Raw genomic sequence first — 71286 nt, 5'->3', positions numbered from 1 at the left:
GTCACTCTAACACCTTCCTGAATGAGTCCAGAGGTCACTCTAACACCTTCCTGAATGAGTCCAGAGGTCACTCTAACACCTTCCTGAATGAGTCCAGAGGTCACTCTAACACCTTCCTGAATGAGTTCAGAGGTCACTCTAACACCTTCCTGAATGAGTCCAGAGGTCACACTAACACCTTCCTGAATGAGTCCAGAGGTCACTCTAACACCTTCCTGAATGAGTCCAGAGGTCACACTAACACCTTCCTGAATGAGTCCAGAGGTCACTCTAACACCTTCCTGAATGAGTCCAGAGGTCACTCTAACACCTTCCTGAATGAGTCCAGAGGTCACTCTAACACCTTCCTGAATGAGTTCAGAGGTCACTCTAACACCTTCCTGAATGAGTCCAGAGGTCACTCTAACACCTTCCTGAATGAGTCCAGAGGTCACACTAACACCTTCCTGAATGAGTCCAGAGGTCACTCTAACACCTTCCTGAATGAGTCCAGAGGTCACTCTAACACCTTCCTGAATTAGTCCAGAGGTCACTCTAACACCTTCCTGAATGAGTCCAGAGGTCACTCTAACACCTTCCTGAATGAGTTCAGAGGTCACTCTAACACCTTCCTGAATGAGTCCAGAGGTCACTCTAACACCTTCCTGAATGAGTCCAGAGGTCACACTAACACCTTCCTGAATGAGTCCAGAGGTCACTCTAACACCTTCCTGAATGAGTCCAGAGGTCACTAACACCTTCCTGAATGAGTCCAGAGGTCACTCTAACACCTTCCTGAATGAGTCCAGAGGTCACTCTAACACCTTCCTGAATGAGTCCAGAGGTCACTCTAACACCTTCCTGAATGAGTTCAGAGGTCACTCTAACACCTTCCTGAATGAGTCCAGAGGTCACTCTAACACCTTCCTGAATGAGTTATAGATGTTAAACACTGGACTATAATATTATTCTGGCCTTTGCATTGATTGCTCTAAATCTGTGTAACACTTTTTGTCTTCCCCTCTCTGACGGGAAACAACACCCTGTCCCCGAAGTCATGTTTATATCCTCCTCTGGAAAGAGTTTTTCATTATTGTTATTGAGTTATTGTCTTTCCCTTTACTCACTGACCACTCCCCTCTTTGATATACTATCGACCATGTTCCTCATATGTCGTAACTATACACTACTTATTATATACATGTGTGATGAAGGACCCTTTGGACATCTGGTATCTGAATGCCTCAAGTTAACAAAGTATTCTGATACTGTGATCAGGTGTATTGAACACAGGTGTATTGAACACAGTCCTTCTAAGATCAGGTGTGTTGAAACAGGTGTATTGAACACAGTCCTTCTAAGATCAGGTGTGTTGAAACAGGTGTATTGAACACAGTCCTTCTAAGATCAGGTGTGTTGAAACAGGTGTATTGAACACAGTCCTTCTAAGATCAGGTGTGTTGAAACAGGTGTATTCACAGTCCTTCTAAGATCAGGTGTGTTGAAACAGGTGTATTGAACACAGTCCTTCTAAGATCAGGTGTGTTGAAACAGGTGTATTCACAGTCCTTCTAAGATCAGGTGTGTTGAAACAGGTGTATTGAACACAGTCCTTCTAAGATCAGGTGTGTTGAAACAGGTGTATTCACAGTCCTTCTAAGATCAGGTGTGTTGAAACAGGTGTATTGAACACAGTCCTTCTAAGATCAGGTGTGTTGAAACAGGTGTATTGAACACAGTCCTTCTAAGATCAGGTGTGTTGAAACAGGTGTATTCACAGTCCTTCTAAGATCAGGTGTGTTGAAACAGGTGTATTCACAGTCCTTCTAAGATCAGGTGTGTTGAAACAGGTGTATTGAACACAGTCCCTCTAAGATCAGGTGTGTTGAAACAGGTGTATTGAACACAGTCCTTCTAAGATCAGGTGTGTTGAAACAGGTGTATTGAACACAGTCCTTCTAAGATCAGGTGTGTTGAAGTTCTCACCTGACCTGTTGTGTCATGAGAAATATAAATAATAAAAAACATAATCAAATGAATATATTTCGTTGAACATGACAAAATATAAAGACATTGTACTATACTGTATTACCAATGTGATGTTGACATACATGAGTACAGTGTAATATTTTAGCTTATTTATAATGCACCAGCCAGCCTTTACAGTAAAACCAGCATATAGCATTGTATATATCAACTGATTTATGCTCTCTTGGGTGGTTCCATCTGGTTCCAAATGGTTCCAACTGGTTTCAAATGGTTCCAACTGGTTTCAAATGGTTCCAGCTGGTTTCAAATGGTTCCAACTGGTTTCAAATGGTTCCAACTGGTTTCAAATGGTTCCAACTGGTTCCAAATGGTTCCAAATGGTTCCAACTGGTTTCAAATGGTTCCAACTGGTTCCAAATGGTTCCAAATGGTTCCATCTGGTTTCAAATGGTTCCAAATGGTTCCAAATGGTTCCAACTGGTTTCAAATGGTTCCAAATGGTTCCAACTGGTTTCAAATGGTTCCAACTGGTTCCAAATGGTTCCAAATGGTTCCATCTGGTTTCAAATGGTTCCAAATGGTTCCAAATGGTTCCAACTGGTTTCAAATGGTTCCAAATGGTTCCAACTGGTTCCAAATGGTTCCAAATGGTTCCAACTGGTTTCAAATGGTTCCAACTGGTTCTAAATGGTTCCAAATGGTTCCATCTGGTTTCAAATGGTTCCAAATGGTTCCAAATGGTTCCACCTGTTTTCAAATGGTTTAGAAATTCATTAAATGTTACTGTGTAGCTTCATTTTGTAACAATGTATGCTCCTTTTTATGTTATTTTAGTTATATCATTATAATGTTGACTGTTGTTACTCTATCCTTGTTGTTGTTATATTATTCATATGTAAACATTGTTATGCTATATTATGAAACTCTGTGCCAATCAAAATCGCTAGTCGGCTTTTACCTGTCTCACTGGATAAGAAAACACACACACACACACAGAGAGAGAGAGAGAGAGAGAGAGAGAGAGAGAGAGAGAGAGAGAGAGAGAGAGAGAGAGAGAGAGAGAGTAGAGAATTGAAGGAGTTTGTCTGGTGGGAGTCCGTGATGTCATCGGGCTCCGTCTTGCTTGAGAAACAGCAGAGACCTAAAGAGGAAAGGCCATCCTGTGTCACACCCTGTCACACCTGGACCACCGATTGAGATGTGGCTTTTGTTAAGGAAATCAGGTGTTAAATGACACTTTAAATCTTTACTTCATTTTTTAAAAATACATTTATCTTATTACTCTAATTCTTATGGCTTAAAGCCCTTCAGAGCACTAAAATACTTAATGAAAACATAAATACCCCTCCTTCATTCACCTCTATACTATTCCTGTTCCTGCTTTTAAAGTCCTCCCTATAAATGTGTGATTTTTAGTCTTACCTCTTACTTTGTTTTTAATACACGATCATTACATTTATTTTGGAACCTTTGCTGTTTTGTATTTTTTGTGTTAAAGATGTTGTCATAATATGAATGCAGTGAATAAAATATTGATTGAAAACAAAATGTGTATTTTGGTTGGTTGATGGGATGGCCATGGGGCCATGGGGAGTTTAGGTCTACATATTTTATTGTAGAAGAGAGAGAGAGAGACAGAGAGAGACAGAGAGACAGATAGAGAGAGACAGAGAGAGAGGGTGAGAGAGAGACAGAGAGAGAGAGAGAGAGAGAGAGAGGAAGAGGCTGAAATGAGATCAAACAGACCCACAAAGAAATTGAAAACAAATCAAACATTGATCAACTCTGTTGGGCAACAGAGTCAATCTGTTGGGCAAAATATCGCAGTGCGCCATCACAGCAGCAAGATTTGTGGCCCGTTGCCTTGAGAGAAGGGAAACCAGTGGAGAACAAACAAGACAACCTATATTTATCTGTTAATTTATTTTCCCTTTCATACTTCAACTATTTGCACATCGTTACAACACTGTACATGACATTTGAAATGTCTATATTCTATTAAAACTTTTGTGAGTGTAATTCTTTGGCAATGCAAACACGTTTCCCATGCCAATACAGCCCTTTGCATTGAATTTAAATTTAATTGAAAGAGAAAGAGAAAGAGAGAGCGAGACAGTGTGCATCACAGCAGCACGATATGTGACCTGCTGCCACAAAAAAAGGGCAACCAGTAAAGAGCAAACACCATTGTAAATACAACCCATATTTATGTTTATTTATTTTCCATTTTGTACTTTAACCATTTGCAGAGAGAGAGAGAGAGAGAGAGAGAGAGAGAGAGAGAGAGAGAGAGAGAGAGAGAGAGAGAGAGAGAGAGAGAGAGAGAGCGAGAGAGGGGGGGAGAGAGAGAGACAGAGAGAGAGAGACAGAGAGAGAGAGACAGAGAGAGAGAGAGAGAGAGAGAGAGAGAGACCGAGAGAGAGACAGAGAGACAGAGAGAGAGAGGGAGAGAGAGAGACAGAGAGACAGAGAGAGAGAGACAGAGAGAGAGAGACAGAGAGACCGAGAGAGAGAGAGAGAGAGAGACAGAGAGAGAGAGACAGAGAGAGAGAGAGAGAGAGAGAGAGAGAGACAGAGAGAGAGAGAGAGAGATTAGATCCCACTAGCACAAAATCATTTCAGGTAAAGGAATACGTTTGGGAATAAATCAATGAATAAATAAACTATGGATTTGGAGTGAAAGTGTTTTTCTCCAGCCCGCTAGGTGGCGGCCAAGTGTTTTTTATGTTGTCTAGAGAACCTCTGGAGAACTGACGTGGCTCTTTCCTCTTTGGTTCTGCAGTAGGAGCAAGCAAGCAACAACTCAACAAAATGGTAAGGGATTTGTATCTAATGCACGGTTTTCTAAGAATAACGTGAATATGAAATGCTGCTTATAGCTACGTAATGCCATTTGTCCTAATGAAAAGCTGACAGTTAATTGATTAAAATGGTTGAAGCGAGACATTTCCGTTGTTGCAATGGATATAGCTTTTTGTTAGCCAACATTGGCTTGTCATTCGACGTTATGTTTGTAGCTGTCAGTTCATCGAATAACAGTAAATATGTTTTGATGGGAATACAGTAACTATGTTAAATAACTGAGCAGTAAACATCCAGCCACAGACGTTTCCAGGGGAGACTATATCTTATTCAACTGTGATGATAGTCAGTCAATAAGCTGGTTGATGTGTACCGTAGCTAGTCATTTTCAACCCAAAACATTTGTTTTATTTATACATGTGGAATATTGTCCAGATGTCCTAAAGCAGAAACACACAGTGAGGTGAATCTCTCTCCATGTGTCTCTGTTGTTCTTCCACCAGGAGCTGGAGGCCATGACCAGATACACCAGTCCGGTGAACCCAGCAGTCTTCCCCCACCTCACTGTGGTCCTACTGGCTATCGGGATGTTCTTCACTGCGTGGTTCTTTGTGTATCCTTCCACGGCCGTCTATCGTCACAGTGACCGGTTTATTTTGACCGTTTGTAAGTTAATGTGAACCCCCACAATTTTTAAAATGTTTGGGCTTTCTCACTGCCGCCATGAGTCGCGTCAGTGTGTTTCTGGAATCAGTGTTCTTCAAACCTTGTCCTGGGGGGGGCACACTGAGTATGAAGCTTCTGTTCCAGCCCAGTACTAATGTGTTTCTAGGATTGAAGAACATTGATAAAAACCAGCTTAAAGGTTTAGTGTACAGCGCATTGACCCGTTCCCTTTTTACATATTTTCTTATGTGGGGGGGGGGACTACTGAATCTGTTTTTGCTTTGTCATAATGGAGTATTGTGTGTAGGTGGGGGGGCCTATTGAATCCACTTTTAGAATTAAGGCTGTAACATAAGCGTGGGGGAAAAGGGTCTGAATGCTTTCCAAATGCGCTGTACATGGATTGACTGAGATGTGACATTCTAAACACAAAAACCTGAAATATCTCATTAAATACATTTAGTCTTGAGTTAATTCAGAATTGGCTTCTTTTTTTTGGGGGGTGGGGGGGGGGGGGGGAACCACCTGATCTGAGCGTTACCTGTTTTGTTTATCACCTTAACGTTTCTCTCAGCTACGAGGTAACGTCCACTAAATACACCAGAGACGTGTTCAAAGAGCTGCTCATCTCCCTGGTGGCGTCGCTCTTCATGGGCTTCGGAGTGCTGTTTCTGTTACTGTGGGTCGGCATCTATGTCTGACGGGTAAGGAAGTGATCATGGCGACTCTTCTATAAAATGTGGCTGCAGGAGCCTAGCGGTTAGAACGTTGGGACAGGAACCTAAAAAAGTTTTAATCCCCGAAACCGGAAAAATCTGCTGTTCATCCCTTGAGTAAGGCCGTCAACAACAACAACAACAACTGCTCCCCGGGCGCCAATTTTTTTTTTTTTTAAAGGCAGCTCCCTAACCTCTCTGATTCAGAAGGGTTGGGTTAAAGGTTTCGGTTGAATGCATTTGTTGTGCAACTGACTAGGTATCCTTGTTTGTGATTGCTGCAAAAAAAAAAATGAATGGCTCTTTCGAGGACATGTAACGTTTTCTGATTCTGACAATGACCCATAAGAGTTGGCAAGATGTCTGAGTCTGGAGACGTGTGCAACACTCAATCAACAATACAAATCAGAACCATTTTTAAAAAACAGAGACTCGCGTGATATGACGTTATCATAAACAGTGGCACAAACAGAGCGTGTGACGCAAGTATCACACCGGTAGGCTACTGAGATTGCGGCTCTCTCTAGCGACGTGCCAGCTGCGTGACAAATCTCAAATAGTTGTGCCTCTAATCTTTGTTCCTGTCATACATCACCCTTATGGTCATGTCCCTAGATCTACCTTTTTAAAGTTAACTCATTCACCATAGTGTTTTGTCTTTTCTTCTCTCTGTGTGTGTGTGTGTGTCGTCAGATTGTTAGATTAATACAGAAGAACATTCCAGTGGAACAGGAGAAGGACATGAAATGGGCTCCACTACAAGATGGTTATGGATTGGATTGCACTGTGGGGGGGCTGTGGATTGGGGTGACCTTTCAATAAAAATGTTTTTTAAAAAGCCATTTGTACAAAACTGCATATAGTATTTTTTATCTGGTGAAATTTTGACAATTCTTCTGGATTGACTTGCTGTTTTTTTTTTAAAAATAGGATTGTAGCATTAGTGATACTGTCCCCCTAGTATGAGAGAGGTATAAGTAGTAAGATTATTATAATAATAATAATAATAATAATAGTATAAGAGGCATCTTCAAAGTTGAGTGTGTTTACAATTCACGCTGCTAACCTATTGGCTTTCATCCAGTGTCCCGTCCAATCAGGGAGGAGAGGCAGGACAGGAAGCGGTTTAGAATCGAGTCAAGTCAACTACAACAGAACAGACCACTGACTATAATAATCTTTCGGAGGCGACGAGGAAACATGGCGTTTGTATGAAAACTCTCCTCCACTCGCAAGTTCATCAGGCAAATGACTTTTTACAAGTGTCCAATAACTAATAAAGCTAGACGTTTCAGATCTAATGATATGTAGCATACCGTTTTACCGTAGGTACGTGATTTTTACTTTCCAGAAGAAGAGCTTTTGAATCCACTGTGAAGGACACGGCTATACTATTGAGGGGGGGGGACTTTTACATTCACCTACTGACTTGACACTGCTCGATCACTTATCTATTTCTGGGTCACGGAGGCGAGCCGGACAGAGGACCTTTACATTCACCTACTGACTTGACACTCCTCGATCACTTATCTATTTCCGGGTCACGGAGGAGAGCCGGACAGACGATGGGTCTTATGCCCAAATGACAATCTCTCATTGTATTGAAGCCTGTGTGTCAGAGACTGCAGTTTATTTGTGACTGTTGTGATAGCGTAACTAGTAATATTCGTAAAGTGGCGACTGGTCAGGCCTAGATCCTAACTGCAAGGCCACTGGCTATACCTTCAACAGACCACAAGACGACGCGAGGCTGTTATCGCTGCCAAAGGTGCTTCAACAAAGTATTGAGTAAAAGGGTCATATGGACACAAGAGTGGAATGTTAGCACAGGTCTGGATTTCAGGAGAACTATTCTGTATGATGTCATAGTAAGTGGGGTTACTTCCTTTATGGTTTGACCATTTACAATTCAGACGAGTTAAGAAAACAAAACATTTATTTTTATAAAATAAAAAAAGATATAAAAAGTGTTTGATTGAAAATTTGAACTTTGAAAAACAAATATCCATCAACTTTGTAAACAGCACATCTTATCTACAGGACAAACTGAACCAGAGGCTTCATTCAATGTGTAGTGCAGAAGATCAGCATTATAGCGTAGACTTCCTTCACGGTAAACGTGGCCCTCACCAGGAAATGACCTTGATGCTACAACACAGACTGGATGGAGTCGAGCCCCAGGACTTCCCCTCTCTCACCTGAGAGGGGACCAGTAACAACTCTTATACACTGTTGTTCACAGAACCTGTTGTTCACAGAACCAGGCGTGCATCCCAAAATGCATTCTATTCGCCATTTAGTGCACTATATTAGGGAATAGGGTGCAATTTGGGATGCTAATTTATTCCATCTTAGTAAAAACACTAAATTAATAGCTGTCATTATAAATGTACTGTTTAAAAAAATATCTGCCTCAGATTGTCCTTTAGTGTCTTGTCTTCTTGTTACAACATTAGTCCATATTCATGTAGTGTGGTACATTGACTTGATCCATCCTGCTGTACAAACCCATTGCCGTTTCTCACTTCTCCGTCAGCTCCATCCTAACCCCGAGTCATTTTCAGTTGGGCAAACCGCTTTGAAGCGAGAAAACAATAATGGCCATTTCTTATTGGACAAGGCCAGGGAAGTCCCTCCCCGTTTCAGTTTCATGCCTAACGAACATGGCTCACCCAGGCAAGTGAGTCACCACAGAGCCTGGCAGGCCTCGCCTGGTAATAAGTCATTTTGGGGGGGGGGGTGTAATTGTTCCTTCCATTTCCTCCTTCTCACTGACGAGCTCTGGCAAAGGCATCCCTCAGCCAGACAGAATCCTGATAGAGCCGCGGGTCGCCCAGACACTCTGCTGTCCGTTTGTACACGTAGAAATACAAAACTGCAGCTGAGGACAACAAGTTACACGACTCACAAACTAAAAATAAACCAACATGTTGTTTAGTATTAGTCTCGTGAAAACCGCTACGTTAACTAAGTAGTCTCGTGAAAAACCGCTACGTTAACTAAGTAGTCTCGTGAAAAACCGCTACGTTAACTAAGTAGTCTCGTGAAAAACCGCTACGTTAACTAAGTAGTCTCGTGAAAAACGCTACGTTAACTAAGTAGTCTCGTGAAAACCGCTACGTTAACTAAGTAGTCTCGTGAAAAACCGCTACGTTAACTAAGTAGTCTCGTGAAAAACCGCTACGTTAACTAAGTAGTCTCGTGAAAAACGCTACGTTAACTAAGTAGTCTCGTGAAAAACCGCTACGTTAACTAAGTAGTCTCGTGAAAAACCGCTACGTTAACTAAGTAGTCTCGTGAAAAACCGCTACGTTAACTAAGTAGTCTCGTGAAAAACCGCTACGGTAACTAAGTAGTCTCGTGAAAAACCGCTACGTTAACTAAGTAGTCTCGTGAAAAACCGCTACGTTAACTAAGTAGTCTCGTGAAAAACCGCTACGTTAACTAAGTAGTCTCGTGAAAAACCGCTGCGTTAACTAAGTAGTCTCGTGAAAAGAAGCGACCGCTTATTACGCCTCAACAGGCCGATACACAAGGCTGAATAAACCTAAGTCATGCTGGCAAGAGACCAGTGTGTGGGTCTTTCTTTTCATCTGAGAACTTACCAACCCTCTGGAAGACGAAGAGGACCCGCAGGCCGTTCGTCCAGATGAAACGATTCGATTCCAGCCATCTCAGGTTCTAAAAAAGCAAACAAAATAATAGCAGACGTGATCAAATGTTTATAAAAAAAAAAAACTCAACAGGTGGGAATAATGTCCCTTTTTCTGCTGACAGTTACTGTATAATCATTTTCTGTGTGTGTTTCTGCACGTACCACTACCCAGCAGTGAAAGGAGATGCTGAGAGTGAGGTAGATGGCAGACAGCACCAGCAAGCCTTTAAACCTCTCCAGTAGCAGAGCGACCAGGCCGACCTGGAACACGTACGTGTTGAACATCATCAGCAGAATGATGATCACGTTGAACAGGACGGCTATATCCTGGATACTGGAACACGCAGGTTATAAAAACACAGTTACAATCCCAGTAAGAACATCTAACAAAAAGTCAAATAACTAGATATTAAATATGTTTTTTTATTTTTATATAATAATGTTTTAATAACTACAAAAACAATGTACCTACATGAACAGCACTAGCTGGATGACGGGCGCTGCCCTGAGCAGCTCGCTGAAGGAGTTGACGAACAGGTCATAGGTCAGCAGACCCAGCTGGACCAGAAGGACCAGCGAGTAGTTGTTGGTCTGGAGCATGCTCGGGGGTAAGTCTGGCTACATAGCCCAGGAACACCTGCACACAGCTGGGATTAACTTCACACGTCCACAGCCTCTAGCTTCTCCGTCTCCGGCTGCGTTTACAGACAGACCAAGTATGATTTATTTATTTTTTTCCAGTAATTGGTCTTTTAACCAATCAGATCAGCTCTGAAAACAGATCAAAATAAAAATTGTTAAACAAATAAAGCCGAATTGGGCTGCCTGTGTTGCTCCGTAGTGACAGCTATCCGAGGGGACACTACGACTAAAGCTACAGCTAGCCAGCTGCACATTCCAGCTCAAGCTTCAGCCGTACTACAACGGTGGATATTGCTAGTCCGCCTGCTGCTAACGCTAGCAGACGTATAACTGCGCTTGCGTGGTTGAACGCCGCACTCTTCATTGGGACAAAATGTTGAAACGTCAAGCCAGGGGAGAATCAGTGCTGCTAAGTCGAACACAGAACTCTTCATTTGAGATAACGCTGAGACATCAATCCGCGGGAGAATCAGTGCCGCATTTTTATTTGTGCCAAAACGAAAGTAAAGTTATCTTACGAATTCAGCAGGCTACGGTGTGAAATAGGCTTTTAGAAATGCCTTATTTTATTACGTATTGTTCATCTCGTCGGTGGTGATGTGCTTCAATGCACAAGCAAGCACCTTTTCAGGGATGCAAACGGGTGAGGGACCAAAAAAGTTTTTTTTTTTGCGCTGAAACATGCAGAAAAAAATCCCTGCTAGGAGGAAATGCAGGTTTTAACTAATTAAAAAACACAGAATATGATCTACACGATCTTTCAGTCTCGGTGTGTAAAATACAAAGTGGTTCATGTTGAACCGAACTCATAGCTAAACAAATGTAAAGAAAGCAATCCAATGTTATTGGTTGCCTAGACTTCACTGCAAAGAGGGAAAGTGTGTGATGTTCCTTTCATCTCCATAGTTGCCTCCAGCTTAAGCCAGGCCCAGCTACACTTCGTCCCTGAATCCACTTGTTTAACAAGCAACGCTTCATTTTCACTTAATTCTCTCATTCTGAAAATTAACCACATATTGTATATTTTCCACATGAATTAAGATAGTGGCTAATTTCCTTAAGTTTGTGGCTTGAGTCAAATACATTCCGTGACACATGGAATCAAATACTTACTACAGAACAAACTTCACGTCAGGATAGGCAACCGAAATTAATAAGCGTGTGTTATATTAAAACAGAGGGAGTGAAATGTTGGCAAGTAATACATATTTCAGAACAACTATGGCCGAGTTATTATCCTTTCACTTTAAAAAAAATACTAGTTGAATAAGACATAGGAGACTAATTACAAAATCAGTAGCGGATTTAGGTACGGGCGACATGGGCAGCCGCTCAGAGCGGCACGTAGCCGTGGGCGGCACGGCGCTGATATGGAGGGTTCGCCCAGGGCGGCATACAAGCTAGAACCGCCACATACACCTTGAAACAAACCGATCACTGCAGACAAAAATGCTTTGTTCTTAACTGACCTGCCTAGTTAAATAAAAGGTTTAAAAAATACCTTTTCGTTTTCGTTCAGGGGACGCGCTGCTGTAACTGGCAAGCTGTCTTTCCAGAGCGCACGCTGATGCTGTAACTAGTAAATTGGTTGCCTCTGCTTTGCATTCTGTTGTTATGCAAACGATTGGCTGAGTCTTGGATACAGACAGTATTGCGCCAAACGTGCATCACTTGTTCACTTATAGCCAGTAGTGATCCAACCCCATCCCCCCCCCCCCATCCCAAACCTTTCTCATTGGATCTACACGAATCACGTAGGTCACCTATTTTGGGATTCAAAACCACGAATTTTGCCGAAAGGTGACTAGTTTGCACCCCTCCTCCCCACACCAATCGATAAAACAATTGTATTAAGTCACCTGCAAGTTGTGCTGTGCGTGAAGTTTAAAATGCATTCTGTTATTACTAAATAGGTAACGTGATAGATATTAACATGAATATATCTTTAGCACACAAAAAAACTATTTGATTAATAAAATATTTAATATCGATTGTCTACCTAGAAATAAAGGAGATGAGCCTCAACTCGTGGCTCAGACACTTCATTCAGGATAAATGGAGTAAGCCCGCCCGGGAGCAGTTTAGCACTGAAGGACTTGTTGCCGACATTAAAATGTACCTGGCTATAAAAGGTGAGCCACTTTTGTGGAACCGGTTATTCTGAGTTGAACTCAAGAGTTGACCAAAGTTACCTCGCTAACTCCTCAAACCACATACTTACTATAGGGCTCTGGATTTCAGTCCGTCGACCCTCCGGTTGCTAGCCCTTCAGGCTACCCGTCTCCCCACCTTGAGCCTGGTAACCAGCTTTACTTTGGTTTCCACAACCCACTGATGTTTAGATGCCTTTAAATCTTCATTTAGTATTATAAAACATTCATTCAACTCCTAATTACAGTCAAATTTCATGTTCTGTTAAAACAAAAAATTAAAACTCAGAGGTCCTTCCATCTTCTTCGTTCCTGTGCAATTTCACCAGTGTTCAGGGACGTAGGCTGTGTGCTTGTCATCCAGGCAGAGAGCCCTTCAGTCCTAAATCTGCTGGTAGCCAAACTGAACAGATGGGACTGGAGTCACTTTGAGACGAGAATACAAGACAGGTTTTCAGCTTCATCATGATCTTCCCAATCTAGCCATCTAGTCCTCCCTGAAATGAGATGTGAAGAGTTGTTTAAAATGGTTGGTTTAGGTTTGGACAAGGATTCTGCCATATGGATTTAAAATGGTAAAAACGTCTTGACAATAGTATTTCAGAGCTAAAGATAACCTAACCATTCTCCCTGCTGTCCTCCCGTTCTTCTGGTCAAGAGCCAAAGCGCTGTGTAACTAGTTAACGCAAAGATAGCGTGAACTAAACCTGTTACACAGGTAAACAGCCAAGGAGAGGTCACGGTAAAGATTACAGATTAAATAAAATGATGTGCCAAATGGCATCCTATTGACTAATGCAATTATTTCGTAGTCACGCGGGTGTCTGTGTAGTAGACACCACTCACCGTCTGTTGTCGTTTCTTGGCTGCCATCCTTTCTAAACTGACGTTACGCCAAGCTAATTTTAGCTGACTAGCATCAAACGTTGTTGTTGTTCACATGATCTAGGAATCAGACTCAAGCCTAGCGAGAGTCAAAACACTTGGGCAGTTAACCTCACAGTTCTTACAGACGGACTATTAGATAGCTAACTAGTTAAATCTTAAATGATAAGTAGTGTAACGTTAACGTTCGTAAAATACAATACTGAGTTACAAAACGAACATTAGCTAGGGACCCGAACAAATAGCAAGCATGCTAACGTTCGCTAGCTAATTAGCATGCGCCTATGAGGGGAAAAAACTAACAGCATTATTCAACACTGTCATCGGCGCTGAAGTTTGCTTTTTACTATAAAATAAAAACGTATAATGAATGTTACCTTTTTTTACGGGTTGGACGAAGTATTGAGCCGTCACCGTCGTCTAGTTCATTAGCTAGCTTAAGCCAAAGGCAGTGTTTGCTTTGCGGGCTTTTCTTCGAATACCATGGCAACGCCATCTCCGTCCTGAAACCCGGAAATAAATCCCCTCTCGTTCGTTCAGCCATCCCCATGGTAACAAGATGAATATGAAAAAGAATAGGAGATTTTTGGAATTAAAACGTCTACAAAAAATAAGGTCTTGAGGTTAACAGGTTTAGGAGATCGTATACGTTTTGTTTTGTTCTATGAGATAATAGCAGTCAGTTAACGTTACCTTAATGAATTATGAAGCCTTTGTGTTTTTTAAAGTGTTTTTTTTATTACATATATTCTTTAAAATGCACAAACACTAATGTTAGCCGATTAAGATTATCATAGAACAAAACGTATAAAATACCCTAAACCTGTGTTTACCACAGACTTTATTTTCGGCATTTATTTCTCCCCATAACCTTTAGAGGGGGAACGGGGTCGTTTTCTCGTGTGGGTAAAATACCGCCCTCTCCATCCTGGTCATGGAGAGAAGGAATACCGATTTTTGTAAAAATGTACGTCATACTCCCGTTCACTCTAACGAGAGTTTGTGTTTGACACAGCGTCGTATTCTACAAGACTGTGCTTGATTTCCACAGAAACACCTGTTGGCTATAATTCGCCAATAAAGAGACCGAGCACAACATTACATAGTCATTTTGCCCTCGTATAATTTAGAGGGCCGTGTGTGGAGGTTCTGAGTACTGCTGTTTTTCTGTTCTACTTGACCATTATTGCACCCACCTGGTGTCTCAGCTCTACCAGTCCGTGATTGGAAGAATTTAAATATTTTTATTTATTTTCATACACTAACTGGTCACCAGATTACAAAAACTATAGCAATAAAACTGAAGCAATGGAATAGCAACAACTATAACGTTAGCAATGGGAATATAGCCTGAGAGATACAAAGTCATTTTTTGACTTTTTTGGACTGATCCAATTAACCATTGTATTTATGTTCAGAATGTTATATCAAGATTGCACAAATGTGCCTAATTGGTTTAATAATAACTTTTTTAAGTTCAGAACTGTGCACTCTCCTCACACAATAGCATTCACTGTAATAGCTACTGTAAATTGGAGAGGGCGGTTAGATTAACAAGAATTGAATCTTTCTGCCAATATCAGATATGTCTATGTCCTGGGAAAGGCAAATAGTCAGGGTAGCCATTTGATTAGCTCTTTTAGAAGCCTCTTGGACCTAGACTTGGCGCTCCGGTGCCGCTCAGTAGCGGAGAGAACAGTCTATGACTAGGGTGACTGGAGTCTTTGACCATTTTTAGTGCCTTCCTTTGACACCGGCCTGGTATAGAGGTCCTGGACGGCAGGAAGCTTGGCCCCCGGTTGATGTACTGGGCCGTACGCACTACCCTCTGTAGTGCCTTGCGGTCGGAGGATGAGCAGTTGCCGTACCAGGCGGTGATGCAAACAGTCAGGATGCTCTCGATGGTGGAACCTTCGCTCTCCTAATATAAATCAGCTGGGCTTGACAATCTGGACCCTCTATTCCTGAAACTATCCGCCGCCATTGTCGCAACCCCTATTACCAGCCTGTTCAACCTCTCTTTCATATCGTCTGAGATCCCCAAGGATTGGAAAGCTGCCGCAGTCATCCCCCTCTTCAAAGGGGGCGACACCCTGGACCCAAACTGTTACAGACCAATATCCATCCTGCCCTGCCTATCTAAGGTCTTCGAAAGCCAAGTCAACAAACAGATCACTGACCATCTTGAATCCCACCGTACCTTCTCCGCTGTGCAATCTGGTTTCCGAGCCGGTCACGGGTGTACCTCAGCCACGCTCAAGGTACTAAACGATATCATAACCGCCATCGATAAAAGACAGTACTGTGCAGCCGTCTTCATAGACCTTGCCAAGGCTTTCGACTCTGTCAATCACCGTATTCTTATCGGCAGACTCAGTAGCCTCGGTTTTTCGGATGACTGCCTTGCCTGGTTCACCAATTACTTTGCAGACAGAGTTCAGTGTGTCAAATCGGAGGGCATGCTGTCCGGTCCTCTGGCAGTCTCTATGGGGGTGCCACAGGGTTCAATTCTCGGGCCGACTCTTTTCTCTGTATATATCAATGATGTTTCTCATGCTGCGGGCGATTCCCTGATCCACCTCTACGCAGACGACACCATTCTATATACTTCCGGCCCGTCCTTGGACTCTGTGCTATCTAACCTCCAAACGAGCTTCAATGCCATACAGCACTCCTTCCGTGGCCTCCAACTGCTCTTAAACGCTAGTAAAACCAAATGCATGCTTTTCAACCGTTCGCTGCCTGCACCCGCACGCCTGACCAGCATCACCACCCTGGATGGTTCCGACCTTGAATATGTGGACATCTATAAGTACCTAGGTGTCTGGCTAGACTCTAAACTCTCCTTCCAGACCCATATCAAACATCTCCAATCGAAAATCAAATCAAGAGTCGGCTTTCTATTCCGCAACAAAGCCTCCTTCACTCACGCCGCCAAACTTACCCTAGTAAAACTGACTATCCTACCGATCCTCGACTTCGGCGATGTCATCTACAAAATTGCTTCCAACACTCTACTCAGCAAACTGGATGCAGTTTATCACAGTGCCATCCGTTTTGTCACTAAAGCACCTTATACCACCCACCACTGCGACTTGTATGCTCTAGTCGGCTGGCCCTCGCTACATATTCGTCGCCAGACCCACTGGCTCCAGGTCATCTACAAGTCCATGCTAGGTAAAGCTCCGCCTTATCTCAGTTCACTGGTTACGATGGCAACACCCATCCGTAGCACGCGCTCCAGCAGGTGTATCTCACTGATCATCCCTAAAGCCAACACCTCATTTGGCCGCCTTTCGTTCCAGTTCTCTGCTGCCTGTGATTGGAACGAATTGCAAAAATCGCTGAAGTTGGAGACTTTTATCTCCCTCACCAACTTCAAACATCTGCTATCTGAGCAGCTAACCGATCGCTGCAGCTGTACATAGTCTATTGGTAAATAGCCCACCCATTTTCACCTACCTCATCCCCATACTGTTTTTATTTATTTATTTTTCTGCTCTTTTGCACACCAATATCTCTACCTGTACATAACCTTCTGATCATTTATCACTCCAGTGTTAATCTGCATAATTGTAATTATTTGCCTACCTTCTCATGCCTTTTGCACACAATGTATATATAGACTCCCCTTTTTTCTACTGTGTTATTGACTTGTTAATTGTTTACTCCATGTGTAACTCTGTGTTGTCTGTTCACACTGCTATGCCTTATCTTGGCCAGGTCGCAGTTGCAAATGAGAACTTGTTCTCAACTAGCCTACCTGGTTAAATAAAGGTGAAATAAAAATAAAAAAAATAAAGTTCAATCCTCTCCACCCCTCTCCATTTCTTCTCTCCTCTCTTTTTTGTCTCCTCACCACTCCTCTCCTCCCTTCCTTTCCACTCCCATAAATTTTCTCACTCCTTTCTCTGCTCCTGAAAAGCAGATGGGACGTTAGACCTACCCCCTATGCACTTGTGGAGACGTTTGGATAGGCGTAAGTATTATGATAATGGCTGATATAACCCTAACCCTTGTTTGATTGGTTAGTGTGTAGTCCTAGATGTATTTTGTATGTTAGGATGTGTTATGTATATTTAGAACTTTGAACATTGTTATCGTCAGGGACATTAGTTACTAAGGAGACATGAGGGGTGGAGCCATAATGAAGCTTGGGGGAGGGGCTGAGTGCAGGGAAAAACAATCATTTGTGACAGTACTGTCGTGTCTTTGGCTATGCCCGGATTAAGTGATATGACATGCTATTCTATAAAATAATTTATCTGTAATTAATATTACCTGATTAAGCTAATCATGTAAATAATTAACTAGAAAGTTGGGGCACGACAAAATAATATTTATAGAGCTTTTATCTTCTGAATAAACTCTTAAAGACCTAGTAACATTTGACATCAATAGCAGTCAATATTTAATCATTGCGTTATTCAGTCTCATCTGAAAGTTGTAAATTCTTGGTTGTAAATCTTCACAAACCCTGGCTAACAAGTTGAATCAGCAATATGAAATTTGGTTTAATTATTTATTCACTAAATATCTAAATAATCAGACAGAATTACATCTGCACAGAATGAATCATACCTTGATTACAAATTGTAATAAAGGAAAACATCCCTTGCGGGCGGAACAGATATGACAGCTGGTTACACAAAGAGAGGGGGTTGGGTTTGAGTGAAAGAGCGGGAAGACTGAGGAGCAAAACGTTTTTGTGTCTCTATCGGGCCGTAGGCAGCTATGCTATCATAAATACAGTGTCTTATGCATTCTAAATAACCGCCCATTTGAAAAAGGAAAATGCAATAAATATTTAATCTGAGCTTCGGTAGATTGGTCATAGATAGAAGGCTGGGTGGTCCAGCATGTATCTCCGGTCCTCTGAAGAATGTCTAGTGGTGAACTGGACCATGGTAGAATGGATACTCTGTCCGTCCTCTCCCAGCCCACGTCAACAGTTGCTGCGCTTACGCAACGGCTAGAAGGTATCACTTCTTTAGTGAATAAGAGTTCAAAGTTCATAACAAGTTGCCATACTTTAAGCTCGTGCTATATTCTGGCTGGTATAGTCGAAATTCATCCTTTCGGCGTGTTGACCGTCAACTTCACGTTGAGATTCGATACTAATTTCGTTAGGTTCCTGTCATTCACCCAGAGCTCACGCTGAGGTTGGCTTAGTTCTTTAGGTGATCTTGTCCTTTTTAACACGGGGACCGCAAGTCCTCACGTCCTTGGAACAGGAAGTTGAATTTTCGTCAACGGGTTTATATAGTGGTGAAAGAAGGGCGTGTTTCATAGTTTACAACCAAAGTCTGTTCACTTGGGCGGGGCCTCTGAGTGAGCAGTTTCTCTATGACAAACCGTTCTCTCATTTAAGAAGCAAAAAATTACATTTCATAGTTTCATATTTAAACATTTAAATTGCTCAACAATTCCATGTGAATCTGATAACTAGAATGTGTCGACTTTCCAAGATACAGTTTATGTCATCCTGTCATTCGTAGTAATGTCTCAGACAACAACTGATCTGAGATCATATTCATTGAGTACCAACGCATATTTTCAACTGGTTGGATTACCGAAATATGGTTCCGTTTCCCACCTTTCGATGTCACCAGACTCTCTATGTTACAAAGTCTTTACAAGAGTCAACTCTATAGAGTAGAGAGAGAGAAAAGGGGAAAGGTATTTATGGGGGTCATAAACCTCCCCAACAGGCCAACATCATGACAGTACTGATAAGAGGGGAAACCGTTGAAAGATCATATCACTTAGTTCCCTGTATAGCAAGAAAGATGCAATGTTTAGAGATAAGGAGGAGACTCCACCCAAAGTGGGGTATGAATACCACCACAGGGGAAGCCATGTCTGACTCTGAATTACAGCTGTGTCGATCCTTTGGGACGAATAAACTTGGTTTAAGCTTCTCTCATGTCCGTGAGTTATTTACTCTGAAAATTAGAATTTAACAGTATGTTAACGCCCACAGATGTTCCTTGTTTTAATCTTACCTTGTTTTAGCTCACCTTGTTCTACCTCACCTTGTTTTGGCTACTAGTCCAGGGGGCTATAGGCTACTAGTCCAGGGGGTATAGGCTACTAGTCCAGGAGGTATAGACTACTAGTCCAGGGGGTATAGACTACTGGTCCAGGGGGTATGGGCTACTAGTCCAGGGGGTATAGACTACTAGTCCAGGGGTATAGGCTACTAGTCCAGGGGGTATAGACTACTAGTCCAGGGGGAATAGGCTACTAGTCCAGGGGCTATAGGCTACTAGTGGGTGCATATAGGCTACTAGTCCAGGGGGTATAAGCTACTAGTCCAGGGGGTATAGGCTACTGGTCCAGGGGCTATAGGCTACGAGTCCAGTGGGTATAGGCTACTAGTCCGGGGGCTATAGGCTACGAGTCCAGGGGGTATAGGCTACTAGTCCAGGGGGTATAGGTTACTAGTCCAGGGGGTATAAGCTACTAGTCCAGGGGGTATAGGCTACTAGTCCAGGGGGAATAGGCTACTAGTCCAGGGGCTATAGGCTACTAGTGGGTGCATATAGGCTACTAGTCCAGGGGGTATAAGCTACTAGTCCAGGGGGTATAGGCTACTGGTCCAGGGGGAATAGGCTACTGGTCCAGGGGCTATAGGCTACTAGTGGGTGCATATAGGCTACTAGTCCAGGGGGTATAAGCTACTAGTCCAGGGGGAATAGGCTACTGGTCCAGGGGGTATAGGCTACTAGTCCGGGGACTATAGGCTACTGGTCCAGGGGGTATAGGCTACTAGTCCAGGGGCTATAGGCTACGAGTCCAGGGGGTATAGGCTACTAGTCCGGGGGCTATAGGCTACGAGTCCAGGGGGTATAGGCTACTAATCCAGGGGGTATAGGCTACTAGTCCAGGGGGTATAGGTTACTAGTCCAGGGGTATAGACTACTAGTCCAGGGGTATAGACTACTAGTCCAGGGGGTATAGGCTACTAGTCCAGGGGGTATAGGCTACTAGTCCAGGGGCTATAGGCTACGAGTCCAGGGGGTATAGGCTACTAGTCCAGGGGGTATAGGCTACTAGTCCAGGGGGTATAGACTACTAGTCCAGGGGGTATAGGCTACTAGTCCAGGGGGTATAGACTACTAGTCCAGGGGGTATAGGCTACTAGTCCAGCAGGTATAGGTTACTAGTCCAGGGGGTATTTATAACTAGTCCAGGGGGTATAAGCTACTTGTCCAGGGGGTATAGACTACTAGTCCAGGGGGTATAGGCTACTAGTCCAGCAGGTATAGGTTACTAGTCCAGGGGGTATAGGTAACTAGTCCAGGGGGTATAAGCTACTTGTCCAGAGGGTATAGGTAACTAGTCCAGGGGGTATAGGCTACTAATCCAGGGGGTATAAGCTACTTGTCCAGGGGGTATAGGTAACTAGTCCAGGGGGTATAGGCTACTAGTCCAGGGGGTATAAGCTACAAATCCAGGGGGTATAGGCTGCTCTGCCTTCTTAACATCAGGTCATTGATTCAAGCAGTAGAATCAGATTTTAAAAAACAGATGAAAATACACCGTATGGAACAGCGGGGACTTTGAAGAGACACACACACACACACACACACACACACACATGGATCTTTTAAATATGTGATAGTGGATTAGTGGTCTGAGGGAACACACTAAATGTGTTGGGTAAAGTGAGATGAAATGTAATGTCTTGTAATATTTTAAATGGTATATAACTTCCTTATTAATGTTGCTGAACCCCAGGAAGAGTAGCTGCTGCCTTGGTAGGAACTAATGGTGATCCACAATAAACCCCAGGAAGAGTAGCTGCTGCCTTGGCAGGACCTAATGGGGATCCTTAATAAAACCCAGGAAGAGTAGCTGCTGCGTTGACAGGAACTAATGGTGATCCACAATAAACCCCAGGAAGAGTAGCTGCTGCCTTGGCAGGAACTAATGGGGATCCCATAATAAACCCCAGGAAGAGTAGCTGCTGCCTTGGCAGGAACTAACGGGGATCCTTCATAAATACAAATACCTTTATTGTGCATCGTTGTAAACATTAACTAACTTACCATTTGTGTTTCCCTCTTCTTATCACTCGCATGTTTATCTTGGTTCTCCTACCGACCACCGGGAAGGGGGTTCCATCATAAGGAACATATTTGAGTTTCATATTCCATTCACCCAGCTCAATGTAACATCGATTGGTTTAAGCTACTACATGATACTCTAATTTCCCCTATACCCATCATGAGGTTGCTACTACAACCCAGACTATGAATTCTACGTAGGTGCACACAGGTCGAGAGAAAGATTTGAGGGGACAGACAGTGACAACATGGACACATTCAATACCGCTTTGCACACTCTTGCCTGCATCTAGCTGACCTAAGGTGTAATCATTAGTCCAACATTTGCCAACTAAAGTTTCTATTGGACAAATAAAGGTATGTTTATTCCACGTTTCGTTCTGTTTGCTTCAATTTAAGAAATGTTTTTCAACAAAATCGGTCGGAGTTAATCACACGCAAACAGTTGACTTTCATAGACACATTTATTTTTTTTTTTTAATTAGGCAAGTCAGTTAAGAACAAATTCTTATTTTCAATGACGGCCTAGGAACAGTGGGGCAGAACTGTCTGTTCAGGGGCAGAACGGCAGATTGTCAGCTTGGGGACTTGAACTTGCAACCTAGTCCAACGCTTTAACCACTAGGCTACCCTGCTGCCCCATATAAACAGAACGTTGTATTCCTTCTCGCATCAACGCGCTCCCCCCCTCTCACCTTTTCCCTCCACTTCGCTCAATGTACAACACATCAGCTGACAAAAACCTTTCCAAGCTAAACCTTCATATCATGACCGCAGCTAGCTCACCATATTAGATAAAGTAACGTCATAGTCAACATAGTAATGATGCCTTACAGTGTAGTAATCAGTTTAGCAGTTTCACGGGTGGGTCCCGGTGGCAATACATTTTGTAAAACCAAAAGTTTACCACGACTTGGAAGAGTTACCATGTTGGAGAGTCACAGACAGTTGGCTAACATAGCATCCCTCTGTTATAGCCAGTTAGCTAACATAGCATCCCTCTGTTATAGCCAGCTAGCTAACATAGCATCCCTCTGTTATAGCCAGCTAGCTAACATAGCATCCCTCTGTTATAGCCAGCTAGCTAACATAGCATCCCTCTGTTATAGCCAGCTAGCTAACATAGCATCCCTCTGTTATAGCCAGCTAGCTAACATAGCATCCCTCTGTTGTAGCCAGCTAGCTAACATAGCATCCCTCTGTTATAGCCAGCTAGCTAACATAGCATCCCTCTGTTATAGCCAGCTAGCTAACATAGCATCCCTCTGTTGTAGCCAGCTAGCTAACATAGCATCCCTCTGTTATAGCCAGCTAGCTAACATAGCACCCCTCTGTTATAGCCAGCTAGTTAACATAGCATCCCTCTGTTATAGCCAGCTAGCTAACATAGCATCCCTCTGTTATAGCCTGCTAGCTAACATAGCATCCCTCTGTTATAGCCAGCTAGCTAACATAGCATCCCTCTGTTATAGCCTGCTAGCTAACATAGCATCCCTCTGTTATAGCCTGCTAGCTAACATAGCATCCCTCTGTTATAGCCTGCTAGCTAACATATTATCCCTCTGTTATAGCCAGCTATCTAACATAGCATCCCTCTGTTATAGCCAGCTATCTAACATAGCATCCCTCTGTTATAGCCAGCTAGTTAACATAGCATCCCTCTGTTATAGCCAGCTAGCTAACATAGCATCCCTCTGTTATAGCCTGCTAGCTAACATAGCATCCCTCTGTTATAGCCAGCTAGCTAACATAGCATCCCTTTGTTTGAGCAGGGTGTTTGAGTAGGCTGCATTTGCTAGATAAGTAAGTGGAAGTGAAAAAAACCAACTAAATCAAGCTCTCTCTCTCTCTCTCTCTCTCGCTCCTCCTTCATTTTTGAAGAAATGTATTTGTTAAAATCTGTTCTACCATTGTCTTTCTCTCTCTTTGAGTCAACTACTCACCACATTTTATGTAATGCAGTGCTAGCTAGCTGTAGTTTATGCTTTCAGTACTAGATTCATTATCGGATCCTTTGATTGGGTGGACAAGATGTCAGTTCATGCTGCAAGAGCTCTGATAGGTTGGAGGACATCCTCTGGAAGTTGGCACAATTACTGTGTACGTCTATGGAAGGGTGTGAGATCCATGAGCCTCCTAGGTTTTGTATTGAGGTCAATGTTCCCAGAGGAGGACGGAAGCTAGCTGTCCTCCGGCTACACCATGATGCTACCCTACAGAGTGCTGTTGAGGCTACGGTAGACCTTCACTGCAAAATAATGTGTTTTAATCAGTTATTTGGTGATGTGAATATTTTGTATATATTTATCAAAAAATTATGACTTTTAAATGTTTTAGTATTTTTATTTTTATGATAAATCACTGAAGTCCTCCTCTGAGGAGCCTCCACTGCTAACGACCTAGATTAATAACGCTCCTTGAATGAATTCGAATTCACCCTTCTGTCCAGACGCATTATCCTTTTTGTTTACCACAAATGTGGTCCTTGTTTCCTGTTTATAATGCTTCAGATGGTCTTCAAAAGCTTTCAGGCTAGTAAAATACTATTCCTGAGACAACTCTACAGTATCGGCGCACCTGGAAAAGACCGGACTATAACGTCACTTTGACAAATTCGGTATCCCTAGCCGTGACCCTCTCTCCTCCGTGACCCGGAAACCTATAATTGGTCGAGGAGCGTGTCAATCACAGAGCTATATTACATTCCTTAGTAGGCAAACTCAGTAAGGTCCTCCTCCCTCCTTGATAGCCACCTTTTGGTGAACCCCATTTGAATCAGCTGTTGTATTGTTGGAAGAGAAAACCATCCACACGTTTAAGAAACACCATGCTACTTATTGTTGTAGCTTTAAAATGTATTACAAATATTTTGGAGGGAATCCACCCTTGTATACGTCATTTGCCTAATGACGCACGAGTGGAATAGTGCCGTCTCATTTCAAACGAGCGCAATTCCATCCACATTCTCTCCATTTGACCCTTTACAAAAGGAGGCGAGAGAGTGAGGACGGAGGAGAGAGGTCGCAGGAGGTGAGTACCTCCTAATTGATAAAATATCCATAGTCCTATCGCGTACTTCATGTTTGCTTATCTACACTGAAGATTGCGGATAAATGAACATTTAGAGAAGAAAAAATGGTCAGTTCCTGTCTACTTAAATGGGTGGCTCTCCCATAGACGCCAATTCGATTGCAGCTGGTTCTGGTCTACTTAGTTGATTATCTTCCATTGAAACAAGAAAACACGAGGGAGTGGGATGTCTCGCTTCCTCTTTCGTCTGTGCTTCACGGAACTTTACGGTAACACCAACAGGTTCCAATGCGCCCTCCTGTGACTTGCAGGGAAAGTTTAAAGTCCCCCGGGTGAACACACAGGAGGTTGACACCTGGGACAAGTATCGGAGAGGTGAGTCGGACGCTTCAAAACGAGTATCTTACGAGTATTACATATTCAATTCTGCACTGGCAGGGTCATAATAGAAATGTTTTTTTTTTAACTTGATGTGATAATGAACTTATACGCCTACTGTTCAGCTTTTGAATAATACATAGCTTCACAGTGGATCAGGTTTCCCTAACTACTTACTGTACATTGCTTTCTGTAGTTATTCATTAACTACGGCTTGAGGTGGAACACTTCAGTTTTGGATTTAAGAAACAAACTGAATTAAAAATATGTATTTTATTCTTACTGTATTCTTATTTATGAATGAGCAATACAAAGTCTTTAACAAAGCCATCTACATTCTAAAGGTGGTATTTTAGTAAAGTTGTTTTTATTAACGTTGTATATGGTTTTAGTACAGTTAGTTTACATGTACTTCTATAGATCTTCCATCCATACAGTGAGACACCAATCTGACCCTGGCTGGTGTTATTCATGGCAGAGAGTTGTTGTTGGTTCTTGTTTTTAGGAGTTTATATATTTCATCTTTTAGTAGTTTATATATTTAATCTTTTAGTAGTTTATATATTTCATCTTTTAGTAGTTTATATTTTTCATCTTTTAGTAGTTTATATATTTAATCTTTTAGTAGTTTATATATTTAATCTTTTAGTAGTTTATATTTTTCATCTTTTAGTAGTTTATATATTTCATCTTTTAGTAGTTTATATATTTCATCTTTTAGTAGTTTATATTTTTCATCTTTTAGTAGTTTATATATTTCATCTTTTAGTAGTTTATATATTTCATCTTTTAGTAGTTTATATATTTCATCTTTTAGTAGTTTATATATTTCATCTTTTAGTAGTTTATATTTTTCATCTTTTAGTAGTTTATATTTTTCATCTTTTAGTAGTTTATATATTTCATTAAGCATTTTTTTTTTAAATAATTTATATGGTTCATGTTTTTAGTCGTTTTATATATTTCCAAATACTTCATGTGGTATCATCAAATATCTCTCAATGTGCTCAGAATAATGTGTTAATATGTGGTGCATATTATGGTATTATCTTTACACATGTAGTCATTTTTGAGATGCATGTTATATTCTCTCAGCAGTATCATACCACTTTATCTGGTAAATGGTAAACAACACAGAATGTAAGAACTCAGAAGTATTTTAACGGATTCTGTTTTTGGTGGAATTGTATCTAATGGGGTAACTTTGAATTATATATTATATAGAATTAAAAAAATTAAAAAAATATTTTTTCAAGTCGGAAGTTTCGGTTAGAAAATAAATGTTTTAAATAAATAGTTTAATTTGAGTAAGTTATGTCTGAAATCACTAAACCACTGTATACTCCTTGATGTCTAGGTCTATTGGTCTCCTAAATATATCTCTTCTGATTCCATTAATTCTACCATATCTCTCTACCACATAATAATTGCAGGCAATCGTAATGGTTATGTCAATGCAAAACCACTGCAAATGCTTCATTTGCATGTCCCTTTCCCCTTTCCCCTGGAAAACACACAGACAGACAGACACATAGACAGACACATAGACAGACAGACAGACACATAGACAGACAGACAGACAGACACATAGACAGACACATAGACAGACAGACAGACAGACAGACAGACACCTAGACAGACAGACAGACAGACAGACACATAGACAGACACATAGACACATAGACAGACACATAGACACATAGACAGACACATAGACACATAGACAGACACATAGACAGACAGACAGACAGACAGACACATAGACAGACAGACACAGACAGACAGACACATAGACAGACACAGACAGACAGACAGACAGACAGACACATAGACAGACAGACACATAGACAGACAGACACATAGACAGACAGACACACAGACAGACAGACACATAGACAGACAGACAGACAGACACATAGACAGACACACAGACAGACAGACACATAGACAGACAGACAGACACATAGACAGACAGACAGACAGACAGACAGACAGACAGACAGACAGACAGACAGACAGACAGACAGACAGACAGACAGACAGACAGACAGACAGACAGACACATAGACAGACAGACAGACAGACAGACACATAGACAGACAGACAGACACATAGACAGACACATAGACACATAGACAGACACAGACAGACAGACACATAGACAGACAGACACAGACAGACAGATTGTCTGTCTGTCTGACAGACAGACAGACAGACAGACAGACATATAGACAGACAGACATATAGACAGACAGACATATAGACAGACACATAGACAGACAGACAGACAGACAGACACATAGACAGACAGACAGACAGACAGACAGACAGACAGACAGACAGACAGACAGACAGACACATAGACAGACACAGACAGACAGACAGACAGACAGACACATAGACAGACAGACAGACAGACAGACACATAGACAGACAGACAGACACATAGACAGACACATAGACAGACACATAGACACATAGACAGACACATAGACACATAGACAGACAGACAGACAGACAGACAGACAGACAGACAGACAGACAGACAGACACATAGACAGACAGACAGACAGACACATAGACAGACACAGACAGACAGACAGACAGACAGACACATAGACAGACAGACAGACAGACAGACACATAGACAGACAGACAGACACATAGACAGACACATAGACAGACACATAGACACATAGACAGACACATAGACAGACACATAGACAGACAGACACAGACAGACAGACACAGACACATAGACAGACAGACAGACACATAGACAGACAGACAGACACATAGACAGACAGACAGACACATAGACAGACAGACAGACACATAGACAGACACATAGACAGACACATAGACACATAGACAGACACATAGACACATAGACAGACAGACAGACAGACAGACACATAGACAGACAGACAGACAGACAGACAGACAGACAGACAGACAGACACATAGACAGACAGACAGACAGACACATAGACAGACACAGACAGACAGACAGACAGACAGACACATAGACAGACAGACAGACAGACAGACAGACAGACACATAGACAGACAGACAGACACATAGACAGACAGACAGACACATAGACAGACAGACAGACACATAGACAGACAGACAGACACATAGACAGACACATAGACAGACACATAGACACATAGACAGACACATAGACACATAGACAGACAGACAGACAGACAGACACATAGACAGACAGACAGACAGACAGACAGACAGACAGACAGACAGACACATAGACAGACAGACAGACAGACACATAGACAGACACAGACAGACAGACAGACACATAGACAGACAGACAGACAGACAGACAGACAGACAGACACACAGACACATAGACAGACACATAGACAGACACATAGACACATAGACAGACACATAGACACATAGACAGACACATAGACAGACAGACAGACAGACACATAGACAGACAGACAGACACAGACACATAGACAGACAGACAGACACATAGACAGACAGACAGACACATAGACAGACAGACAGACACATAGACAGACAGACACATAGACAGACACATAGACAGACACATAGACAGACACATAGACACATAGACAGACACATAGACAGACACATAGACAGACAGACACATAGACAGACAGACACATAGACAGACAGACACATAGACAGACACATAGACAGACAGACAAACAGACAGACAGACATATAGACAGACAGACACATAGACAGACACATAGACAGACAGACAGACAGACACATAGACAGACACATAGACAGACAGACAGACAGACAGACAGACAGACAGACAGACAGACAGACAGACAGACACACAGACAGACAAGGGTTATCATCACATGACACCATCCTGGTGAGTATTATTTATATCCTGGTGCTCAGTGGAGGGCCGACCTGGGTTCAGGTACTATTAGAAAATCCCAGGAAAAGCTCAAAGCACAGATATATTAAAGGGGGGGCATCCTAATAGTCTGTCCTTCTTCCCGAGCTGTGCTCTCCTTCACTACTTTCCCCCGCTAAAGGTCAAGCTGTAACCTGATAGTGAACCAATTTATTTGTTTCTCTGGAAATGCCATCGCAATGTCCCTTGGGCTGTTTACTGTTTGATAACACATGGAGCAGATGGGTGCTTCACTTCTGCAGGACGGAGGTTACACAGTACACACACACACACACACACACACACACACACACACAGTACACAGTACACAGTACACACACACACACACACACACACACACACACACACACAGTACACACACACACAGTACACACACACACACACAGAGTACACACACACACACACACACACAGTACACACACACACAGTACACACACACACACACACACACAGTACACACACACATTACATTATACACTAGTGGTTCAATGTAGGAGACAAGGATACTTTTGAATGGTAGTGTTCTAGGCGTAGTGTTCTAGGGGCTGTGTTCTAGGGGTAGTGTTCTAGGGGTAGTGTTCTAGGGGCTGTGTTCTAGGGGCTGTGTTCTAGGGGTAGTGTTCTAGGGGCTGTGTTCTAGGGGCTGTGTTCTAGGGGCTGTGTTCTAGGGGCTGTGTTCTAGGGGCTGTGTTCTAGGGGTAGTGTTCTAGGGGCTGTGTTCTAGGGGTAGTGTTCTAGGGGCTGTGTTCTAGGGGTAGTGTTCTAGGGGCTGTGTTCTAGGCGTAGTGTTCTAGGGGCTGTGTTCTAGGGGTAGTGTTCTAGGGGCTGTGTTCTAGGGGTAGTGTTCTAGGGGCTGTGTTCTAGGGGTAGTGTTCTAGGGGTAGTGTTCTAGGGGTAGTGTTCTAGGGGCTGTGTTCTAGGGGTAGTGTTCTAGGGGCTGTGTTCTAGGGGTAGTGTTCTAGGCGTAGTGTTCTAGGGGCTGTGTTCTAGGGGTAGTGTTCTAGGGGCTGTGTTCTAGGGGCTGTGTTCTAGGGGTAGTGTTCTAGGGGCTGTTTTCTAGGGGCTGTTTTCTAGGGGTAGTGTTCTAGGGGCTGTGTTCTAGGCGTAGTGTTCTAGGGGCTGTGTTCTAGGGGTAGTGTTCTAGGGGCTGTGTTCTAGGGGTAGTGTTCTAGGGGCTGTGTTCTAGGGGTAGTGTTCTAGGGGTAGTGTTCTAGGGGCTGTGTTCTAGGCGTAGTGTTCTAGGGGCTGTGTTCTAGGGGCTGTGTTCTAGGGGTAGTGTTCTAGGGGCTGTGTTCTAGGGGTAGTGTTCTAGGGGCTGTGTTCTAGGGGTAGTGTTCTAGGGGTAGTGTTCTAGGGGTAGTGTTCTAGGGGCTGTGTTCTAGGGGTAGTGTTCTAGGCGTAGTGTTCTAGGGGCTGTGTTCTAGGGGCTGTGTTCTAGGGGCTGTGTTCTAGGGGTAGTGTTCTAGGGGCTGTTTTCTAGGGGCTGTTTTCTAGGGGCTGTGTTCTAGGGGCTGTGTTCTAGGCGTAGTGTTCTAGGGGCTGTGTTCTATGGGTAGTGTTCTAGGGGTAGTGTTCTAGGGGTAGTGTTCTAGGCGTAGTGTTCTAGGGGTAGTGTTCTAGGGGTAGTGTTCTAGGGGCTGTGTTCTAGGGGTAGTGTTCTAGGGGTAGTGTTCTAGGGGCTGTGTTCTAGGGGTAGTGTTCTAGGGGCTGTGTTCTAGGGGTAGTGTTCTAGGCATAGTGTTCTAGGCGTAGTGTTCTAGGCGTAGTGTCCTAGGCGTAGTGTTCTAGGCGTAGCCTTAGCCTAAGAAATTAAAAGTCAATGATCATGTTCAATGATCATGTTCTAGGGGTAGTGTTCTAGGGGTAGTGTTCTAGGGGCTGTGTTCTAGGGGTAGTGTTCTAGGCGTAGTGTTCTAGGGGCTGTGTTCTAGGGGTAGTGTTCTAGGGGCTGTGTTCTAGGGGTAGTGTTCTAGGCATAGTGTTCTAGGCGTAGTGTTCTAGGCGTAGTGTCCTAGGCGTAGTGTTCTAGGCGTAGCCTTAGCCTAAGAAATTAAAAGTCAATGATCATGTTTGGGTTACACAATTTACAAATGGGTTACTTAAGCAATAAGGCCTGAGGAGCTGTGCTACTATAAACTGGTTACATCATTAGAACAGTCAACAAGTCATTTTGCGAGTGTAACAGTATAACTTTAGACCGTCCCCTCGCCCATACCCGGGCTCGAACCAGGGACCCTCTGCACACATCAACAACAGTCACCCACGCAGCATCGTTACCCATCGCTCCACAAAAGCCGCGGCCCTTGCAGAGCAAAGGGGAACCACTACTTCAAGGTCTCAGAGCGAGTGACGTCACCGATTGAAACGCTATTTAGCGCTGCACCACCGCTAACTAAGCTAGCCGTTTCACATCCGTTACACTAGCACCACCGCTAACTAAGCTAGCCGTTTCACATCCGTTACACTAGCACCACCGCTAACTAAGCTAGCCGTTTCACATCCGTTACACGAGTGTACAAAACATTATGAACACCTTCCTAATATTGAGTTGCGCCCCACCTTTTGCCCTCAGAACAGCCTCAGTTCGTCAGGACATGGACTCTACAAGGTGTCGAAAGCGTTCCACAGGGATGCTGACCCATGTGGACTCTACAAGGTGTCGAAAGCATTCCACAGGGATGCTGGCCCATGTGGACTCTACAAGGTGTCGAAAGCATTCCACAGGGATGCTGGCCCATGTGGACTCTACAAGGTGTCGAAAGCATTCCACAGGGATGCTGGCCCATGTTGACTCTACAAGGTGTCGAAAGCGTTCCACAGGGATGCTGGCCCATGTGGACTCTACAAGGTGTCGAAAGCATTCCACAGGGATGCTGGCCCATGTGGACTCTACAAGGTGTCGAAAGCATTCCACAGGGATGCTGGCCCATGTTGACTCTACAAGGTATCTAAAGCATTCCACAGGGATGCTGGCCCATGTTGATAGTACAAGGTGTCGGAAGCGTTCCACAGGGATGCTGGCCCATGTTGACTCTACAAGGTGTCGAAAGCCTTCCACAGGGATGCTGGCCCATGTTGACTCTACAAGGTGTCGAAAGCATTCCACAGGGATGCCGGCCCATGTTGATTCAAAATGCTTCCCACAGTTGGCTGGAGGTCCTTTGGGTGGTGGACCATTCTTGATACAAAACTACTACCATACCCCGTTCAAAGTCACTTCAATCTTTTGTTTTGCCCATTCACCCTCTGAATGCCACACATACATAATCCATGTCTCAGTTGTCTCAAGGCTTAAAAATCCTTCTTTAACCTGTTTCTTCCCCTTCATCTACACCGATTTTTAAAGTGGATTTAACAATCAGGGATCTTAGCTTTCACCTGGTCATTCTATGTCCTGGAAAGAGCCGGTGTTTGTAATTCTTGTACACTCAGTGTATAGATGTTCAGTGAGCGGACAGTTTATTAGGTACACTACCCCGTTCATGAAAATGGCCAATTCGTTCCAATTCATCCCAAAGGTGTTCAATGGGGTTGAGGTCAGGGCTCAGTGCAGGCCAGTCAAGTTCTTCCACACCGATCTCGACAAACCATTTCCGTATGGACCTCGATTAGTGCACGGCGGCATTGTCAAGCTGAAACAGGAAATGGCCTTCCCCAAACTGTTGCCGCAAAGTTGGATGTGCTTCTACAGTATTGACTCCCGGATGTGAATACTTATGTAAATTAGATATTTATGTATTTAATTTACAATAAATGAGCAAAAATTCCTTAAAAACATGTTTTCACTTTGTCATTATGGTGTATTGTGTGTAGACGGGTGAAGATTTTTTCAATTAAAAAAAAAAATCAATTTTTTTGAATTCAGACTGTAACACCAAGAAAACATAGATTATATATATGCATATATACTTATTCCATCACATTGAATATACAAAACATTAAGAACACCTGCTCTTTTCATGACACAGACTGACCAGGTGAATCCAGGTGAAAGCTATAACCCCTTATCGATGTCACTTGTTAAATCCACTTCAATCATTGATCCTAAGACCAGCTACTGCTGAGACACTTTTATGAATACGGACCCATGACATGACTAGCACCTGTTGAAGTAGCTCAAGACACAAACACTTTTACTATGTGTGGTCTGTACTGTAATGTTTAACAAGGGAGTATCTGCAATACCAGGTCGGCTACCCTTCAGTTAATGTAAACAGAGCTGCCGCAGGATCCTGACCTGACAGGATTCTTAGTAAACACTTAAAAGAGAAGACATGATACACACACAAAAGGAAAGCTTGAAGGAGATTAGTGAGAGGTGGTTGTGTAACTGAGCTGTGTTACCAGTTTCTGTCTTTTTTTTCTTTTTCTAAACAACTAAAATAAACACTACAATATAATTACTAGAAAGTTAATCTAACAATTTATATAAACAACAATATAATTACTAGGAAGATCATCTAGCAGCTTATATAAACACTACAATATAATTACTAGAAATTTCATAGCTGCTTATATAAACTCAACAATATAATTACTAGAAAGTGAATCTAATAATTTATATAAACTCAACAATATAATTACTAGAAAGTGAATCTAATAATTTATATAAACTCAACAATATAATTACTAGAAAGTGAATCTAATAATTTATATAAACTCAACAATATAATTACTAGAAAGTGAATCTAATAATTTATATAAACTCAACAATATAATTACTAGAAAGTGAATCTAATAATTTATATAAACTCAACAATATAATTACTAGAAAGTGAATCTAATAATTTATATAAACTCAACAATATAATTACTAGAAAGTGAATCTAATAATTTATATAAACTCAACAATATAATTACTAGAAAGTGAATCTAATAATTTATATAAACAGAAGAATTGAATTGCTACAAAGTTCATCTAGCAGTTTTTTGTTGTTGCTGTGTGGGATAATGAATAGATGATTGACTGACATCACATGACTTGTTGAGACTGTTGTTTTTAATAGATTAGACACCATATGAAGCGTAACATCTCTCTCTCGCCTTGTCTCCTTCTCACCCCTCCTCTCTCTGTCTCCCACTGCCCCGCCCCCCTCCTCTCCATCCATCTCTCCACCCCGCCTCCCTCCTCTCCATCCATCTCTCCCCCCGCACCCTTCCTCTCCATCCATCTCTCCCCACGCCCCCCTCCTCTCCATCCATCTCTCCCCCCCGCACCCCTCCTCTCCATCCATCTCTCCCCCCGCACCCTTCCTCTCCATCCATCTCTCCCCACGCCCCCCTCCTCTCCATCCATCTCTCCCCCCGCCCCCCTCCTCTCCATCCATCTCTCCCCCCCGCCCCCCTCCTCTCCATCCATCTCTCCCCCCGCCCCCCTCCTCTCCATCCATCTCTCCCCCCCCGCCCCCCTCCTCTCCATCCATCTCTCCACCCCGCCCCCCTCCTCTCCATCCATCTCTCCCCCGCCCCCCTCCTCTCCATCCATCTCTCCATCCGCCCCCCTCCTCTCCATCCATCTCTCCCCCCGCACCCCTCCTCTCCATCCATCTCTCCCCCCGCCCCCCTCCTCTCCATCCATCTCTCCCCCCCGCCCCCCTCCTCTCCATCCATCTCTCCCCCCGCCCCCCTCCTCTCCATCCATCTCTCCCCCCCCGCCCCCCTCCTCTCCATCCATCTCTCCCCCCCGCCCCCCTCCTCTCCATCCATCTCTCCCCCCCGCCCCCCTCCTCTCCATCCATCTCTCCCCCCCGCCCCCCTCCTCTCCATCCATCTCTCCCCCCCGCCCCCCTCCTCTCCATCCATCTCTCCCCCCGCCCCCCTCCTCTCCATCCATCTCTCCCCCCGCCCCCTTCCTCTCCATCCATCTCCCCCCCTCCTCTCCACCCCCCTCCCCCCGTCCCCCTCCTCTCCATCTCTCCCCCCCCCCCCCCCCCCCCCCCCCCTCCAGTGATGTCTAGCTGGTTGAAGGACGGGGAGGTGCTGATAGGTGAGGGAAGCGGAACTGCATCCCCATGCAGCCGCAGACAGCGGATCTTGTCAACGCCAGGTGGATGTGGCAGTCTCAGGCCGGGTGGCAGGGGGGTAGGGGTGCGCGGCCATGGGGGGTCACCTAGCTTCAAGGAAGGGGTGTCTGGGATGGTGCAGCCAGAGACCATGGGGAAGGCCAAAGAGCTGTTTGTTCTCTGTGATAAAGAAGGAAAAGGCTTCATCACCAAGAGAGATATGCAGGTTAGTGAGTCCAGTGGATTCAGAACGTTTTAAACATAAACACAATAAACATATTTATTAAACCTTTAACCTCCTGTCCTCTCTCCTCTCCTCTCCTGTCCTCTCTCCTCTCCTGTCCTCTCTCTCTCTCTCTCTCTCTCTCTCTCTCTCTCTCTCCCCCTCTCCTCTCCTGTCCTCTCTCTCCCCTCTCCTCTCTCTCTCTCTCCTTCTCTCACCCCCTCTTCTCTTGTCCCCCTCCTCTCCTCTCACTTCTCTCCCTCCCTCCTCTTCTATCTTTTCTTCTCCACTCTTTTCATCTGTTCTCCCCTCTTCTCACCCTCCTCTTCTATCTTCTTCTCTCCTCTTCTCCCATCTCCTCTCTCTCTCGCCCCCTCTTCTCCCCCTCCTCTTCTATCTTCTTCTCTCCTCTTCTCCCATCTCCTCTCTCTCTCCCCCTCCTTTTCTCTCCTCTCAGAGACTGCAGGGGGAGTTACCTCTCTCCCCAGAACAGCTGGAGTCTGTTTTTGAGAGTCTGGACAGAGACAGAAATGGATTCCTAACTCCTGTTGAGTTTAACATGGGCCTTGGTGTGTACCGCTCACTCATTTCATGACATGCTGGACCTTTGACCAATACCATACTTACTATTGACACATTTTCCCTGTCTCTCTCTCTCTCTGTCTCTCCCTCTCTGTCTCTCCCTCTCTGTCTCTCCCTCTCTGTCTCTCCCTCTCTGTCTCTCTCTCTGTCTCTCTCTCTCTGTCTCTCTCTCTCTGTCTCTGTCTCTCTCTCTCTCTGTCTCTCTCTCTCTCTGTCTCTCTCTGTCTCTCTCTCTCTGTCTCTCTCTCTCTGTCTCTCTCTGTCTCTCTCTCTGTCTCTCTCTCTCTGTCTCTCTGTCTGTCTGTCTCTCTCTCTCTCTCTCTCTCTCTCTCTCTCTCTGTCTCTCTCTCTGTCTCTCTCGGTCTCTCTCTCTCTGTCTCTCTCTGTCTCTCTCTGTCTGTCTCTGTCTCTCTGTGTCTCTGTGTCTCTGTCTGTCTCTGTCTCTCTCTCTCTGTCTGTCCCTGTCTGACTGTGTGATAGCAGGGGAGTTGATGGGGGTGGAGGAGAGCACAGAGAAAAGGCAGACAGAGAGGGAGGAAAGCGAAGACCTGGGAGAACTCCGATTTATTCAGATACTGACGGAGCTGGGAGCTGACAAACTCTTCAAAGAGTGAGTACGACACTACATTGTTCCAAGGAAGACCCGATGAAGCGTTTTGGAGAGAGTTCGGCCAACGTTTTATATTCGCAACCAGTATTTGGATTCTAGCTTCCTGTAAAAGAGTTAAGTTGTGCTGTGTGTGTGTGTAACCCTGTAACCTGCTGTATTGTGTGTCTTCATGCCAGTCAGTGCGAGCTGGGTACCCTGTGGTGTGCTCTCCAGAGAGACAGACCAGAGCTGCTCTCTATCCTGGAGGATGTCCTAGTCCACTCTGTGTCTCATCTACAAGACTCACTGAGGGAGAGAGACAGTTTGGAACTGGCTCTACGCAGGTCTCTATTCTCTCCCCATATCATTCATTCACCACATGACTGTCAAGTCATACAGCTGGTGAAGTGGAGCAGTAAACACCAACATACTTACCATTAACATACTTACTATCAACATACTTACCAACATACTTACTATTAACATACTTACTAGTAACATACTTATCAACAAACTATTGACATACTTACCAATATACTTACTAACAATTTATGAGCATACTTACCAATATACTTACTAGCAATTTATTAGCATACTTACCAATATACTTACTAACAAACTATTCGCATACTTACTAGTAACATACTTACTAACATACTCTAATGTGTTGTTGTGTTTCAGACGGGAGAGTGACCACGACAGGGTGGTTCGGTCCATATACGAGGAGATGGAGAGTCAGAACAGAGAGGAAAGAGAGAAACGACTCGCTCAGGTAGCTTATCTGGCGAATAAAGTATGAATATGTGTGCACTCTCTACTGTATGTCTCTCTGTAAATGTAAATAGTCTGCTGGGCTGTAGACGGGGTTGATGTTGTTTAGCAACAAAACCGACACGAATCATACTAAGCTTAGTGCTTCGAGCTGTTGACTTCAGGCCACATGAACATTGTGCTGAAAGGTAAAAAAAACAAAAAAACAATCTACAATAAAATGTCCTTATTCTGTGGTGTTGTTGGTCCGACAGTAGAGTCTAACGTTGTACTATGTAACCATATTCAGTTTAAGTAGAATACTAATGAATCGTTGAGCGATCGTACGAGACATATTGGTTCAACTTTCGTCTAAGCTTGGATTAAACAAGCTCCGTTGTGAGAATTGGCAGAGTGTTGCTGCTCTTCTGTTCAGCGGCTGCACAGCACCCCCCCCCCCCCCCCCCCCCCCCCCCCCCCCGATTTACAATAGACGGGACCACAGCATCTACTTCGGTTGCCATGATGATTTCCTTTGCTACACCTGCCTCGGCATATATCGCCCCAATTCTGGCCCCATTTCTCCAATCGTACTGCCACCGAGGTGTAGCGAGGTGTAGCGAGGTGTAGGTACTTTACGACTACTAATTCACTGCGATTTGGGCTTGTTTCTCCAATGGGTACAGCACCGTAGACCCAGAAAAACACGATGTGATGTATTTCAGCCCTAACTAATGGCTGATGATGATGATGATGATGACTGTACTTCACGTTAAAGGACAGTATCAGACAGTGGGACAGAAGACAGAAGATTGCAGAGGAGCTGAAGACGAGGGAGCAGGAACTGGAGACCACCCTGGCCAAGCAGAGAGAGGTAGAGACATCATAGACTTAGATAGATCACTCTTTGTGTCTGTCCCATTATGACGTCTGCGAGAGCACTGAGCATTGAGGCCATCTCCATTTTGAAGTAGTCCATAGTGCCTACTGTCGCCTGGAGTACAAAGGGAGATTTTAACCCGGGGCTAAGCCAGTGTTCACACTTTATACAGTGGGCTCTTAGCCATTCTGTCAGTCTGTTCTACTGCTTCAACATCGGCCATTTTAAACATATAAATTAAATTAAATGGTTTAAATAATAATAATAATAATAATAATAACAATAATAATAATAACAATAATAACAACAATAATAATAATAACAATAATAACAATAATAATAATAACAATAATAACAATAATAACAATAATAATAATAATAACAATAATAACAATAATAATAATAATAACAATAATAATAATAATAATAATACATTAAATATCTGGTCGTAGTAAAGTTCAGCTATTTCCCACAAGGCCCTAGTTTCTACCTTCTTAACAGCACTATCAACAAGGCAGGTCCTACAGGCCCTAGTTTCTACCTTCTTAACAACACTATCAACAAGGCAGGTCCTACAGGCCCTAGTTTCTACCTTCTTAACAAGGCAGGTCCTACAGGTCCTAGTTTCTACCTTCTTAACAACACTATCAACAAGGCAGGTCCTACAGGCCCTAGTTTCTACCTTCTTAACAAGGCAGGTCCTACAGGTCCTAGTTTCTACCTTCTTAACAACACTATCAACAAGGCAGGTCCTACAGGCCCTAGTTTCTACCTTCTTAACAACACTATCAACAAGGCAGGTCCTACAGGCTCTAGTTTTGTCGCACCTGGACTACTGTTCAGTCGTGTGGTCAGGTGCTACAAAGAGGGACAATTGAAATTGGTTCAGAACAGGGCAGCACGGCTGGCCCTTAGATGTACACAGAGAGCTGATATTAATAATATGCATGTCAATCTCTCCTGGCTCAAAGTGGAGGAGAGATCGACTTCATCACTACTTGTATTTATGAGAGGTATTGACATGTTGAATGTACCGAGCTGTCTGTTTAAACTACTGGCACACAGCTCAGACACCCATACATACCCCACAAGACATGCTACCTGAGGTCTGTTTAAACTACTGGCACACAGCTCAGACACCCACCAGAGGTCTGTTTAAACTACTGGCACGCAGCTCAGACACCCATACATACCCCACAAGACATGCCACCAGTGGTCTCTTCACTGTCCTCATGTCCAGAACAGACTATGGGAGGTGCACAGTACCACATAGAGCCATGACTACAGGGAACTCTATTCCACAGTACTACACAGAGACATGACTACATGGAACTCTATTCCACAGTACTACATAGAGCCATGACTACATGGAACTCTATTCCACAGTGCTACATAGAGCCATGACTACATGGAACTCTATTCCACAGTACTACATAGAGCCATGACTCCATGGAACTCTATTCCACAGTACTACATAGAGCCATGACTACATGGAACTCTATTCCACAGTACTACATAGAGCCATGACTACATGGAACTCTATTCCACAGTACTACATAGAGACATGACTACATGGAACTCTATTCCACAGTACTACATAGAGCCATGACTACATGGAACTCTATTCCACAGTACTACATAGAGCCATGACTACATGGAACTCTATTCCACAGTACTACATAGAGACATGACTACATGGAACTCTATTCCACAGTACAACATAGAGCCATGACTACATGGAACTCTATTCCACAGTACTACATAGAGCCATGACTACATGGAACTCTATTCCACAGTACTACATAGAGCCATGACTCCATGGAACTCTATTCCACAGTACTACATAGAGCCATGACTACATGGAACTCTATTCCACAGTACTACATAGAGCCGTGACTACATGGAACTCTATTCCACAGTACTACATAGAGCCATGACTACATGGAACTCTATTCCACAGTACTACATAGAGACATGACTACATGGAACTCTATTCCACAGTACTACATAGAGACATGACTACATGGAACTCTATTAGACAGTACTATATAGAGCCCTGAATACATGGAACTCTATTAGACAGTACTATATAGAGCCCTGAATACATGGAACTCTATTAGACAGTACTACATAGAGCCGTGACTACATGGAACTCTATTCCACAGTACTACATAGAGCCATGACTAAATGGAACTCTATTCCACAGTACTACATAGAGCCAGGACTACATGGAACTCTATTAGACAGTACTATATAGAGCCCTGAATACATGGAACTCTATTAGACAGTACTATATAGAGCCCTGAATACATGGAACTCTATTAGACAGTACTACATAGAGCCGTGACTACATGGAACTCTATTCCACAGTACTACATAGAGCCATGACTACATGGAACTCTATTCCACAGTACTACATAGAGTCATGACTACATGGAACTCTATTCCACAGTACTACATAGAGCCATGACTACATGGAACTCTATTCCACAGTACTACATAGAGTCATGACTACATGGAACTCTATTCCACAGTACTACATAGAGCCATGACTACATGGAACTCTATTCCACAGTACTACATAGAGCCATGACTACATGGAACTCTATTCCACAGTACTACATAGAGCCATGACTACATGGAACTCTATTCCACAGTACTACATAGAGCCATGACTACATGGAACTCTATTCCACAGTACTACATAGAGCCATGACTACATGGAACTCTATTCCACAGTACTACATAGAGCCATGACTACATGGAACTCTATTCCACAGTACTACATAGAGCCATGACTACATGGAACTCTATTCCACAGTACTACATAGAGACCTGACTACATGGAACTCTATTCCACAGTACTACATAGAGACATGACTACATGGAACTCTATTCCACAGTACTACATAGAGACCTGACTACATGGAACTCTATTCCACAGTACTACATAGAGCCATGACTACATGGAACTCTATTCCACAGTACTACATAGAGCCATGACTACATGGAACTCTATTCCACAGTACTACATAGAGCCATGACTACATGGAACTCTATTCCACAGTACTACATAGAGCCATGACTACATGGAACTCTATTCCACATCAGGTCACTGATGCAGCAGTAGAATCAGATTTAATAAACAGATACAAATACACCTTATGGAACAGCGGGGACTGTGAAGCAACACAAACATAGAAACACACAAACACACACACGATAACATACGCAATATACACACTCAAGAATGTTGTAATGTAGATATGTGATAGTGGTGTAGTAGGGGCCTGACGGCACACAGTGTGTTGTTAAATCTGTGAATGTATTGTAATGTTTTTAAAATTGTATAACAGTCTCAATTTTGCTGGACCCTAGGAAAAGTAGATGCTGCCTTGACAGGACCTAATGGGGATCCATAATAAACCCCAGGAAGAGTAGCTGCTGCCTTGGCAGGAACTAATGGGGATCCATAATAAACCCCAGGAAGAGTAGCTGCTGCCTTGGCAGGAACTAATGGGGATCCATAATAAACCCCAGGAAGAGTAGCTGCTGCCTTGGCAGGAACTAATGGGGATCCATAATAAACCCCAGGAAGAGTAGTGCCTTGGCAGGAACTAATGGGGATCCATAATAAATACAAAATAGAAATGTCACTGTCAGAAGAGATTTGCTTCAGAAAAACGTTCTCATCAAATGTATTTATAAAGCCCTTCTTACATCAGCTGATATCTCAAAGTGCTGTACAGAAACTCAGCCTAAAACCCCCAAACAGCAAGCAATGCAGGTGTAGAAGCACAGTGGCTAGGAAAAACTCCCTAGAAAGGTCAGAACCGCGGTCTCCGCTAGCTAGCCGGCCAGGAGCTAGCGAAGTAGCTAGCCAGTTAGCGACAGACGCTAAACCCATAAAATACTGAAAATAAACACTTCTCTAATATCATATTATCTAAATAATCAAATATGAATTTATTCAACGTAATTTTACAAATAGCAGTTTTGGTCGATCTGGAAAGCCATAGTCAGTCAATAAATAATATAATAATAGTCATAGGAAAGGTTTTCATCTTTAGATCACAATATGTGGATACTATACGATTATAATTATTTGTAAAATATCACAGCACAATTGAAAAATATTTGGCACATGGAAACCAAACAAGGGTGGTCTATGGTGTTAGGTGGGATGGGCCGAGGGGGTGGTCTATGGTGATAGGTGGGATGGGCCGAGGGGGTGGTCTATGGTGATAGGTGGGATGGGCTGAGGGGGTGGTCTATGGTGATAGGTGGGTTGGGCTGAAGGGGTGGTCTATAGTGATAGGTGGGATGGGCCGAGGGGGTGGTCTATGGTGATAGGTGGGATGGGCTGAGGGGGTGGTCTATGGTGATAGGTGGGATGGGCTGAGGGGGTGGTCTATGGTGATAGGTGGGATGGGCTGAGGGATTAAAGAGTTTGTTTGGTAATGTATTATATGTGTTATATATACAGGTGAAGTCTGAAGTTTGCATTCACTTTTGCCAAATACATTTAAACTCAGATTTTCACAATTCCTGACATTTAATCCTAGTAAAAATTCCCTGTTTTAGGTCAGTTAGGATCATCACTTTATTTTAAGAATGTGAAATGTCCGAATAATTGTAGAGAATGATTTATTTCAGCTTTTATTTCTTTCATCACATTCCGAGCGGGTCAGAAATTTACATAAACTCAATTAGTATTTGGTAGCATTGCCTTTATATTGTTTAACTTGGGTCAAATGTTTCGGGTAGCCTTCCACAAGCTTCCCACAATAAGTTGGGTGAATTTTGGACCATTCCTCCTGACAAAGCTGGTGTAACTGAGTCAGGTTTGTAGGCCTCCTTGCTTGTACATGCTTTTTCAGTTCTGCCCACACATTTTCGATAGGATTGAGGTCAGGGCTTTGTGATGGCCACTCCAATACCTTGACTTTGTTGTCCTTATTTCTTGACGCTACCAATCTACCCTGTAGCGGCATCATTACCGTCTGCAACCGCTGAATAGCAACAGTCAAATAATATTACTAGAAAATGTTCATATTCATGAAATCACAAGTGCAATATTTTGAAACACAGCTTAGCCTTTTGTTAATCACCCTGTCGTCTCAGATTTTTGAAATTATGCTTTACAGCGAAAGCAATCCAAGCGTTTGTGTAAGTTTATCGATAGCCTAGCATAGCATTATGTACACTTAGCATCAGGAAGCTTGGTCACGAAAATCAGAAAAGCAATCAAATGAACAGTTTACCTTTGATCTTCGGATGTTTTCACTCACGAGACTCCCAGTTAGACAGCAAATGTTCCTTTTGTTCCATAAAGATTATTTTTATACCCAAAATACCGACGTTTGTTTGTCGCGTTATGTTCCGAAATCCACAGGAAAGAGCGGTCACGACAACGCAGATGGAAATTCCAAATAGTCTTCATAATGTCCACAGAAATATGTCAAACGTTTTTTATAATCATTGCTCAGGTCGTTTTTAAAATATATATTCGATAATATATCAACCGAGTGTGTAGCTTTTTCCATAACAGCGGGAGGAACAATGGCCGGTTTACTCAATTGCGCACCAACTCACTCTGAGAGCCCCCACCTCTCCACTTACGCAATGTGATCCTTCACGCTCATTTTTCAAAATAAAAGCCTGAAACTATGTCTAAAGACTGTTGACACCTTAGGGAAGCCACAGAAAAAGGAATCTGGTTGATATCCCTTTAAATGAAGGACAGGCACGCATAGGAACACAGAAATGTCAAAATAAGAGGCACTTCCTGATTGGATTATCCTCAGGCTTTCGCCTGCAATATCAGTTCTGTTATACTCACAGACAATATTTTTACAGTTTTGGAAACTTTAGAGTGTTTTCTATCTTAATCTGTCAATTATATGCATATTCTAGCATCTGGTCATGAGAAATAGGCAGTTTACTTTGGGAACGTTGTATAAAAATAGTGCCCCCTAGCTTCAAGAGGTTGCCATTTTGCCACAACTTTGGAACTATGCTTGGGGTCATTGTCCATTTGGAAGACCCATTTGCAACCAAGCTGTAACTGATGTCTTGATGTTGCTTCAATATATTGACATAATTTTCCTTTCTCATGAAGCCATCCATTTTGTGACGTGTACCAGTCCCTCCTGCAGCAAAGCATCCCCACAACATGTTGCTGCCACCCCCGTGCTTCACGGATGGTCAGGTTCTGTCGATATTGGACTCTTTTTACTGTGGATATAGATACTTTTGTACCGGTTTCCTCCAGCATCTTCACAAGGTCCTTTGCTGTTGTTCTGGGATTGATTTGCACTTTTCGCACCAAAGTACGTTCATCTCTAGGAGACAGAACGCGTCTCCTTCCTGAGCGGTATGACGGCTGCGTGGTCCCATGGGGTTTATACTTGCGTACTATTGTTTGTATAGATGAATGTGGTACCTTCAGGTGTTTGGAAATTGCTCCCAAGATGAACCAGACTTGTGGAGGTCTACATTTTTTCTTCTGAGGTCTTGGCTGATTTCTTTTGATTTTCCCATGATGTCAAGCAAAGAGGCACTGAATTTGAAGGTAGGCCTTGAAATACATCCACAGGTACACCTCTAATTGACTCAAATGTCAATTAGCTTATCAGAAGCTTCGAAAGCCATGACATAGTTTTCTGGAATTTTCCAAGATGTTTAAAGGCACAGTCAACTTTGTGTATGTAATCTTCTGACCCATTGGATTTGTGATACAGTGAATTGTAAGTGAAATAATCTGTCTGTAAACAATTGTTGGAAAAATGACTTGTGTCATGCACAAAGTAGATGCCCTAACCGACTTGCCAAAACTATAGTTTGTTATCAAGACATCTGTGGAGGGGTTGAAAAACGAGTTTTAATGACTCTTAACATAAGTGTATGTATGTAAACTTCTGACTTCAACTGTATGTTGATATGAGTAAGCGATCCATTTAGTCATCCTGTTTCAGCTTCATCTTCTCCCCCCCCCCCCAGCTGGAGGCTCGTATCCAGGCGCTGGGCTATGAGCAGGCAGACATCAGGGTGCAGAATCAGAAGCTCCACAGTCTGAACATACAGCTCCAGGAGCAGCTAGAGACCAGCCGGGAGGAGCTACAGAAAGCCCTGAAACAGTTAAAGTTCCTTCAGTCAAACACTGCCCAGGAGGAGAGGAGCAGAGAGAGGTAGGGAGGAGGGAGGGATACTGAGGGAGCCAGGAGGGAGGGAGGGGTGAGGGAGCAGAGAGGGGAGGGAGGGAGCAGAGAGGGGAGGGACGGGGGAGAGATGGGGAAGAGAGGGGGGAGCAGAGAAGGGAGGGAGGAGAGGGGAGAGGGGGGGAGCAGAGAGGGAAGGGAGGGATAGAGAGAGGGGATTGCTAACTCCTACGTGCTTTGCCATATTCTCTGAAAATGTTTATATTTGTGTTGTTGACACGGTACGCTTGAAAATATATTTTTTGTCTGTGTACGTGATCGTTGTGGAAATTGAACCCACAACCTTTGCATTGAGATTGTCACAGTGTGTTTCTCTCTAGGACTGTGCTCAAGGTCTCCAAGAACATGCAGAAAGAAAAAGACAGTCTGCAGAGACAGTTGGAGTTACTGAGGTCTGTCTGCCTGCCTGCCTGTCGTCTGTCTGCCTGCCTGTCGTCTTTCTGCCTGCCTATCGTCTGTCTGTCTGCCTGCCTGTCGTCTGTCTGTCTGCCTGCCTATCGTCTGTCTGTCTGCCTGCCTATCGTCTGTCTGTCTGCCTGCCTGTCGTCTGTCTGTCTGCCTGCCTATCGTCTGTCTGCCTATCGCCTGTCTGACTGCCTGCCTGTCATCTGTCTGACTGCCTGCCTATCGTCTGTCTGACTGCCTGCCTATCGTCTGTCTGCCTGCCTGTCGTCTGTCTGTCTGCCTGCCTATCGTCTGTCTGTCTGCCTGCCTATCGTCTGTCTGTCTGCCTGCCTGTCGTCTGTCTGACTGCCTGCCTATCGTCTGTCTGTCTGTCTGCCTATCGTCTGTCTGCCTATCGTCTGTCTGACTGCCTGCCTGTCATCTGTCTGACTGCCTGCCTATCGTCTGTCTGACTGCCTGCCTATCGTCTGTCTGTCTGCCTGCCTGTCGTCTGTCTGACTGCCTGCCTATCGTCTGTCTGTCTGCCTGCCTATCGTCTGTCTATCTGCCTGCCTATCGTGTCTGTCTGCCTGCCTGCCTGTCGTCTTTCTGCGTGCCTGTCGTCTGTCTGTCTGTCTGCCTGCCTGTCGTCTGTCTGCCTGCCTGCCTGCCTGTCGTCTGCCTGCCTGCCTGTCGTCTGCCTGCCTGCCTGTTGTCTTTCTGCCTGCCTATCGTCTGTCTGTCTGCCTGCCTGTCGTCTGTCTGTCTGCCTGCCTATCGTCTGTCTGTCTGCCTGCCTATCGTCTGTCTGTCTGCCTGCCTGTCGTCTGTCTGACTGCCTGCCTATCGTCTGTCTGTCTGCCTGCCTATCGTCTGTCTGCCTATCGTCTGTCTGACTGCCTGCCTGTCATCTGTCTGACTGCCTGCCTATCGTCTGTCTGACTGCCTGCCTATCGTCTGTCTGTCTGCCTGCCTGTCGTCTGTCTGACTGCCTGCCTATCGTCTGTCTGACTGCCTGCCTATCGTCTGTCTGACTGCCTGCCTATCGTCTGTCTGACTGCCTGCCTATCGTCTGTCTGTCTGCCTGCCTATCGTCTGTCTGCCTATCGTCTGTCTGCCTATCGTCTTTCTGCCTGCCTATCGTCTGTCTGTCTGCCTGCCTGTCGTCTGTCTGTCTGCCTGCCTATCGTCTGTCTGTCTGCCTGCCTATCGTCTGACTGCCTGCCTGTCATCTGTCTGACTGCCTGCCTGTCATCTGTCTGACTGCCTGCCTGTCGTCTGTCTGACTGCCTGCCTATCGTCTGTCTGAATGCCTGCCTATCGTCTGTCTGTCTGCCTGCCTGTCGTCTGTCTGACTGCCTGCCTATCGTCGGTCTGTCTGCCTGCCTATCGTCTGTCTGTCTGCCTGCCTGTCGTCTGTCTGTCTGCCTGCCTGCCTGTCGTCTTTCTGCCTGCCTTTCGTCTGTCTGTCTGTCTGTCTGCCTGCCTGCCTGCCTGTCGTCTGCCTGCCTGTCGTCTGCCTGCCTGCCTATCATCTGTCTGCCTGCCTGTCGTCTGTCTGCCTGCCTATCGTCTGTCTGCCTGCCTGCCTATCGTCTGTCTGCCTGCCTGCCTATCGTCTGTCTGCCTGCCTGCCTATCGTGTCTGTCTGTCTGCCTGCCTATCGTGTCTGTCTGTCTGCCTGCCTATCGTGTCTGTCTGCCTGCCTGCCTGTCGTCTGTCTGCCTGCCTATCGTCTGTCTGCCTGCCTGCCTATCGTCTGTCTGCCTGCCTGCCTATCGTCTGTCTGCCTGCCTGCCTATCGTCTGTCTGCCTGCCTGCCTATCGTCTGTCTGCCTGCCTGCCTGCCTATCGTCTGTCTGCCTGCCTGCCTGCCTATCGTCTGTCTGCCTGCCTGCCTGCCTATCGTCTGTCTGCCTGCCTGCCTGCCTATCGTCTGTCTGCCTGCCTATCGGCTGTCTACCTGCCTGCCTGTCATCTGCCTGCCTGCCTATCGTCTGTCTGCCTGCCTGTCGTCTGCTTGCCTGTCATCTGTCTGCCTGCCTGTCGTCTGTCTGTCTGCCTGCCTGTCGTCTGTCTGTCTGCCTGCCTGTCGTCTGTCTGTCTGCCTGCCTGCCTATCGTCTGCCTGCCTGCCTGCCTATCGTCTGCCTGCCTGCCTTTCGTCTGCCTGCCTGCCTATCGTCTCTGTCTGCCTGCCTGTCGTCTGTGCCTGCCTGTCGTCTGTCTGCCTGTCTGTCGTCTGTCTGCCTGTCTGTCGTCTGTCTGCCTGCCTGCCTGTCGTCTGCTTGCCTGCCTGCCTGTCGTCTGCTTGCCTGCCTGCCTGTCGTCTGCTTGCCTGCCTGCCTGTCGTCTGCTTGCCTGTCTGTCGTCTGTCTGCCTGCCTGTCTGTCGTCTGTCTGCCTGCCTGCCTATCGTCTGTCTGCCTGCCTATCGTCTGTCTGCCTGCCTATCGTCTGTCTGCCTGCCTATCGTCTGTCTGTGTTTGACTGCCTGTGGTCTGCCTGCATGTCTGCTTGCCTGTCTGTCTGTCAGCGGGTTACCAGTTTGTTTATTGGAGAGCAAATCACATTTGTTGTTTATGAAGTGCTTACTGTACACGTTACTATGTGTTTGTTTCTGATTTGTTTATCCTCTCAGGGATATGAACAAACGTCTGAGAGATGAGAAAGACACACATCAGTCCCAGAAGAGGGTCAGTGTTGGTCACCGACGCTCTCTCCTCGTCTCTCCTCTTCTCTCCTCGTCTCTCCTCGTCTCCCCTCGTCTCCACCAGTCTGTCCCACCATCACCACTCCCAAACTCCCACTGTCACTATACGGGGCTCCACCCCCTGGACACGCCCCTACTACCCAAACTGAACCATGCTAGTTCTCCCTGGACACGCCCCTACTACCCCTACTGAACCATGCTAGTTCTCCCTGGACACACCCCCACTACCCCCTACTGAACCATGCTAGTTCTCCCTGGACACGCCCCTACTACCCCTACTGAACCGTGCTAGTTCTCCCTGGACACTCCCCTACTGAACCGTGCTAGTTCTCCCTGGACACGCCCCTACTGAACCATACTAGTTCTCCCTGGACACACCCCTACTGAACCATGCTAGTTCTCCCTGGACACACCCCTACTGAACCATGCTAGTTCTCCCTGGACACACCCCTACTGAACAATGCTAGTTCTCCCTGGACACACCCCTACTGAACCGTGCTAGTTCTCCCTGGACACTCCCCTACTGAACCGTGCTAGTTCTCCCTGGACACACCCCTACTAACCTCTACTGAACCATGCTAGTTCTCCCTGGACACACCCCTACTGAACCATGCTAGTTCTCCCTGGACACACCCCTACTGAACAATGCTAGTTCTCCCTGGACACACCCCTACTGAACCGTGCTAGTTCTCCCTGGACACACCCCTACTGAACCATGCTAGTTCTCCCTGGACACACCCCTACAACCCTTACTGAACCATGCTAGTTCTCCCTGGACACACCCCTACTGAACCACGCTAGTTCTCCCTGGACACACCCCTACTAAACAACGCTAGTTCTCCCTGGACGCACCCCTACTAAACAACGCTAGTTCTCCCTGGACGCACCCCTACTGAACCATGCTAGTTCTCCCTGGACGCACCCCTACTGAACCATGTTCGTTCTCCCTGGACACACCCCTACTGAACCACATTAGTTCTCCCTGGACACACCCCTACTGAACCGTGCTAGTTCTCCCTGGACACACCCCTACTGAACCATGCTAGTTCTCCCTGGACACACCCCCACTACCCCCTACTGAACCACATTAGTTCTCCCTGGACACACCCCTACTGAACCATGTTAGTTCTCCCTGGACACACCCCCACTACCCCTACTGAACCATGTTAGTTCTCCCTGGACACACCCCTACTACCCCTACTGAACCATGCTAGTTTTCCCTGGACACTCCCCTACTGAACCATGCTAGTTTTCCCTGGACACTCCCCTACTGAACCACATTAGTTCTCCCTGGACACACCCCTACTGAACCATGTTAGTTCTCCCTGGACACACCCCTACTACCCCTACTGAACCACATTAGTTCTCCCTGGACACACCCCTACTGAACCGTGCTAGTTCTCCCTGGACACACCCCTACTGAACCATGTTAGTTCTCCCTGGACACACCCCTACTACCCCTACTGAACCACATTAGTTCTCCCTGGACACACCCCTACTGAACCGTGCTAGTTCTCCCTGGACACACCCCTACTGAACCGTGCTAGTTCTCCCTGGACACACCCCTACTGAACCATGCTAGTTCTCCCTGGACACACCCCTACTGAACCATGCTAGTTCTCCCTGGACACGCCCCTACTACCCCCTACTGAACCACATTAGTTCTCCCTGGACACACCCCTACTGAACCATGTTAGTTCTCCCTGGACACACCCCTACTACCCCTACTGAACCACATTAGTTCTCCCTGGACACACCCCTACTGAACCGTGCTAGTTCTCCCTGGACACACCCCTACTGAACCGTGCTAGTTCTCCCTGGACACACCCCTACTGAACCGTGCTAGTTCTCCCTGGACACACCCCTACTGAACCATGCTAGTTCTCCCTGGACACACCCCTACAACCCTTACTGAACCATGCTAGTTCTCCCTGGACACACCCCTACTGAACCACGCTAGTTCTCCCTGGACACACCCCTACTAAACAACGCTAGTTCTCCCTGGACGCACCCCTACTAAACAACGCTAGTTCTCCCTGGACGCACCCCTACTGAACCATGCTAGTTCTCCCTGGACGCACCCCTACTGAACCATGTTCGTTCTCCCTGGACACACCCCTACTGAACCACATTAGTTCTCCCTGGACACACCCCTACTGAACCGTGCTAGTTCTCCCTGGACACACCCCTACTGAACCATGCTAGTTCTCCCTGGACACACCCCCACTACCCCCTACTGAACCACATTAGTTCTCCCTGGACACACCCCTACTGAACCATGTTAGTTCTCCCTGGACACACCCCCACTACCCCTACTGAACCATGTTAGTTCTCCCTGGACACACCCCTACTACCCCTACTGAACCATGCTAGTTTTCCCTGGACACTCCCCTACTGAACCATGCTAGTTTTCCCTGGACACTCCCCTACTGAACCACATTAGTTCTCCCTGGACACACCCCTACTGAACCATGTTAGTTCTCCCTGGACACACCCCTACTACCCCTACTGAACCACATTAGTTCTCCCTGGACACACCCCTACTGAACCGTGCTAGTTCTCCCTGGACACACCCCTACTGAACCATGTTAGTTCTCCCTGGACACACCCCTACTACCCCTACTGAACCACATTAGTTCTCCCTGGACACACCCCTACTGAACCGTGCTAGTTCTCCCTGGACACACCCCTACTGAACCGTGCTAGTTCTCCCTGGACACACCCCTACTGAACCATGCTAGTTCTCCCTGGACACACCCCTACTGAACCATGCTAGTTCTCCCTGGACACGCCCCTACTACCCCCTACTGAACCACATTAGTTCTCCCTGGACACACCCCTACTGAACCATGTTAGTTCTCCCTGGACACACCCCTACTACCCCTACTGAACCACATTAGTTCTCCCTGGACACACCCCTACTGAACCGTGCTAGTTCTCCCTGGACACACCCCTACTGAACCGTGCTAGTTCTCCCTGGACACACCCCTACTGAACCGTGCTAGTTCTCCCTGGACACACCCCTACTGAACCATGCTAGTTCTCCCTGGACACACCCCTACTGAACCATGCTAGTTCTCCCTGGACACACCCCTACAATCCCTACTGAACCATGTTAGTTCTCCCTGGACACACCCCTACTGAACCACATTAGTTCTCCCTGGACACACCCCTACTGAACCACATTAGTTCTCCCTGGACACACCCCTACTGAACCATGTTAGTTCTCCCTGGACACACCCCTACTACCCCTACTGAACCACATTAGTTCTCCCTGGACACACCCCTACTGAACCGTGCTAGTTCTCCCTGGACACACCCCTACTGAACCACATTAGTTCTCCCTGGACACACCCCTACTACCCCTACTGAACCACATTAGTTCTCCCTGGACACACCCCTACTGAACCACATTAGTTCTCCCTGGACACACCCCTACTGAACCATGTTAGTTCTCCCTGGACACACCCCTACTGAACCATGCTAGTTCTCCCTGGACACACCCCTACTGAACCACATTAGTTCTCCCTGGACACACCCCTACTGAACCATGTTAGTTCTCCCTGGACACACCCCTACTACCCCTACTGAACCACATTAGTTCTCCCTGGACACACCCCTACTGAACCGTGCTAGTTCTCCCTGGACACACCCCTACTGAACCACATTAGTTCTCCCTGGACACACCCCTACTGAACCATGCTAGTTCTCCCTGGATACACCCCTACTACCCCTACTGAACCATGCTAGTTCTCCCTGGACACACCCCTACTACCCCTACTGAACCATGTTAGTTCTCCCTGGACACACCCCTACTGAACCGTGCTAGTTCTCCCTGGACACACCCCTACTGAACCATGTTAGTTCTCCCTGGACACACCCCTACTGAACCACATTAGTTCTCCCTGGACACACCCCTACTGAACCGTGCTAGTTCTCCCTGGACACACCCCTACTGAACCATGTTAGTTCTCCCTGGACACACCCCCACTACCCCCTACTGAACCACATTAGTTCTCCCTGGACACACCCCTACTGAACCGTGCTAGTTCTCCCTGGACACACCCCTACTGAACCATGTTAGTTCTCCCTGGACACACCCCTACTACCCCCTACTGAACCACGCTAGTTCTCCCTGGACACACCCCTACTGAACCGTGCTAGTTCTCCCTGGACACACCCCTACTGAACCATGCTAGTTCTCCCTGGACACACCCCTATTGAACCATGTTAGTTCTCCCTGGACACACCCCTACTGAACCATGTTAGTTCTCCCTGGACACACCCCTATTGAACCATGTTAGTTCTCCCTGGACACACCCCTACTACCACTACTGAACCATGCTAGTTCTCCCTGGATACGCCCCTACTACCACTACTGAACCATGCTAGTTCTCCCTGGATACGCCCCTACTACCCCCTACTGAACCATGCTAGTTCTCCCTGGACACGCCCCTACTACCCCCTACTGAACCATGCTAGTTCTCCCTGGACACGCCCCTACTACCCCCTACTGAACCATGCTAGTTCTCCCTGGATACGCCCCTACTACCCCTACTGAACCATGCTAGTTCTCCCTGGACACACCCCTACTACCACTACTGAACCATGCTAGTTCTCCCTGGACACACCCCTACTACCACTACTGAACCATGCTAGTTCTCCCTGGACACACCCCTACTACCCCTACTGAACCATGCTAGTTCTCCCTGGACACACCCCTACTACCACTACGGTTCATGCTAGTTCTCCCTGGACACACCCCTACTACCACTACTGAACCATGCTAGTTCTCCCTGGACACACCCCTACTACCACTACTGAACCATACCTATGTTTTGTAGACGGCATCTCTAGTACTGGGTAATATTTGTAACTGTGATGATATTTCAGAGTCACTGTTTTTTAGGGGTATGTTTTGAGAGAGGCTGTGAGCAGATGAGATCTTCCTTGGTCAGATCACGTTACATTGTAAAGGAAAAACCTCTGGGCCATAATGAATGTTAATCATGTGTGGCGAAGGAACAGACTGGTACCTCCAAGTCTGTTTCAACGCAAAGGGAATCGCTGTTTCTGAGGTAAACAGCATTTTATAGATTTTTGTTGTTGTTGTTGAGTTTGAGTATTTTTTTTTGAACAATGTTATTTTGAAGGTGAGAAATATGCATCCCATAATACTGTATCTTTAATGGTCTGTAGATTCCAAGGTAGCACTTTCATCTTTCTTGATCAAACGTTTTTGTTATTTTTTATTTAATAAAAGGAACAAAGTATTGAAAACACAGGAAGTTCTTGCAATCCAGCATACAGTACAATATTGTAAAATAAACAACTGCACCGGGGACGGGAGGGGACGGGACGGGAGGGGACGGGACGGGAGGGGACGGGACGGGAGGGGAGGGGACGGGAGGGGAGGGGACGGGAGGGGACGAGACGGGAGGGGAGGGGACGGGAGGGGAGGGGACGGGACATGTTCCTAGTGCAAAAGCAATGTGCAAAAAAAAATGATCCTTAACCTCATTGTAATCTAGCAGTGTGATTTCATTTGAAACAGGCGATATTGACGAGACGATTATTTAACTAGAGTTTAGTAAACTGAGTGGACGGTAAATTGTTGCACTTTACACAATGCTTTTACGCAATTAACACATGTACTTGAGAACTCCATAAAATGAAATATCTGTGTATTTACCTGTTATCTATTTTGTAAACATGTTCATGTGTTGATATTTTAATGTCTTTTTGACCACATAAATGTTGTTACATCACCATTTTGGTGCCCGAATAAACAACACATATATCCATTTTTAGTTTTTTCATTCTGGTTTCTCTGCCATCATGTTCAGCCTCCTAATGTCAGGAAGCCTCTGCGGAAGAAAGGCTCAGTGATAGGGAACTACATACTGCAAGACAAGCCAATCGAAAGGTTTGTTTCATCCATGATTCAGCCACTAAACCGTATGCTGTGCAGGCCGCAGCCTTAGTCTATTTTTAATGAAGTTTTAAGATGGAACTAACAGTTATAATAACTTAAGTTATTATGACTGTTTTATAGTAACTAAGTATAATTGACCTAAGGAAGTAACTAATGTTCTGTCCCGTTGATTTACTAAGACAGCTGAGCTCTTTCAGCCAATCAGAGCTGGAGCAGGCTTCAGATGGGATACCATGTAACTCGTCCAAGAGAAGACAGGCATTCGGAGAACACAGCTGTGACGATAATGGACGGACTGAAGCAATACAGGTACTGTGGACTCTTCAAGTGGAATCACCTTTCAGAGAGAGCGAGAGAGAGATATATGCAAATATAGGACATTTGCAGGACATTTGCATTCTGTATAACCACGATGGAAGGTCTGGGACATACTTACGTTACGACTGAGAATTTAGACAGACCAACTGAATAACGTCGCATACCCCCCCATCTGCTCCTTCCTCTACAGGCCAGACTGACCAGCACCCACCCTCAGAGGGTATTCAAGGTGGTGTTTTTGGGGAACTCGGGAGTGGGCAAAAGCTCCTTCATCCACCACTACTGCAATGGACACTTCCCCAACACACTGGGTACTACTGTGGGTAAGAGAGTTAGACCCAATAACACACTGGGTATTACTGTGGGTAAGAGAGTTAGACCCAATAACAGACTGGGTACTACTGTGGGTAAGAGAGTTAGACCCAATAACACACTGGGTACTGCTGTGGGTAAGAGAGTTAGACCCAATAACACACTGGGTACTACTGTGGGTAAGAGATTTAGACCCAATAACAGACTGGGTACTACTGTGGGTAAGAGAGTTAGACCCAATAACACACTGGGTACTACTGTGGGTAAGAGAGTTAGACCCAATAACACACTGGGTACTGCTGTGGGTAAGAGAGTTAGACCCAATAACACACTGGGTACTACTGTGGGTAAGAGAGTTAGACCCAATAACACACTGGGTACTGCTGTGGGTAAGAGAGTTAGACCCAATAACACACTGGGTACTACTGTGGGTAAGAGATTTAGACCCAATAACAGACTGGGTACTACTGTGGGTAAGAGAGTTAGACCCAATAACACACTGGGTACTACTGTGGGTAAGAGAGTTAGACCCAATAACACACTGGGTACTGCTGTGGGTAAGAGAGTTAGACCCAATAACACACTGGGTACTACTGTGGGTAAGAGATTTAGACCCAATAACAGACTGTGTACTGCTGTGGGTAAGAGAGTTAGACCCAATAACACACTGGGTACTACTGTGGGTAAGAGATTTAGACCCAATAACAGACTGGGTACTACTGTGGGTAAGAGAGTTAGACCCAATAACACACTGGGTACTACTGTGGGTAAGAGAGTTAGACCCAATAACACACTGGGTACTGCTGTGGGTAAGAGAGTTAGACCCAATAACACACTGGGTACTGCTGTGGGTAAGAGAGTTAGACCCAATAACACACTGGGTACTACTGTGGGTAAGAGAGTTAGACCCAATAACACACTGGGTACTACTGTGGGTAAGAGAGTGGTCATGTCCAAAATCTGTCTCGCTTACTACATACTATTTATAGCATACTCTTTAGTAATTTTTTAAAATTGTACCTTTATTTAACCAGGCAAGTCAGTTAAGAACAAATTCTTATTTTCAATGACTGCCTAGGAACAGTGGGTTAACTGCCTGTTCAGGGGCAGAAAGACAGATTTGTACCTTGTCAGCTCGGGGATATGAACTTGCAACCTTTCGGTTACTAGTCCAACGCTCTAACCACTAGGCTACCCTGCCGATGTAAGCAACAAATATCAACATACTAGACTCACTAATATTGAGAGTGTGTTGTTGCCACCATTCCTTCATTTCGGTACAGCACGTTCCCCTCAGCCGATTATCAGCTGTTGTCGAAGACGATTCACTTCCTCAATATCATGCAGAGAAATGTACTAGATGAAAAGCTGGAATGATTACGACATCCAGGAATTTAAAGCGAGTGGAGTGGAGTGGACTACATGGGGAATAGGGGAGGGAGTGGACTACATGGGGAATAGGGGAGGGAGTGGACTACATGGGGAATAGGGGAGGGTGTGGACTACATGGGGAATAGGGGAGGTAGTGGATTACATGGGGAATAGGGGAGGGAGTGGACTACATGGGGAATAGGGGAGGTAGTGGACTACATGGGGAGGTAGTGGACTACATGGGGAATAGGGAAGGTAGTGGACTACATGGGGAATAGGGGAGGTAGTGGTCCTCGTGGAGGTAGTGGACTACATGGGGAATAGGGGAGGGAGTGGACTACATGGGGAATAGGGGAGGGAGTGGACTACATGGGGAATAGGGGAGGTAGTGGTCCTCATGTGGAGGTAGTGGTCCTCATGTGGAGGTAGTGGTCCTCATGTGGAGGTAGTGGACTACATGGGGAATAGGGGAGGGAGTGGATTACATGGGGAATAGGGGAGGTAGTGGACTACATGGGGAGGTAGTGGACTACATGGGGAATAGGGGAGGGAGTGGACTACATGGGGAATAGGGGAGGTAGTGGTCCTCATGTGGAGGTAGTGGACTACATGGGGAATAGGGGAGGTAGTGGTCCTCATGTGGAGGTAGTGGACTACATGGGGAATAGGGGAGGTAGTGGTCCTCATGTGGAGGTAGTGGACTACATGGGGAGGTAGTGGACTACATGGGGAGGTAGTGGACTACATGGGGAATAGGGGATACTTATTTTCCACCATAATTTGCAAATAAATTCATTAAAAATCCTACAATGTGATTTTCTGGAGAAAAAAAATCTCATTTTATCTGTCATAGTGGGTACCTATGATGGGTACCTATGATTAATATTACAGGCCTCCATGGGGAGGTAGTGGACTACATGGGGAGGTAGTGGATTACATGGGGAATAGTGGAGGGAGTGGACTACATGGGGAATAGAGGAGGGAGTGGACTACATGGGGAATAGGGGAGGGAGTGGACTACATGGGGAGGTAGTGGACTACATGGGGAATATGGGAGGTAGTGGATTACATGGGGAGGTAGTGGATTACATGGGGAGGTAGTGGACTACATGGGGAGGTAGTGGATTACATGGGGAATAGGGGAGGGATTGGACTACATGGGGAATAGGGGAGGGAGTGGACTACATGGGGAATAGGGGAGGGAGTGGACTACATGGGGAATAGGGGAGGGGGTGGACTACATGGGGAGGTAGTGGACTACATGGGGAGGTAGTGGACTACATGGTGAGGTAGTGGACTACATGGGGAGGTAGTGGACTACATGGGGAGGTAGTGGACTACATGGAGAATAGGGGAGGGAGTGGACTACATGGGGACTAGAGGAGGGAGTGGACTACATGGGGAATAGGGGAGGGAGTGGACTACATGGGGAATAGGGGAGGGAGTGGACTACATGGGGAATAGGGGAGGTAGTGGACTACATGGGGAGGTAGTGGACTACATGGGGAGGTAGTGGACTACATGGGGAGGTAGTGGACTACATGGAGAATAGGGGAGGGAGTGGACTACCTGGGGAATAGGGGAGGGAGTGGACTACATGGGGAATAGGGGAGGGAGTGGATTACATGGGGAATAGGGGAGGTAGTGGTCCTCATGTGGAGGTAGTGGTCCTCATGTGGAGGTAGTGGACTACATGGGGAATAGGGGAGGGAGTGGATTACATGGGGAATAGGGGAGGTAGTGGACTACATGGGGAGGTAGTGGACTACATGGGGAATAGGGGAGGTAGTGGACTACATGGGGAATAGGGGAGGTAGTGGTCCTCATGTGGAGGTAGTGGACTACATGGGGAATAGGGGAGGTAGTGGTCCTCATGTGGAGGTAGTGGACTACATGGGGAATAGGGGAGGTAGTGGTCCTCATGTGGAGGTAGTGGACTACATGGGGAGGTAGTGGACTACATGGGGAGGTAGTGGACTACATGGGGAGGTAGTGGACTACATGGGGAGGTAGTGGACTACATGGGGAGGTAGTGGACTACATGGGGAATAGGGGAGGTAGTGGACTACATGGGGAATAGGGGAGGTAGTGGTCCTCATGTGGAGGTAGTGGACTACATGGGGAATAGGGGAGGTAGTGGTCCTCATGTGGAGGTAGTGGACTACATGGGGAATAGGGGAGGTAGTGGTCCTCATGTGGAGGTAGTGGACTACATGGGGAGGTAGTGGACTACATGGGGAGGTAGTGGACTACATGGGGAATAGGGGATACTTATTTTCCACCATAATTTGCAAATAAATTCATAAAAAATCCTACAATGTGATTTTCTGGAGAAAAAAAATCTCATTTTATCTGTCATAGTGGGTACCTATAGTGGGTACCTATGATGAATATTACAGGCCTCTCTTTATATAGTGGTCTGTGTGTATATAGTGGTCTGTGTGTATATAGTGGTCTGTGTGAGTGGTCTGTGTGTATAGAGTGGTCTGTGTGTATATAGTGGTCTGTGTGTATATAGTGGTCTGTGTGTATATAGTGGTCTGTGTATATAGTAGTCTGTGTGTATATAGTGGTCTGTGTGTATAATGGTCTGTGTGTTAACTGCAGGTGTCGACTTCCAGATGCGTGCTGTGACACTGGGCTCCACCACCATCGCTCTTCAGCTCTGGGATACTGCAGGACAGGAGAGGTTTGTGTGTGTGTGTGTGTGTGTGTCAGTGGAGGCTCCTCTGAGGAGGAAGGGGAGGACAATCTTCCTCAGTGAATTTCAGAAAAATAAATTATGTGAAACAAAAAGTTCTTATCTTATTTAGATACAACTATAGTAAATATATTCACCTGACCAAATAATTGATTAAAACCCTGTTTTGCAAACAAGGTCTACAGTAGCCTCAACAGCACTCTGTAGGGTAACACCATGGTGTAGCCGGAGGACAGCTAGCTTCCGTCCTCCTCTGGGTACATTGACTTCAATACAAAACCTTGGAGGCTCATGGTTCTCACACCGTTCCATAGACTTTTACTGTATTTATGACAACTTCCTGGAGGATGTCCTCCAACCTATCAGAGATCTTGCAGCCTGAGCTGACATGTTGTCCACCCAATCAAAGGATCAGATAATGAATCTAGTACTGAAAGCATAAGCTACAGCTAGCTAGCACTGCAGTGTGCACATGTGGTGAGTAGTTAGAACTAGAGAGAGAGCTATATTTCGTTGTGTATATCTTTTTCACTTTTATTTACTTAGCTAGCGAATGCAGCTAGCTAGTTTAGCCTACTCAAACACCTGGCTAAAACAGAGAGGGATGCTATGTTAGCTAGCGGGCTATGGCTATCCAACAAAGAGGGATGCTATGTTAGCTAATTGGCTATGGCTATCAAACAGAGAGGGATGCTATGTTAGCTAGCGGGCTATGGCTATCAAACAGAGAGGGATGCTATGTTAGCTAGCGGGCTAAGGCTATCAAACAGAGAGGGATGCTATGTTAGCTAGCGGGCTAAGGCTATCAAACAGAGAGGGATGCTATGTCCAGTCGCAATTTAACGGCTCAGACACGAGACGTATGTGGCAGGGTCTACAGGAAATCCCGGACTACAAAAACAGCCACGTCACTGATACCGACGTCACGCTTCCAGACAAACTAAACACCTTCTTTGCCCACTTTGATGATAGTACAGTGCCACCGTCGCGGCCCGCTAACAAGGACTGCCCCCCCCCCTCTCCTTCTCCATGGCTGACGTGAGTAAAACATTTAAACATGTTAACTCTCTCAAGTCTTCCGGCCCAGACGGCATCCCTAGCTGCATTCCTCAGAGCATGCGCAGACCAGCTGGCTGGTGTGTTTACGGACATATTCAATCACTCCCTATCCCAGTCTGTTGTCCCTTCAAGATGGCTACCATTGTTCCTGTACCCAAGAAGGCAAAGATAACTGAACTAAATGGTGTGTGTGTGCTCAGCCCCCTCCTGTACTCCCTGTTCACCTACGACTGCGTGGCCATGCACGCCTCCAACTCAATCATCAAATTTGCAGATGACACAACAGTAGTGGGCTTGATTACCAACAATGATGAGACAGCCTACAGGGAGGAGGTGAGGGCCAGGAAAACAACCTCAGACTCAATATCAACAAAACAAAGGAGATGATTGTGGACTTCAGGAAACAGCAGAGGGAGCACCCCCCTATCCACATCGACGGGACAGTTGTGGAGAAGTTGGAGAGTTTTAAGCTCCTGGGCGTACACATCACAGACAAACTGATATGGTCCACCCACACAGACAGCGTGGTAAAGAAGGCGCAACAGCGTGGCCTGGTATGGCAGCTGCACCGCCCTCAACCGCAAGGCTCTCCAGAGGGTGGTGCGATCTGCACAACGCATTCACCCGGGTCAAACTACCTTCCCTCCAGGACACCTACAGCACCCGATGTCACGGAAAGGCCAAAAAGGACAACAACCACCCGAGCCACTGCCCTTTCACACCACTACCATCCAGAAGACGAGGTCAGTACAGGTGCATCACAGCTGGGACCGAGAGATTGAAAAACAGCTTCTATCTCAAGGCCATCAGACTGCTAAACAGCCATCACTAACTCAGAGAGGCTGCTTCCTAAATTAGAGACCTGATCACTGGACACTTTAATAAATGGATCACTAGTCACTTTAAACAACGCCACTTTAAATAATTCTGCTTTAATCATGTTTACATATCTTACATTACTCATCTCTTATGTATATACTGCATTTTATACCATCTACTGCACCTTGCCTATGTCGCTCGGCCGTCGCTAATCCATATACTGATATGTGTATCAGGTAGTTGTTGGGGAATCGTTAGATTACTTGTTAGATATTGCTGCACTGTCGGAACTAGAAGCACAAGCATTTCGCTACACTCGCATCTGCTAACCATGTGTATGTGACCAATAAAATGTGATTTTATTTGTTAGCTAGCTGGCTCTGACTATCCTACACTGGAACTTCCAAGTTAAGGTAAGGTTTTGGTTTTATTAATTAATTGCCAGTGTAACTGCTAAACTGCTTACTGACTGTACTGCATGAATGTAGCGGGTTTACCAATGCGGTAGTTCTATTATCCATGGTCACTATGACGTTACTTTAGCTAATATGGTGACGATGACGTAGGCTGTGTGTAGCGGTTATGATATGAAGGTTTTGACGCCTGGCCACAGACAGCTGATGCGTTTGTGCATTGAAGTCCACAAGCGAAGGAGAAAAAGGTGAGAGGAGGGGAGCGCGTAGATGCGAGAAGTAATTATATAATGATTAAAGGGATCATGCTGTTTGTGTGTGGCTGCTATGAAAATGAACTGTGTTTGCGTGTGATCAGGGGGTGTATTCATTCCGCCGATTCTGTTGAAAAACATTTCTCAAATGGAACAAAACGGGGATAAACATACCTGAATTTGTCCAATAGAAACGCTCGTTTGCAACTGTTGGACTAATGATTACACCCTAGATCAGCTAGATGCAGGCAAGAGTGTCCAAGTCGATATTGAATGTGTCACTGTCTGCCACCTTGATTACTAATATGTCTGTCGGCCTGTGTGCTCCTATGTTGTAAACTTTAATTCATATAATAGGTTGTAGCAACCACATGATGGGTACAGGGAAAATGTTAGTATCATGTAGTAGCCTAAACCTATCACTGTTACATTAACCTGTGTGAATGGAATATGAATGAGAGTCATCCAATATGCTCTAATACAAATAATGAAATATACTAATCCTCCCTCATCTTAAATGGCACCAACCGCCACTGGTCTGTGTGTGTGTGTGTGTGTCTGTGTGTCTCTGTGTGTCTCTGTGTGTCTGTGTGTGTCTGTGTGTGTGTGTGTGTGTGTGTGTGTGTCTGTCTGTGTGTGTCTGTGTGTGTTTGTGTGTAGTCATTTTGTCCTGTTTCTTTTCTTCATGTCCAAGGTTCCGCAGCATTACCCAGCAGTACTATCGCAAGGCTGATGGAATCCTCACCATGTATGACATCACTGACTCCGCCTCCTTCTCCGCGGTCAGAGGGTGGATGGACCTTGTGCAGGTGAGTGAATGGACAGGTGAAGGGGCAAATAAATTATTGCAGTTTTTTGCATACAACCCCATCACGTGACAGGCTGTTGGGTAATATGAATTTGCATACAACCCCATCATGTGACAAGTTGTTGGGTAATATGAATTTGCATACAACCCCATCATGTGACAGGCCATTGGGTAAAATGAGTTTCATGTTAATTATATAATATGTCTATGATAGTAACATGTTAATTATGTAATATGTCTATGATTGTAACATGTTAATTATATAATATGTCTATGATAGTAACATGTTAATTATATAATATGTCTATGATAGTAACATGTTAATTATGTAATATGTCTATGATAGTAACATGTTAATTATATAATATGTCTGTGATAGTAACATGTTAATTATATATTATGTCTATTATAGTAACATGTTAATTATATATTATGTCTGGTAGTAACCTGCTCCTCTTCTGTACTAGGAAAGGATGTCTGAGGGGGCGGTCTTGATGCTGCTGGGAAACAAAATGGACTTATCAGAAGATCAGAAGAGGGAGGTTACCACCAGAGAGGGACAGCGATTGGCTGAGGTAAGATTATATTCTGATGACTGATGAGTCTTCAGGACTTCTAATGGCTGAGGTTGTTTTTACTACTATGTGCACCTAAACTCAGCGAAAAAAGAAACGTCCCCTTTTCAGAACCCTGTCTTTCAAAGATAATTCGTAAAAATCCAAATAACTTCACAGATCTTCATTGTAAAGGGTTTAAACACTGTTTCCCATGCTTGGTCAATGAACCATAAACAATTAATGAACATGCACCTGTGGAACAGTCGTTAAGACTCTAACAGCTTACAGACAGTAGGCAATTAAGGTCACAGTTATGAAAACTTAGGACACTAAAGAGACCTTTCTACTGACTCTGAAAAATGCCAAAGGAAAGATGCCCAGGGTCCCTACTAATCTGCGTGAATGTGCCTTAGGCCTGCTGCATGGAGGCATGAGGACTGCAGATGTGGTCAGGTCAATGAATTACAATGTCTGCACTGTGAGACGCCTAAGACAGCGCTACACGGAGACAGGATGGACAGCTGATCGTCCTCGCAGTGGCAGACCACGTGTAACAACACCTGCACAGGATCGGTACATCCGAACACCACACCTGCAGGACAGGTACAGGATGGCAACAACAACTGCCCAAGTTACACCAGGAACACACAATCCCTCCATCAGTGCTCAGACTGTCTGCAATAGGCTGAGAGAGGCTGGACTGAGGGCTTGTAGGCCTGTTGTAAGGCAGATCCTCACCAGACATCACCGGCAACAACGTCGCCTATGGGCACAAACCCACCGTTGCTGGACCAGACAGGACTAGCAAAAAGTGCTCTTCACTGATGAGTCACGGTTTTGTCTAACCAGGGGTGATGGTCGGATTCGTGTTAATCATTTCGAAGGAATGAGCGTTACAACGAGGCCTGTATTCTGGAGCGGGATCGATTTGGAGGTGGAGGGTCCGTCATGGTCTGGGGCAGTGTGTCACAGCATCATCGGATTGAGCTTGTTGTCATTGCAGGCAATCTCAACGCTGTGCGTTACAGGGAAGACATCCTCCCTCATGTGGTACCCTTCCTGCAGGCTCATCCTGACATGACCCTCCAGCATGACAATTCCACCAGCCATACTGCTTGTTCTGTGAGTGATTTCCCCCAAGACAGGAATGTCAGTGTTCTGCCATGGCCAGCGAAGAGCCCGAATCTCAATCCCATTGAGCACGTCTGGGACCTGTTGGATCGGAGGGTGAGGGCTAGGACCAATCCCCCCAGAAATGTCCTGGGAAACTTGCATGTGCCTTGGTGGAAGAGTGGGGTAACATTTCACAGCAAGAATTGGCAAATCTGGTGCAGTCCATGAGGAGGAGATGCACTGCAGTACTTAATGCAGCTGGTGGCCACAACAAATACTGACTGGTACTTTTGATTTCGACAGCATTGCCCAGCAGTACTATGTTCAGGGACACATTATTCCATTTCTGTTAGTCACATGTCTGTGGAACTTGTTCGGTTTATGTCTCAGTTGTTGAATCTTGTTATGTTCATACAAATATTTACACATGTTAAGTTTGTTGAAAATAAACGCAGTTGACAGTGAGAGGACGTTTCTCTTTTTGCTGAGTTTATATTTAGATTGGTTTACTACAAGTTTACTATGTTTACTACTATGCACTACTATATTTAGTTTAGTTTACTATGTGTACTACTATAACTACTGTGTACTTCTATATTCAGTTTAGTTTACTACGTGTACTACTATAACTACTGTGTACTTCTATATTTAGTTTAGTTTACTACGTGTACTACTATAACTACTGTGTACTTCTATATTTAGTGTACTATGTGTACTACTATAACTACTGTGCACTTCTATATTCAGTTTAGTTTACTATGTGTGTGGCGTGAGGTGATGTGGTGTGGTGTAGTGTGGTGATGTTGTGTGGTGTAGTGTGGTGATGTTGTGTGGTCTGGTGTGGTGTGGTGTAGTGTGGTGTGGCATGAGGTGGTGTGGTGTAGTGTGGCGTGAGGTGATGTTGTGTACTGTAGTGTGGCGTGAGGTGATGTTGTGTACTGTAGTGTGGCGTGAGATGATGTTGTGTACTGTAGTGTGGCGTGAGATGAGGTGGTGTGGTGTAGTGTGGCGTGAGGTGATGTTGTGTGGCGTGAGGTGATGTGTGTGGTGTAGTGTGGCGTGAGGTGATGTTGTGTGGTGTAGTGTGGCGTGAGGTGATGTTGTGTGGTGTAGTGTGGCGTGAGGTGATGTTGTGTGGTGTAGTGTGGTGTGAGGTGATGTTGTGTCCTGTTGTGTGGCGTGAAGTGATGTAGTGTGGCGTGAGGTGATGTTGTGTGGTGTAGTGTGGTGTGAGGTGATGTTGTGTCCTGTTGTGTGGCGTGAGGTGATGTTGTGTGGTGTAGTGTGGTGTGAGGTGATGTTGTGTCCTGTAGTGTGGCGTGAGGTGATGTTGTGTGGTGTAGTGTGGCGTGAAGTGATGTGGTGTAGTGTGGCGTGAGGTGATGTTGTGTGGTGTAGTGTGGTGTGAGGTGATGTTGTGTCCTGTTGTGTGGCGTGAAGTGATGTTGTGTGGTGTAGTGTGGCGTGAGGTGATGTTGTGTGGTGTAGTGTGGTGTGAGGTGATGTTGTGTCCTGTTGTGTGGCGTGAGGTGATGTTGTGTGGTGTAGTGTGGCGTGAGGTGATGTTGTGTCCTGTAGTGTGGCGTGAGGTGATGTTGTGTGGTGTAGTGTGGCGTGAAGTGATGTTGTGTGGTGTAGTGTGGCGTGAAGTGATGTTGTGTGATGTTGTGTGGCGTGAAGTGATGTTGTGTGGTGTAGTGTGGCGTGAGGTGATGTTGTGTCCTGTTGTGTTTTCTCTACAGCAGGACAATGCAGTGTTCTATGAGTGTAGTGCAAAGAGTGGATACAACATAGAGGAACTGATGACACAGCTGGCATGGTATGTAACATCATTACAGCTGGTATGGTATGTAACATAATTACAGCTGGTATGGTATGTAACATAATTACAGCTGGTATGGTATGTAACATCATTACAGCTGGTATGGTATGTAACATCATTACAGCTGGTATGGTATGTAACATCATTACAGCTGGTATGGTATGTAACATCATTACAGCTGGTATGGTATGTAACATCATTACAGCTGGTATGGTATGTAACATCATTACAGCTGGTATGGTATGTAACATCATTACAGCTGGTATGGTATGTAACATCATTACAGCTGGTATGGTATGTAACATCATTACAGCTGGTATGGTATGTAACATCATTACAGCTGGTATGGTATGTAACATAATTACAGCTGGTATGGTATGTAACATCATTACAGCTGGTATGGTATGTAACATCATTACAGCTGGTATGGTATGTAAAATCATTACAGCTGGTATGGTATGTAACATCATTACAGCTGGTATGGTATGTAACATCATTACAGCTGGTATGGTATGTAACATCATTACAGCTGGTATGGTATGTAACATAATTACAGCTGGTATGGTATGTAACATAATTACAGCTGGTATGGTATGTAACATCATTACAGCTGGTATGGTATGTAACATCATTACAGCTGCTATGGTATGTAACATCATTACAGCTGGTATGGTATGTAACATCATTACAGCTGGTATGGTATGTAACATCATTACAGCTGGTATGGTATGTAACATCATTACAGCTGGTATGGTATGTAACATCATTACAGCTGGTATGGTATGTAACATCATTACAGCTGGTATGGTATGTAACATCATTACAGCTGGTATGGTATGTAACATCATTACAGCTGGTATGGTATGTAACATCATTACAGCTGGTATGGTATGTAACATCATTACTGCTGGTATGGTATGTAACATCATTACTGCTGGTATGGTATGTAACATCATTACAGCTGGTATGGTATGTAACATAATTACAGCTGGTATGGTATGTAACATCATTACAGATGTCGTTCTCCCCCTGAACAAGGCAGTTAGCCCACTGTTCCCCTGAACAAGGCAGTTAACCCACTGTTCCCCGGTAGGCTGTCATTGTAAATAAGAATTTGGTCTTAACTGACTTGCCTGGTTAAATTAAAAAAGCATCAGTCTGGTCCTTTTAGCGAAAATATATCTTTACCCGAAACATCTCTCTATATTTTCTGCTTCTTCCATAGGTTGTTATCGGCCCAGCAGGATCAGCAATGTGAGGAGACTCTCCATCTGTCAGCTGACCACTCCAACAGAGACAACAGGAAGAGCTGTTGCAAGTAGGACAGGAACATAGAGCTAGACAGAGGGCTTATATTTGTATCTGTGCCATAATGGCTGTTGTGACATCATGGGCAGCGCCATTGTGGACTTTCTCCATTTTTAAAGTGGGACATTTTCTTCTTATTTTGTGTTTTATAAAAAGCATTTTTATCTACACCGAACAAAAATATAAACTCAACATGTAAAGTGTTGGTCTCATGTTTCATGAGCTGAAATAAAAGATCACAGAAATGTTCCATACGCACAAAAACCTTATTTCTCTCAAATGTTTTGGACAGATTTGTTGACATCCCTGTTAGTGAGCATTTCTCCTTTGCAAAGATAATCCATCCACCTGACAGGTGTGGTATATCAAGAACCTGATTAAACAGCATGATCATTACACAGGTGCACCTTGTGCTAGGGACAATAAAAGGCCACTCTAAAATGTGCAGTTTTGTCACGCAACACAACGCCACAGATGTCTCAAGTTGAGAGAGCGTGCAATTGGCATGCTGACTGCAGGAATGTCCACCAGAACTGTTGCCAGAGAATTAAATGTTCATTTCTCTATCATAAGCCGCCTCCAACGTCATTTTAGAGAATTTGGCAGTACTTCCATCCGGCCTCACAACCACAAACTACTTGTAACCACGCCAACCCAGGACCTCCACATCCGGCTTCTTCTCCTGCAGATCAAAATCAGACGATGATTCAGTAAAATCGTTGAAATTGTTGTATGTTGCGTTTTTTATGTTTTTGTCCAGTGTAATATTGGTGATTTAGCGCCACCTGCAGTGCTGGAGTTTTGAACCATTTATTTTACATTGGGGGGAAAATGCATTAATTTATTTTGGCCAATAGATGGCAGTAATGTAACATAAAGCTATTTAAAAATATATATATGTGTAACCCACTTTGAAGAAGAAGGCAATGCTCTGATCATTGACAGATGGCTCCCAACCCATAGAAATCCCCACCCCAGTTGACTACTTTAAAATGGCGGAAGCCCTCAATGACAATGTCCATGCTAAAATGGGTTCTAAATCCATCCACAGTCCTCTTTCTACTTCTATAGACAGGAAACCGGAAACAGTAGGGACTCATCCATGGTCCAAAGCTGTTCTAGCAACATGTGTAAGAGAGTGAACGGTGAGATTAGGGTACGATACCATTAACCTAAGCACTTAGAAATACTCTTCTTCACTGTGTATTTTACAAGTGTATGTGGGCCTATAAAACACTGTTAGACATATACAGTAAATACAAACAGTTCTGATGAAGTTTACTGTAAATATATTTTATAGACTGATACATCTTCTATGTAAATATGTTTACTGTAATTATATTTTATAGACTGATATAACATTGTCTATGTTATTATGTTTACTGTAATGTATTGTATAAACTGCCTCATTGTCTATGTAAATATGTTTACTGTAATTATATTTTATAGACTGATACAACATCGTCTATATAAATATGTTTACTGTAATGTATTCTATAGACTGATACATTGTCTATGTAAATATGTTTACTGTAATGTATTCTATAGACTGATACATTGTCTATGTAAATATGTTTACTGTAATGTATTCTATAGACTGATACATTGTCTATGTAAATATTGTTGTTGTGATACTAATAAAGTTATTGATAAGTAACTATACGTCCTCTGTACTTCTGCATCAAATCTCTTCCCTTCAGCCTCTGTGTCCTTCATTATTATAGTGTTTGGCAACTATTGACCAATAAGTCAAGAACACAGAACAGCCTGCTAGAAACAGCCTGGTGGTAACAGTCTACTGGTGGTAACATTCTACTGGTGGTAACAGTCTGGTGGTGGTAACAGTCTGGTGGTAACAGTCTGGTGGTGGTAACAGTCTCGTGGTGGTAACAGTCTGGTGGTGGTAACAGTCTGGTGGTGGTAACAGTCTGGTGGTAACTGTCTGGTGGTGGTAACAGTCTGGTGGTGGTAACAGTCTGGTGGTGGTAACTGTCTGGTAGTAACAGTCTGGTGGTAAGAGTCTGGTGGTGGTAACAGTCTGGTGGTGGTAACAGTGTGGTGGTAACAGTCTGGTGGTAACAATCTAGTGGTAACAGTCTGGTGGTGGTAACAGTCTGGTGGTGATAACAGTCTGGTGGTGGTAACAGTCTGGTGGTGGTACCAGTCTGGTGGTGGTAACAGTCTGGTGGTAACAGTCTGGTGGTGGTAACAGTCTGGTGGTGGTAACGGTCTACTGGTTGTAACGGTCTACTGGTGGTAACAGTCTACTGGTGGTAACAGTCTACTGGTGGTAACAGTCTGGTGGTAACAGTCTGGTGGTAACAGTCTGGTGGTGGTAACAGTCTACTGGTGGTAACAGTCTGGTGGTGGTAACAGTCTGGTCCTTCATTATTCTGTGTCCTCTGTGTCCTTCATTATTATAGTGTTTGGCAACTATTGACCAATAAGTCAAGAACACAGAACAGCCTGCTAGAAACAGCCTGGTGGTAACAGTCTACTGGTGGTAACATTCTACTGGTGGTAACAGTCTGGTGGTGGTAACAGTCTGGTGGTAACAGTCTGGTGGTGGTAACAGTCTGGTGGTGGTAACAGTCTGGTGGTGGTAACAGTCTGGTGGTGGTAACAGTCTGGTGGTGGTAACAGTCTGGTGGTAACTGTCTGGTGGTGGTAACAGTCTGGTGGTGGTAACAGTCTGGTGGTGGTAACTGTCTGGTAGTAACAGTCTGGTGGTGGTAACAGTCTGGTGGTGGTAACAGTCTACTGGTGGTAACAGTCTGGTGGTGGTAACAGTCTGGTGGTAACAGTCTGGTGGTGGTAACAGTCTGGTGGTGGTAACAGTCTGGTGGTGGTAACAGTCTGGTGGTGGTAACAGTCTGGTGGTGGTAACAGTATACTGGTGGTAACAGTCTGGTGGTGGTAACAGTCTGGTGGTAACAGTCTGGTGGTGGTAACAGTCTGGTGGTAAGAGTCTGGTGGTGGTAACAGTCTGGTGGTAACTGTCTGGTGGTGGTAACTGTCTGGTGGTGGTAACAGTCTGGTGGTAAGAGTCTGGTGGTGTTAACAGTCTGGTGGTGTTAACAGTCTGGTGGTGGCAACAGTCTGGTGGTAACAGTCTGGTGGTGGTAACAGTCTGGTGGTGGTAACAGTCTGGTGGTAACAGTCGGGTGGTAACAGTCTGGTGGTAACAGTCGGGTGGTAACAGTCTGGTGGTAACAGTCTGGTGGTGGTAACAGTCTACTGGTGGTAACAGTCTACTGGTGGTAACTGTCTGGTGGTAACTGTCTGGTGGTGGTAACAGTCTGGTGGTGGTAACAGTCTGGTGGTGGTAACTGTCTGGTGGTGGTAACAGTCTGGTGGTGGTAACAGTCTGGTGGTGGTAACTGTCTGGTGGTGGTAACTGTCTGGTGGTAACTGTCTGGTGGTAACAGTCTGGTGGTAACAGTCTGGTGGTAACAGTCTGGTGGTGGTAACAGTCTGGTGGTAACAGTCTGGTGGTGGTAACAGTCTGGTGGTAACAGTCTGGTGGTGGTAACAGTCTGGTGGTAACAGTCTGGTGGTGGTAACTGTCTGGTGGTAACTGTCTGGTGGTGGTAACTGTCTGGTGGTGGTAACTGTCTGGTGGTGGTAACTGTCTGGTGGTGGTAACAGCCTGGTGGTGGTAACAGTCTGGTGGTGGTAGAAGTCGGGTGGTGGTAACAGTCTGGTGGTGGTAACAGTCTGGTGGTAACAGTCTGGTGGTGGTAACAGTCTGGTGGTGGTAACTGTCTAGTGGTAACAGTCTGGTGGTAACAGTCTGGTGGTGGTAACAGTCTGGTTGGTGGTAACAGTCTGGTTGGTGGTAACAGTCTGGTGGTGGTAACAGTCTGGTGGTAACAGCCTGGTGGTGGTAACAGTCTGGTGGTGGTAACAGTCTGGTGGTGGTAACTGTCTGGTGGTGGTAACAGTCTGGTGGTGGTAACAGTCTGGTGGTGGTAACAGTCTGGTGGTGGTAACAGTCTGGTGGTGGTAAGGTGGTGGTAACAGTCTGGTGGTGGTAACAGTCTGGTGGTGGTAACAGTGTGGTGGTAACAGTCGGGTGGTAACAGTCTGGTGGTAACAGTCTGGTGGTGGTAACGGTCTACTGGTGGTAACGGTCTACTGGTGGTAACAGTCTACTGGTGGTAACAGTCTGGTGGTAACAGTCTGGTGGTAACAGTCTGGTGGTGGTAACAGTCTACTGGTGGTAACAGTCTGGTGGTGGTAAAAGTCTGGTGGTAACA

At 45.0% G+C, this 71286-nt stretch overlaps 4 protein-coding genes and 1 long non-coding RNA gene across 25 annotated transcripts in view; 3 read left to right on the top strand and 2 right to left on the bottom strand.

Annotated features, from left to right (window-relative positions):
- Window positions 1-3516, top strand: part of LOC118945787 (filaggrin-2-like) — a 6598-nt gene extending 3082 nt beyond the window's left edge. For 6 of the 9 annotated variants that reach the window (XM_036968900.1, XM_036968901.1, XM_036968896.1 and 3 more), the window contains one exon: window positions 1-3516. This exon is cut by the window's left edge. In XM_036968900.1, coding sequence (XP_036824795.1) covers window positions 1-521 — 521 coding nt within the window. In that variant the 3' untranslated portion in view covers window positions 522-3516. The other 3 variants (XR_005040895.1, XR_005040893.1, XR_005040894.1) reach the window with 3 other exon arrangements.
- Window positions 3517-4649: 1133 nt separating this feature from the next.
- LOC110521162 (transmembrane protein 258) lies at window positions 4650-8394 on the top strand. 2 transcript variants are annotated; one of them, XM_036968997.1, is made up of 4 exons: window positions 4650-4782; window positions 5274-5383; window positions 6011-6140; window positions 8193-8394. In XM_036968997.1, exons 1-3 carry the CDS (start codon window positions 4780-4782, stop codon window positions 6135-6137), a joined length of 240 nt encoding a protein of 79 aa, XP_036824892.1. In that variant the 5' UTR covers window positions 4650-4779; the 3' UTR covers window positions 6138-6140; window positions 8193-8394. The 2 variants fall into 2 exon arrangements, with proteins under 2 accessions (XP_036824892.1, XP_021454269.2); XM_021598594.2 differs by lacking the exon at window positions 8193-8394 and adding an exon at window positions 6846-6977 and having other exon boundaries at window positions 4651-4782.
- On the bottom strand, window positions 8066-14015 carry LOC110521161 (transmembrane protein 138). 5 transcript variants are annotated; one of them, XM_021598587.2, is made up of 6 exons: window positions 13862-14015; window positions 12671-13096; window positions 10280-10502; window positions 9970-10141; window positions 9758-9833; window positions 8066-9033 (listed from the first exon to the last, which is right to left on the bottom strand). In XM_021598587.2, exons 3-6 carry the CDS (start codon window positions 10405-10407, stop codon window positions 8921-8923), a joined length of 489 nt encoding a protein of 162 aa, XP_021454262.1. In that variant the 5' UTR covers window positions 10408-10502; window positions 12671-13096; window positions 13862-14015; the 3' UTR covers window positions 8066-8920. The 5 variants fall into 5 exon arrangements, with proteins under 5 accessions (XP_021454262.1, XP_021454267.1, XP_021454264.1 ...); XM_021598592.2 differs by lacking the exon at window positions 12671-13096 and having other exon boundaries at window positions 10276-10502; window positions 13862-14003; XM_021598589.2 differs by lacking the exon at window positions 12671-13096 and having other exon boundaries at window positions 13862-14003.
- A 10291-nt stretch (window positions 14016-24306) lies between these two features.
- Window positions 24307-67322, top strand: cracr2b (calcium release activated channel regulator 2B). Of its 8 annotated transcripts, none has more exons than XM_036968656.1 (19): window positions 24307-24586; window positions 24869-24961; window positions 34844-35124; window positions 35579-35690; window positions 36184-36313; window positions 36490-36636; window positions 36974-37064; window positions 37821-37916; window positions 44925-45112; window positions 45448-45534; window positions 48166-48220; window positions 54084-54163; window positions 54352-54481; window positions 54681-54813; window positions 58781-58862; window positions 62114-62228; window positions 62695-62802; window positions 65643-65716; window positions 66945-67322. In XM_036968656.1, exons 3-19 carry the CDS (start codon window positions 34846-34848, stop codon window positions 67039-67041), a joined length of 2004 nt encoding a protein of 667 aa, XP_036824551.1. In that variant the 5' UTR covers window positions 24307-24586; window positions 24869-24961; window positions 34844-34845; the 3' UTR covers window positions 67042-67322. The 8 variants fall into 8 exon arrangements, with proteins under 8 accessions (XP_036824551.1, XP_036824554.1, XP_036824549.1 ...); XM_036968654.1 differs by having other exon boundaries at window positions 24309-24586; window positions 24898-24961; window positions 65640-65716; XM_036968652.1 differs by having other exon boundaries at window positions 24309-24586; window positions 65640-65716.
- Window positions 48444-50069, bottom strand: LOC118945778. The gene is made up of 2 exons (XR_005040865.1): window positions 49922-50069; window positions 48444-49691 (listed from the first exon to the last, which is right to left on the bottom strand). It is a non-coding gene; the product is annotated as an uncharacterized LOC118945778 (long non-coding RNA).
- Window positions 67323-71286: the final 3964 nt, after the last annotated feature.

This window comes from Oncorhynchus mykiss, chromosome 30, assembly GCF_013265735.2.
Source record: "Oncorhynchus mykiss isolate Arlee chromosome 30, USDA_OmykA_1.1, whole genome shotgun sequence".
Lineage (NCBI taxonomy): Eukaryota > Metazoa > Chordata > Actinopteri > Salmoniformes > Salmonidae > Oncorhynchus > Oncorhynchus mykiss.
Note: the sequence above shows the minus strand (reverse complement) of the source record. Positions and strands in the feature narration are given on the sequence as shown.

Excerpts from the sequence above, each read along its gene's own strand:
- LOC110521161 (XM_021598587.2), bottom strand. The coding sequence starts at position 10,407 with ATGCTCCAGACCAACAACTACTCGCTGGTCCTTCTGGTCCAGCTGGGT. Across the intron at positions 10,142-10,279 it reads ATCCAGCTAGTGCTGTTCAT|TATCCAGGATATAGCCGTCC; the intron begins GTAGGTACATTG and ends TGCGTGTTCCAG. Across the intron at positions 9,034-9,757 it reads CTTCGTCTTCCAGAGGGTTG|CTGCAGTTTTGTATTTCTAC; the intron begins GTAAGTTCTCAG and ends TGTTGTCCTCAG.
- cracr2b (XM_036968654.1), top strand. The coding sequence starts at position 34,846 with ATGTCTAGCTGGTTGAAGGACGGGGAGGTGCTGATAGGTGAGGGAAGC. Across the intron at positions 36,314-36,489 it reads GCTGACAAACTCTTCAAAGA|TCAGTGCGAGCTGGGTACCC; the intron begins GTGAGTACGACA and ends TCTTCATGCCAG. Across the intron at positions 62,229-62,694 it reads GGTGGATGGACCTTGTGCAG|GAAAGGATGTCTGAGGGGGC; the intron begins GTGAGTGAATGG and ends CTTCTGTACTAG.
- LOC110521162 (XM_036968997.1), top strand. Across the intron at positions 5,384-6,010 it reads TTCACTGCGTGGTTCTTTGT|CTACGAGGTAACGTCCACTA; the intron begins GTATCCTTCCAC and ends CGTTTCTCTCAG.